General features: G+C 43.7%; 1 protein-coding gene across 1 annotated transcript; it reads left to right on the top strand.

Annotated features, from left to right (window-relative positions):
- Positions 1 to 4,390: 4,390 nt before the first annotated feature.
- ANTXRL (ANTXR like) lies at positions 4,391 to 54,135 on the top strand (the record flags this gene model as incomplete). The annotated part of the gene is made up of 18 exons (XM_084290488.1): positions 4,391 to 4,586; positions 16,307 to 16,378; positions 16,530 to 16,601; positions 17,736 to 17,817; positions 17,921 to 17,954; positions 19,940 to 20,019; positions 20,126 to 20,194; positions 20,396 to 20,476; positions 20,578 to 20,638; positions 25,091 to 25,189; positions 26,479 to 26,548; positions 27,994 to 28,072; positions 32,342 to 32,437; positions 33,606 to 33,644; positions 36,230 to 36,328; positions 37,695 to 37,862; positions 38,969 to 39,049; positions 53,905 to 54,135. The coding sequence occupies exons 1-18, from the start codon at positions 4,426 to 4,428 to the stop codon at positions 54,133 to 54,135; spliced, it is 1,674 nt and encodes a 557-aa protein (XP_084146614.1). The 5' UTR covers positions 4,391 to 4,425.
- Positions 54,136 to 60,948: the final 6,813 nt, after the last annotated feature.

Here is a 60,948-nt window from a genome sequence, read left to right as displayed (position 1 = left end):
ACTGATTCACTGAATTATGGACATAGAAAAAAAAAAACTACACATATAACATGCTAGGATTTAGGCAATTAATTCTGCCAAATCTTCCGTATAATATATAATTTCTTACAAATAATTTATTGTTTTTTTTGTTTTGTTTTGTTTTGTTTTTTTTCTTATCTGGTTATCTTACATTTAAGTAATAGAAGCTAAAGTAATATTTTGACTTTACATCAATATTTCTATGGCTATAGAGCTTTTTTTATCCTATAAGATGGTATTTCCGTAGAGTTCTATATGGCAGCTCTATTTTGCTTCAAAATACTGGAGGATGCTTAAATACCGAATAAATGTGCTCTCTCAAAAAAACTACTTGTGATTTCATCTACTTTTACACATTTTAAAAAATACTAAATGTAATACCTCTGTCTTCCTATTGCCTAAATAAATCCCTCTCTCTGTAGTACCAATTGTATTTAACAAATGGTAGCAAGAGCTGTCGAGCACTAAATTCGGCATTTTCAAAAGCCACGAACAAAGAATAGCTCCTGAACAATCCTTTTTAAATTCACGAATTCAATGCATGTGTGCGACCACTTTTCATTTAAGAGCAACTCTACTGAAAATGCAGAGTTGCATAAAAATTATGTCCTCCATCAAGTTTTCATTGACATTTCCTACGACTAGTTCCTGTCTGATCACAGAATGAAGGCATGAAGAGGCTTCACACACTGGTACCGGACTTCAATCCTACAGAAACCTTTTCATGGCAGGATTTGCAAACGTAAAGCCCAATATGACATTTCCAGGTGACAACAGCAGTTCCTAACTTACTGACCCACTCAGAAATTTCTGCAGAGGAGCGCAGATCTTGCTATACCCAATACAAATTCAGAATAACGATGCGAGGTATTGCAAAGAAACTTCACCAATTTCTCCAAAGAGTCCAGACCCCGAACACCGATCTGCCGCGATGGGAGCCGGGCGAACGAGGGGAGCAGCAAAAAGGGCAAGGGATGCTCGAGGGGATGCTCGCCGGGAGGAACTCCTGGGGATATCTGAGGGGCTGCAGCACGGCGGCTCCATCACCCTCGGTCCCATCTCCCCATCCCCATCCCCCCTGGCCCCATCTCCCCATCTCCATCACCCACAGCCCCATCGCCCCCAGCCCCATCGCCCCTGGCCCACACAGTGGATCTCTCCGGGCTCCCCCCCCACGCCCTCTCTGCTCCCCGGGGAATCCCTCTGGGGGTCTCGGACCCCCGGGGCCACCCTCCCCGCCCCGTCCCCGCACTCCACCGCCCTTACCCGCTGCGGGAGGGCTCTGCCCGGCCGGGAGGGACGGCTCGGAGCCCCCCGCTCCGCCGGGCGCTGCCCTCGCTCTGCCGGCGGCAGCGCGGCCGGCCCCGATCCGCCCCCCCTGCGCCCCCCGCACGGCGGCTTCCTCCTCCTCCTCCTCCCCCTCCGCCGCTCCCCGCCCAGGATAACGCCCACCGCGGCGCCCCGACTCCCCCTTAATTCCCCTCGCCCCCCAAAAGCCTCCTCCAGGGATCCCCGACTGCCCCCGAGGGGCGCGGAGTCCCCCCGAGGCAGAGGCGGTCCCGGGAGCGGCCGCGAAGTGCAGCGGCGGGGGGGGGGGGGAGCTCGGGAGGTGGAGGGGATTCCCCTTGTAGCTGTACTTTAAAAAGAGGAGTTTCTTTTAAAGTTGGGGGGGGGGGGGGATGGAAAAATCTTCCAAAGCCTTCCTCGGCGGCGCCTGACACCACTTTTGGTTTATTATTGTGGTGTTCGGGGAGCTGCAGGTATGGGTGAGGATGGCTAGAAATGGAAATCCCTGCTTCATAGAAAGCACTCGCAGGAAACAAAATTAGGAATTTCTTTGAGGTATGAAACGATTTATGGCACAGCTGGTATGTAAAATATAACCATCAAACGTCTTGTCATAATCAAATATTTCCTAAATCCGGACTAAGCAACATCGGTTTTGAAAGATGTCGTTCCCTATAAATGCCTTTAACGCCTGGCAGAAGATTCTTATGAGCATGTTGACAAAGGGAATAGCCCGGGTTATTTGATTAGTGTCCATGCAATCTGAATATTGGCTTGTATCGGAAAAAGAAACGTCAAGCCTTTAATGCTTTTGAAAGGGCGGGTTTTCGCTACAATTAGGGAGTAATCTCACACCGATAACGGGGCGAGGCACCTCCGGGCTCGGTACGCGCTATAACGGGGCCGGGGCCGGGGCCGCGCATCCCCCGGGGCCGAGCACGGGCAGCGCCGAGCCCCCCACCGGGACCTGGGTGCTGCCGGCCCCATCGCCCCCCCGGGCCGGGCCAGGAAGGCATCTCGGCACACCGGGACGGGCAATCCCCACTGCGCTTCGTGCCGCAAGCGATCACGTTTGCGCGGCTTTTGCGCAAATAGCTACAGAAGGAGTGAGAACGGGGTGAGCAGACGTGGCGAGACTCTCTCCCGTTCCGTACCCGGTGCCTGTCCAGCCGAATTCGTCCCGGGCCGTCCCCAGTCCGCCCCGGTGAGGACGCCAGGCTGGGAAGCCCGGCGGTGGCTCTGGGGACGGCCGCAAGCCACCCGCTGCGCCCGCGTTTGCGGGACGGCCGGGGACGGCCGGGGGCTCCCAGCATCAGTCGCGATAATCACTGGGCAGTGCCAATCGCGACCTGCCCGGGACACGGCGCCGGGACAAGGGGCTGGGGCTGCGGAGCGGCTGCGGGAAGGCGCAGGCTGCCGACGCTAGTGGGCACCGTCGGGGCGGAGCGGGAGGACGGGGGATTCCTGCTGCCCAGCAGCCGCTTGCTCATTTTTTGTGAATGTCACCAGGGAGGATGTGGGTTTCTTGGATTTCTCCATGATCTAAGTAATCGCTGGGTCCGAGCTGGCCGGCGCACAAAAAAACTTTTCAAGTGGTTAACTCGAGCGATGCGCTCGTCTTCGAACCGCGCAGGGATTTAACCGGGAGAGTGGAAAACCCGGGGGCTGCTACGGGGCAGGGGCTCGGGGCGGCGGGGGCGAGCCGCGTCCACGCGTGTCCGTGTCGTGCGTGGAGGAAAGGGACCGATGGGTGCATGGGGACACGGCCCGGGACAGAGCCCCTTGGGGCTGCAGGGAGCACCCCGTGGCCCTTGCAGCCGTGCTGTGCCTCGCCGGGGGCCGTGCGCCCCCTCGGCGCAGGCTTTGTCGCCGGGAGGAGGTGTCACTTTCTGCTCGTGGCTCCCGAAAAGCGGCCGGAGCCCCCCCCCCCCCCCCCCCCCCCCCCATGACCGCTCGGCTCCCCAGGAGAAGCGGCCCCCAGCGAAGCGATGGGTGTTTGGGGGGCGGCGTGCCAGCACCCCACGGGGGATGCGAATCGCCTCGCCCTTGAATCTTGCTCGAAAGCCTCCCCCCAAGAAAGAGGGAAACGTCTAGTCCCAAGCCCGTCATGCAAAGTGACTCCGCTCGCATCCCTCCCCGTGGCTCTTTTCATTAATTAGGAGCTGCAGCGGCTGTGGGGGAGGGAGAAGCGGCTGGCAGCCAGCAGTTATGCAAAATTTGGAGGCAGCATCCAGATGAGCTGGGGCAGCTCTTCGGGGCAGCGCTTTGTGCCCTGCGGATGGCAGGCGGGTGGGATTCTGCTGCCCCCATCAAAAGATTTTCGTTTCAGCGTTATTCATTGCCTGCTGGACGCAGCGGGAGCAAACTCAGTTTTCTACCACAGCAACGAAGCAATTTGCCGTGACATAAGACAGGCGTGAAAACGCCGTCCTTTCGCCCCTCCCCAGGCAAGAAACTTTGCAATTACCCTCGTCCCCTGCAACCCAATTTCGCACATGTGCCCGCACCACGTACTCCCCCCCCTCGCCCCTGCTTTCTCCCAGGTTTTTGCAATGATGCCCTAGAGCGACCTGGTTCCCCTCTCCCCACTACCCCTCTCCTCCCGGAGCAGCCCGGGAAGGGATGGGACGGGACGGGAGGCTCTCCTCTCCCTTCCCCCGGTCTCCCCACTCGCAGCAGTCGTTCCCCGCTCGGCATCCCGGAACAGGAAAGTCCCGCTTCAGCTTTCCCCCATAAGATCCTGTCTCCCCCCGCCGCTCCCCTCCCTCTGCCCCTTCCTGCCGCCGGCCCTCGCGTAGGGAGCCGCTCCGCGCCCTGCGGGACCGGGGCTGAGCCGCTGGGGGCAGGCGCTGGGGCATGGGGACAGGGCTCTGGGGACCCTCCGGCCGGGCTCAGCCCCCAGCCCTGAGCCAGCCCTGAGCCAGCGGGCAGGGCTGTCCGGAGCCCGCGGGGCTGAGCTGAGATCCTGAAGTCAGTGGTGGTGAGGTTGTTTTTTGTGGTTTTTCTTTTTTTCTTTTTTTCTTTTTTTTTTCTCCTCCCTTAGCGCTTCCGATCATACTGTAAGGTCGGCAGCCAGAGGGAGACTGGGGGAGGAAGAAGACTTAAGGAAGGGAAAAGATGGCGAGTTGCAGGAGCGGCGTGGAGAAAGCGGCGTTTTTGTGCTGCTTCTTGCTGGCGAGCGGGAGCCTAACCTCCTGCGCCCGGCCCGAGGAGGAGGAAGAGCACGAAGAGCAGCGCTCCTGTCACGGTGCCTTTGATCTCTACTTCATTCTGGACAAGTAAGTGACAGCCACGTTTAAAAACCTTTATTCACCCCTCACTGCCTCCTTGCATCAGCAGGGACGTTGCTTTCCCCTCTCCTCCGGTTTCTTCAGGTGCCTTCCCCACATCTCCCCTGGTGCTGAGCACGATGCGTGGGGCAGGGGGCTCAGTTTTGCTCCCCCAAACTTGTGCGGTTCTCAAGGGCAGCATTTATGGGAGCCCTGTGCTTTATCACAGGGCTAGTCACACATGCGAACCCAGGAGATCAGATCACCATCAGGTTGCACGGTGTGTGAGCTGTGGGTGTTGGGTTCGAGGGGACAGTGGTCAGTGCCCCCGGTACTTCTGGAGTCCGGTGCCAGGGCTTTGGCAAAGTGCTGAAATGCTGCCTGTGCCAGAGCGGTCTGTGCAGAGCTACCTAAAGTTAAGATTCAAGTGCTTGTATGTAACAGTTGCCTTTTTCACATGCTTGTGGTATAGTTTTATAAAATTTGTTTCTGAGGAGCTTCTTTAGAATTGCCTAAACCTATGTCTGAGTTACATCTATTGAAATATGTTGACAAACACTTTTCTTTAATATCACGCTATTCTAATTTAGATATGGCCTGAGGGTTTGGTTAAGCTCACATTTGTAGACACGTTACAGCAAGTACCAGTGAAGTCAGTGGTAAATTAGCACACCCACAGGTGGTTCTCAGAAGGCCCACATTTGTTTTTCTTGGTGCACTGCTTTGGCTTGACAACCAAGGGTTACACTCCAGGAGTAAATTGTTGGTCTTCTGCATACAGTGAGTGTGATGGTCATCTTACCCAGTACATCCTGGGTTATGTGACAGGATGTGACATGGTACTATGAAAAACGAAGCCTTTTCTCTGTGATCCTTGCACGTAAGCCAGGTACTAAGTCTGCATTGTGCTGTTTCCCGGCTGGGAGAACAGTTCAGTCCATCAGGCCTTCTGCACAGCCTGCATCAGGCAAAAAGCTGCCACTGCTCAGGAGCCAGCAAGTCCCTATGTTCCAGAAGAAGACAAAAGCATCATTAGTAAAGATTCTGCTTTTAGAGCAAAATGGTCTGAAGACTACCATAGACATTCTGCTTTTCTAAAAGATGTGCTAACACATTGTCTGGGGGTTTTGTTGATTTTTTTTTTTTTTTTATTACACTGAACTTGCTCCTGAAGGCCCCTTCCTGTCTGGAAGGAGCTCCGTGAGGGGCTAGCGTTAGCGCTCAAATTTGCACTCGTCACAGTTTCAAGGCACACCTGGTACTGTTATGTCCACTTCCTCTACTGAGATCCCAGTAACAGTAAATGTTGGTGATTGCAATATGGGTTCTCTGTGTAGCATGGTATGTCTTCTTCCAAGTGATTTCCTTGTCTACAATACCATTGTGCACCCCTAGCAATCAGCACACAGCATTCCTGTGCTACTTCTCTTCTGTAAATCAGAAAGCGCTTTCCTGGAGTGGTTGCTGTTCTCAGTCACATTGTATTTGAGGAGATCAAGGCAGAGAACAAAGTGACTTGCTCAGAGTTAGGTATGTCAAGCAATAGAATGCTGGTTGTGCAATTAAGATCCCCTTTAGTGTTGTGGACACAAAATAATGTTTTCTTTTAGTAGGCTATGGGTCTTGCTTCTTGGCCCAGGGCTGTTTCCTCTGTGCATTGCTCCACGTCAGACCAGACCTATCATGGTTGGTATAAAAGTCATGCATTTAGGTTTCAGTGGGAAAATTCTCTTTGTGTTCAGTTGTAAACTGCGTCCTCATAACCTTCAAGAGGCTGAAAGAGGGTATCTTGGATAAAAAGCTACATTAGAAGCTATTTGAGCCTGGGTAGATTTAGAATCCATTTCCACTCCTACAGGCCAGTGGCAGAGCTGCTTCTGGCCTTGATGAGGCTGCATTACAATCCACATGGGTAATATTAGAGTGGCAGATCTCAGGAGACATAGGTCCCATGCTGCTTCCCTGCTGTAACACAATGTGTATGGTACTCAGAGAGAGCGTACGTGCTGGCTGCTGGTGTTTAGTCACAGATATATCCAGTGACATCTGGCACGACATGAACACTTGTTGAGGCAGCAGGTGGATAGACTCTGGATCTTGGGACAATTCTTTAGAAAGGAGCTAGAGATTAGTGCTGAGAAGGGTCAGGGTATTCCTGGTAGGGAGAAGGCAGGAAGCCAGTTATAAGCAGCTGGTCAAATCTGGAGGTGCGGTGGATGTGTTTTACAGCTGGATCCATGCTCATGCATATCTAGGAAGTATCCTGGCTCTAATTTCTAATGGGAGAATCCGAAGAGGAAAAACACTGGTATACTGGTAGGTATCCCCACATCTCCAGGGCCCTTTGCTGGTGCCTTGCCATTATGGAGCTAGATGCATTCAGTCTTAATTAGATGTGTAACAATGGGATTGAAGCATTGACTCTGTGAAAACCCTGGGTTTTAATCCTGTGATCCTGTAGCACACTCTTTAGCTGAATGACATACCCTGTCTGTGAAGTCAGCCTGGGTGAAGCAAAATCACTTTAAATCTGCTTTACTTCCCTGTAGAAAGATGTAATCTCTCATCTGTAGGAAGCAAACTGGAAGAAGACAGCAAACCATTCTCCTTATGCATGTAGGCACTGTGTGTTACTGCAATGACTTTATTGGGTCATGACTTTCTTTTCGTTCTGCCAGGCGAAGTCTGTGGGGAATCTAATCCTGCAGGCAAGAACCATCAGAGGGAAAAGATCATCTGCTTGTGAAGTTATCGGTATAATGTATGTGGTGCCAATTAGAAAGAGAAACTCACTGAATTCTTACAGCTTTTCTTTTCCTGAAGTTGACTGTAGCCCTTTATGTTAACTTTATGGGATAGGCAAGATCGGAGCAGCGGAACTAAGCCTTGGATGTCCAAGAAACTGGCATAGTGAAAGGGAAAAGCAGCATGTGTGGAAGGGAGACCTGCTACTGTACTCCTTAGGGTTGTCTGACCATGTCAGAGCCCCAGTAGGTCTGTCTTGTCTCTGGGAATACTTAAATAAGCAAATCTCTTGAAGCTACAAGAACTGGACACTTGCTTGCTACAGAAGTGGCTGCCTAGAGTCTGCAAACTTGTGCTGTCTGTATGTCATACTCCAAGTTATGCAAGCTTGAGCTTATTTGTATGTGTATTGGAAGGCTTCAAAGTATTATACTGAAGCAGCAGAGATTTTTCTGTTTGTAGCCAAGTGGAGTCCTGTGCATGAGGTAAAGCAATATACCATGCTGTTGGTATACTCATTTCTCCTGTGGCATATGGTGAGATCGTGATAGAAGAAGGTGATAACAAAGACCTCATGTTCATCTTTAAACAACCATAGCTACTAAGTTAAAACAGGTAAATGGGTAGCTGAGCACTCTTCACTTGCTTTGGTTGTCGAAGTGCTTGAAGGACTTCTTTCAGACCCATCCCGAACTGCTGAGGACATGTCCTCTTAGGGCTTTAGCTGCTTGACTATTCTGGTCTTGTATTGACATCCTTGTGCTTGAGTATGTAAACACTTCCCCTTCATCCCTGCCTTGCTGTTAACATCCAGCTGTTGTTTGTAATCATATTGCAACGCACTTGCACAGCAAAAAGGATGACTGACCTCTAGTGTTTTCTAATTATAACCATGCCTGGTGGCATCATAATGATTAGTGCAACAAATATAAGTCCTGATTTTAAAAGGGTTTCCAACTCTGCCATAAATATTTGCTCTTGGCAATTCTTAATATGACAGATCTGAGCTTCTGTATTTACCAAATACAAAGAAAGATCTTTGGTTATTTTTTGACTGTAGGACAGGATGGAAAATTGGGGGGGGGGAGGGGGAAGCAAGGGAGAATGTGAGATTCTAAAAAGTATTTTTTTTCCTGCTGGGATGTTTGCTAAAATTGTTTGGATTTTGAGGTAAAATGAGCTGTGCTTCCTTGAGAAAATGTTTCATTTTTCCACAGCGCAGACCATGGATGTGCAGATGTCTGAAGGCCCTGGCTGACTTTCTTTTAGAGCAGCAATTGTTTTTTTGGGGGCTGGACCAACTACCCTTTCTCATCTTCCCCCTGAACTTGTGGATAGTCCCTCTTCACAGTATTCCTGTCTCTTGGGCCCCCAACAGTCTTGCTTTTCACATCAGTTCTGCTTCTCCTGTGCTTATAGCAGCAACTTTGCTAAAGACATCAGCACAATGTAGCTGGTTGAGCCTTCTCCCTGGTAATCCGTTTTGCAGATGCCTTCCTTTACCCTTGATAAGCCACTCTCCAGAGGTCAGCACCACTGGGTAGGGAACTGGTGCAGGAGAGCACAATCTCTGCTGATTAGATGGGAAATTAACTTCCCTGTCTCCTCTTTTTTTTTTTTTTTTTCCCCTTGGTTGTTCCCCCCCAGACACTTCACCTTGAAAAAAACAGTTGTTTTGTGGGAATTGTTGGGTGGGAAATGAGTTGATACTTCCTCAAATTTTAGGCGAGCCAGAAGGCCATCAGAACAAAAGGCATTTCAGTAGCTGCTATTCTGGACCATGTTTTTAATCACTTTAAGGCAAGTATAGTGCATTGATGATCTCCAGATTATTCCCCACCCCATATGTCTTATTTAAAGCAAACAAAGAAGAGTCCAGTAAACACGTTTTACTCCTATCCTCCCAAGAATGCACGATTTCCTTGCCAATTTTTTGAATGAATTTAGCACTCATGAAAATCATGAATTACAAGCACTGGTGAGAGCAAGTAGTTTTGGCTTTAGACTCTCACTGGAACCCTCTGCCTTTCTCCCTGCATTCACGTGGTCCCAGTCCCCCAGTGTTGGGGCAGAGCTGGCCCAGGGAGTTCCTGCAGCTCCTTTCTGCAGCATCTTGGACTGATGCAGTTCTGTGCATGGGTGCTACGCAGGGCATGAGGAGTGGAGCTAACAATGTTGTGGTCGGAAATTGGAGTGCTGGCAGAGATAGGTACCTGAACATGTGTTCTGTCACCTCACCCCATTGCTTTTGAAAAATCTCGTATTTCACTTCTAACTTCAAACACTGCTGAACTCCATTTTGGTGAGCAAGGATATCTGCCTGTTGCAGCCAGAGTTAAGTTCACTGTAAGATTTGGGACCTGATGCAGGTAATAAACTGCATATCAAGATTGAGAGGACTCAATGTCAGAGTAGAAGTATCAGTTTTGTTCCTTAGACTTCATTGACTGCCATATATATTTAAAAATAGTTTTCTAGTGTCTGTATCTTTTCCTTTTCTGTCTGACTTCTTTTCCCCTTTATAATGTAAACTCATCATCTACATGACACCTCTCATAGTCTCCAACTGCCTGTAAGCAATATTCTTTATTGTTTTCAAAACATAGCCTGTTGGTATTTTGCCTTTGTATCTTCCTTTGTTGTGGTTATGTTGCAGCCAGTGTTGGGATTTCCTTACAACCAGGTATAATTTTATGGAATGTTCCAAAGGAAATTTTTATTCAGCTTCAGACATACCTATGTTATTGGAACCAGGCTTTATTTGTTTGCATTTTGTCTGATATTATTCTGCCAGATTTGCCTTTTGGAAGGGAAGAATTCCCTTCCCCCTGCACCAAGAAAAATTTCTTTGTTAAACCCAAGACAACGCTAATGGGTAGCAGTTATTTGACATAAAATGTGTACAGTTAACGGGGGAAAAAAAGCCATGGCAGCTTGTCATTTGCAGTCTATTTAGGCATGTAACTACATCTGATTTATTTGGGGCTTGAGCCAAGGAAGTAAACTGTAAGATTCCCCCTGACTTAGGGTTTCAGTTTGCTTGAGCTCAGTGATTGAGAATTTCATTACTTTTGTAATGAAGCTCGCAGGCCAAATGCTGACATGCAATGCAGTCTGAGTTGTTACAAGGTGTGGTAACACGAAATCTTTTCATCTCAAACAGGGAGACAATGAAGTGACTCCTGTGAGTTCTTGATGATGCCAGAGCCTTGCTTTCCTGCTCACAGTTACTGCTTGCACCTTGTTACAAGTGCTGCAGCCTGACTGGGACTGAGGGCTCTGCTTTGCTCCCTGTGTTTTGTTCAACAGGACTGGCATGCTAAGACCAGGTCCTCCAGGTTTGGTGCTGCTCAGAGCAGCGCTGGAGCTTTCCTGGGAAGTCTGAAGTAGTTGGATGCAGTCCGAGAGGACCTTCAAATTCTACCTTGCCATGTACTTCTCAGGTGGCTGGGTGTGTCACAAGAGCTGTAATGCTGGAGGACAGGATTTGTGAATTAGACAGCCAGAGCAATGGGTGGTGTTTTGAGGGATGATATATGTAAGTCAGTGATGTTGCTGCAGATCTTGTCAGTAGTTTTATAAGACAAAGCCATCTGTAAATTAACGGTTTTGTTCATAAAAAAACCTTTTGGATTCAAGTACTTTTGAGTCCTGTGTTTGGTGCACTGGCCTAGGACTAAGAAAAATCTGCTTCCTAGCCGCTTTTCCATATCTTTCTCCTCTCCGCTCCAGTCCCTGTCTTGTCCATTAATATTGTAAGTACTTTGCAGTGAGGACTGCTTTGGAGTGGCCACTTCTGCCAGTGTTTCTAATTGCGTTTGGAGCAGATAATATAAACTAGTTCTTCCTAGCCTGGATGAATCACCCGCTGAAGGTCCCTTCCATGCTTGCAAGAAGCATTGTTTGAGAGAGGAGGGCCCTTGTCACTTTGAATGCTCTGCTGGCTCACAAGAAGGGAGACGAGGGATGGATGAACATGCGCGTGCATGTCTGAAGCCACAACAAACTAGATGCCCCAGGGTTTGCTTTTATTGCAGAGCCATTATTAGCCATGTGCAAGAATTCTCCTGCTGTCTGCAATGTGGTTGTGGCCACAAAGAGCTCTCTCCAAATAACAACAAACTGCCTTATTTCTGAGCAAAGGGCTGTATTGAAGGCCACCATTAGCTCAAGGGGATACTTATAGGGACCAGCAAACTTGATAGCTGTTTTATTCCCCTGACACCACACTCAAACTGAACCCAGAATCAGTAATAACAGGTTTGTGGTTTGTGTTTTTTTTTTCTTTTTTCTTTTTTTTTTTTCCCTCTGGGATCTCTGAAATAGCTGCCATCAGATAATTAGTAAGAGACAGGCAAATGTTGGGTGTGTGTGAAATGTAGGACAAGGGGCAGCTCCTTATTTTCAAGGGGTTTCCCTCTCCTGCTTGAGGCTCTGAGTCCTGCTGCCTGCTCTGTGAGTGTGGTAGTATAAACGCGGGCTGTTTGGACAATGCCTGGGTATTAACTCTCACTATAGAACTGCAGGTCTGAGGTGTATTGCAGCACTGTGGGCTCCTGGCAGTGAGTTTAGCTGTAACTGTGGATCACGTATGTCCTGGGACAGGCACCTCAGACATGACCCCAAAGTAGTAGAGTGGAGTGTGATGGCCTGGGTGCCAAGTCGTCCTGCTTGGCTTCTCTGCCTCCAGTTTCCACTGCCTCTGGGGGCTGCTAGGACAGGAAGGGCTGACTCCAGCCCAGGTTGTGCTGTGCTATCAGCAAGGGTCAGGCATGACTCTGACACCACTCACTGTGTTTTTTACACTGATGCAGAGCTCCGCTAAGTTGCACGGAGTCACTCCAAAGTAAGCAGGAGCAGAATCGAGGCCTGCGATCACATCACTTCCTTCCGCCCCCAGAAATACTTACCGGCCTCCTCTTTTTTTCCCCTCCCATCCAGCAGTAGCAATGTGAAATTCAGGAAAACGGCAGCAGGAGCAGCAGCTGCTCCTCAGCGCGGGCCATGAGGCAGGGAGTGCATTCTTTCCTATGTTGTGGTTTGCTGACTCCTCTCTTTGTCTCGTGTGTAATGGGAACTAAGTTTGGGCACTGGGGAGCAAGCTCCCAGCAACTCCTGTGGGTTTTGTGCTCTGGTTGGGCCCAATTCTGATGCCAGTTCCTTAGGTATGGACCAGGGGGAATTCTGCTGGATTTGCTCCAGTCTCAGCCTAGCGAGCCAGCAGCAGAAGCAGCCCCTGATATGTTTGTTCTCTGCAGCATTCTGGCTCTCTGCAGGAGCTGTCTGTTGCTCTGTGTTTGCCTTCACCACGAGAATCGTGTAACTTCTGAGGACTGAGGCCTTGTCTTCCTGCCTGGCTCTGGAGGGTGCATGAGCCACCAGTAAGCGGTGGGTCATTACCCACAGGGGTCTCTGACTGAATGCTCTGCAGGGCGTGTAGGGTTACCTGGCTGCATTGCTGCCACATGGCTTCCCCAACCTGCTGGTGAGGGTGGCCAAGCATGGGTCTTCTACCCGGTGTGCTTTCTACACTGTGCTGATCTATGTTTGGCTGATGCTTTCCTTATTATTCAGAAGTCTTCACTGCTCCCCTGAAATCTTATGGGAGTGGCCAAACAGGCCAGGCAATGAATCTGTTTGGGGTTGGTTACTGATGATGGCAGTTTGGGACAACATGCCAGCTTTGTCTGAGGCTCCTATTAGCACCAGTAGGCTGGTTAACAGGAATTACTTTTTTTTTTTTTTTTCTTTCTCTCAGTTATCATAGGACTAAAATGGTAAAGGCACCAAAACTGCTGTAAAAGTCAGGCTGTGAAGATGTCCAGGAATAATCTGTGGTGCAGAGAGTATGAAAAACCTCATACTTAATCTAGGATCAGGAACGGTGGAGTTGAAAATGGGTGCCTTTCAAGCATTGACCTTTGTCAGAAATGAGCTAAGAGTATGCTTGGAGGGGTTTAAGTCACAGCCTCCCACTTGCCGTGGAGAAGCAAGGCAGAAACTTCCTAGTTCCATCCAGCCACGCAGCACAGCATGTTAGTTTGTGCTGCCAGCAAAAAGGTTTTTGTGGTATTAAAGCTAAGATGCAGAAAGCAGTGAAATGTCTCGGTATTTTCCCTAATGCTGGGATACTTCTGTTTCTGTCAGTGTTGGGAGTACTATTTGACAGTAGCGGGCAGCTTAGTATATAGCTTAGCAAAGCTATATACAGTAAAATTGCATTTTGTTGTTGGAAATTTTCATTATTCTATCACTAAAGTGGCCAATTTAGAGAGGAATAGGAGGGGCAGGGAGGGGAAATCATGTCCTTTTGTAAGCCAGGCCACCTCTGGTTCTTGAGGGCTTTGACATTACCAGCATTGGTTGTGTTTGAGCATCGGTGTCAACAGGACAACACCTGAGCTTGAAGGAGTGTGATGGAGGAAGTAGTTAAGTGCTGACCACTTCCCTGTCCCTCTTCATATAAGATTTGGAAACAGTAAAACTTTTCTTGCTAGAGCTTCTGTCTGGCTTTGACATTTCCCAGCTGACAGTCAAGAAATAAGCCATGTGTGGGTGCAGAATTCCTCCCAGTGGAGGAGGAAACCCCCTGCTGCCCTGAAGTGCCTCTGCTCAGCAGGGTTGTAGCTCTGTGACAGTATGCTTCCTGCGAGGACTAGTGCATGACAGAGGCATCCTTAGCTTTTCAGGGGTAGGTACCTATAGATTTATTACAGCCACTTCTTTTTACTCTTAACACCACTCGTGCTTTCAAAGATGGGATGTTTTGTTATATTTAAGGTTATCTGAGTGCATAGGAAGTGCATAGTATTAAGGCTATCTGTGCATTTGTACCGTGTTTGTGTTTTTCCACTATTAATGATATACAACTTTCTTAAATTTTCAGTGTCTGTTGTTTTTTTATCAAGCTGTTCTTCGCCTAAAAATTAGGTATGTAAGAGGAGAAAGAAAGAAAAAAAGAAAAAGCAATTCAGAGTTCTAAGAAGGTACTGGAAATGATGATGATTTGTTGCCATTATGAAGAGAATTAGTTGCTACTTTCTTTTTTGGATTGCATCATTACCTCTGCAGCTGGCAGTAGAAATTTGATACCTCATTCAAAATAGATCCGTGTTTTCTGAGTAGGAAGCCAGTAGTCTGTATAAAGAAGTAACCCTGTTGGAAACTGCAAGAATGGAACTGAAATGGGATAGCAAGCTCAGAGAGAAAATGAAGTGTCATCTCTGGGTGGGGTAGGAGGGTAACTTAAAAATAAAAGTTGGGAGCTCTAAATTCATAGATCTTGATATCCTGAACCTTGCTTAGGTTCAAGGTAAATCTGAGTTCAGCTAACTTAGAGGCTTAGTCTGGGACTTCCAGAAGAATTCTAGAGAATTATACATGTAGGTGTTGGACTGCTTCAGATCCCTTTTGAAAAAGCACTCCTTAATCCATGACTATGTGAAGTATGTACTTTTTTTTATGATAAGAAAATGGCTTGTTTGCTAGTAATGCCATCACCTTTTCTTGGCACTGTTCACAAATATGTGAATTTGGCTCATCCATTGACTGACACACAAATTGGAGACTGAGTAGTCCTTGGTTTGATCAGTTTCTGGTGCTTTGTTGCCCTCCCTTGCTGTCTGGCAATTTAATTTCTTCATTCTTTGATACCCAGTTTATTCTGTGAATGAGTCACCAGTTCTCCAGAAAAGTAGCATCAAAGCACACAGGCAGGCTCATTCAAGTTTAAATACTTCAGTGGTCCCTTGATGGTTTTTGTCCCTTTCTTTGCTCTCCTTCATCCCGCTAGCACTGCTGCAAGGCACGCAGTGCCATATTGCACTACATGCATGGACTTCTCTTTGCTGGTGTACCTGGTGTATAGGGGTGGATATAGGATTGCTTTGAAAACCCATAGCAGAACTGCAATTTTATTTCCCTTTTCTAACACACTAACTGTCATTAGACATTTGCTGTGTAAAAGGAAACCTAAGGCAAAAATTTGTTTCTTACTTCAGTAGTTATGTTTCATAAGTATTTTAGTTCTTGCATCTAAACCTCTGTGATCCTTCAGGACATGCTGCTGCACTTTTCATCTCTCTACTTGTGCCCAAGACACTTGATGCAGGCGTTCACCTTGCAAGCCAAGTGAATGAGCCATTCATTCATAAACACCACAGTCCTAGGGAGGCCTTTTCACACCATTGACTTCTCATGTTTTGTAGCCTTTCAAGTGGCTTGGAAGTGTATGCCGTAGATCCATACAGTGCAAATCAACTGCACTGTAGATATGCTGCACGCAGGGCTCTGAGGTCTGAGTCCCACAAGACTGCTAGGGTTGCTGAGAATGTAAGACCAAACTGAGAAAAGCCATGGAGTGTGAGTAATGCAGTTTATGGATCAGGAATGGGAGCAAAAACCCCTAAGTTTGTGCATATAACTTATTGCCCAAGTTTTCACAGGAAGTCTGTAGCAGGCAGGGATCGACTCTGCAGAACGCTAGTGCTGTGTGTTAGCTATTAGTACTGCCTTTCCCCCTCTGAATTACTTCAAAAGCTTTTTCTTTTGAAACAAACAGTAATTCATGGAAACATTCTCCCACGCGTTCTGGGAGGGTCAAAGACCAGTCCGGACTTTCTGTGTGGCTGCAAGAGCAGAGCTGTGCTCTAGGAAAGTAAATAGTCTGTTAGCAGATAATTTAGCAATGTCAAATATTTTCTTCTAGTTCAATTCATTTTATAAATATTTTATGTAACAAATATTTAAAAAAAAATATTTCTACTTGTGTTTAGGTCAGTGGGTTTTGTAATAATTGTTCTGTTACCACTTCCAGCACAACTGCTGTAGAAGCCTCACCAGAGCTAGCTGCCCCATCTCTGTGGACCTCTGTCCAGGTTGTGTCTCTAGCCACCTCCAGACTATTACAATCTTAAAATTCAGAGTGCTACAAGGAATTTCACTGTGAAATACGATGAAGGTAATCCATTATGTTTTGTATACAGATCTGGAAGTGTCAGAAATCATTGGACAGAGATTTACTCTTTTGTGGAAAGCCTGGCTGAGAAGTTCATAAGGTAAAGCTTTCTTAGATGGTATTTTAAAATTGATTATGTATATGTACACATACACATGTTCATGCATTATCTCTCATTCACTCCTTATGAAATGAAAATCTGCTGAAGTAATGTGTATGAGACGTGGATCTGGCTTGTTCTTCTGTTTCAGTCCAATGCTGCGCATGTCTTTCATCGTTTTTTCTTCACGAGGCACTACAATCATGAAATTAACAGAAAACAGGCAAGTACTTCCCAGCTTTCATCCCTCCACCCCTCCTCTCAAGTCACTCTCAATGAGTGGCCCCAAAACTAGGACGCAGAGCTCTGTGTCAGTCTTCAGTGTGGCATCAGCTCAGGTACCTGCTTGATGCCAGCAGTGATTGTACCAATGGTGCTGGAGTGTTATCTGCCAGGCTGTTGCATCCCTGCCTTTGGACAACACCTGTGCAAGAGGTGCTTTGCCACTGTGCAGCCAGGCCACAGCCTTTTTAGGAGAGTCTTAGGCCAGAGCAAAATTCTTGTTGCCACCTTCACAATCAAGCCCTCAGGCCTCTGTTGTCTAGACAGAGGTCAAACTTCTTTACTTTTCCCAGGGGGAATTTTCTATTTTCAAATAGGAAAATAGTGTTGAATGTGGTATGAAGGACATCCCTAATCCCAGCCCCTGATTTTTACCTTAATCCCACATACTCCTGTTTCCCCTGTATTTGTGGCTGTGAATCTTTAAGTAATCAGGAAAACTAGTTTTAATTTCCCTGAGTGATCCTCTTAGTTTCCAGGTGTTTGTTTGCGGAGTAGGAAGCTATGCAACAGGAGTGATGGTGTCCAAGTCACTCTTGTACCAGGAAACTGTATGAAGAAGTTTGAGCCTCTCGTCTGGGACAGGAAATTCTCATTCCCATCCTATTTTCATGTTTTCTGGCCTCTGTCTTTATAATGGAAAAGTCTTAATCCCAACTGTCCTGATGATTGATTGAATAATGAGCTTTTAGTCATCCCATTTTCATGACAGGGCCATAAGCTTTTAAATTCTCATTCCATCTGCAGTTTGTCAGTGTTCAATATCTGGCATTTGCTCTAATTCAGTCTTTTCCTGGCTGACAATATAGCAGAATGAGGGAGCAGTGTCAGCATTTCACCCTTAAAAATGTATTAACCCCAGTATTGTATCATATGCCTGGTTTTGTGCTTCTCTGGGTGCTCAGCTCATGTCACAACTGTTTTTTAATCTTAGTTTTACAAGTGTTTTAGCTGGTGTGTATGTGCTTTGTGCCATGTATTGACAGGATGTGTGATCTAGCTGGGTTACAGGAATATCTCACGGGGGGAGGGGAAAACCACCTCTTAATAAAATTCTTTTTTTTTTAATCCAAAGGGAAGCCATAAGACGAGGTCTTGAAATTCTTCAGTATGAAGTGCCTGGAGGAGACACGTTCATGCATGAAGGATTTAAAAGGGTACACACCACTACACCTCCTTTCTTTGATTTATATATGCAAACTTTGATCTCCTTTCTTCTTCTGCACTCAAGAGCTAATAATGTTCTAAAATTTGTTGCAGGCAAATGAGCAGATTTACCATGAAACCTATGGAGGTAGGCATTGCTTATCAATTGTTACATATCTGCATGGAAAAGACAGGGGTGATGGTATTCTTTATGTGACCTGCAGTAAACCCGCTGAAAGAAGTGTTGGAGAAGGGACTGGTGTTACACAATCATTGCATTCCATTTTGACTACAGCCCTACTTTCAGATGCATGATTCATGGTTTATTAAGACCAGAGGAGACCATTATAATCCCAGATCTGACCCAGTGCAGAATACAGACCAGAACACTGCAGCCGGAGCTGCCCGTACTGCATCTAGGGGACAGGAACACCTTCACCCTGCCCTGCCCTGCTCTGTCCTGATGAATCTCCCTGCCCTGATGAATTCAGCCCTGTCTGCTTCATGCCCCCAGGTTCTCCTTCTTGTTAGCATAGGTACGAGTGTGATCAGCTGGAGATTTTTTCCATCAGTGTGAAAAAGTTAGGATTAGAATCTGAGTTTGTTATGCAATTTTTTGTTAAATTTGGAGAGGGAAATGTATTTGTTTTTTTTTTGTTTTGTTTTTTTTTTTTTTTCTGTGGGAGAGGGGAGAAAAAAGAAAAAAACAGGCCTAAGAAGTTGAACTGAGCACTTTCTGCCTAGTTTGCACCCTGAAATTAGTTTTTTTCCAGTTGTAGATAGATGGCCTTTTTGTAAGATTCTTAAGTGTCAATGCCTTATAATAAAATAGGGTGTGCATGTGGAGACTTGAGCAGCAACTCTTTTGTATGGCTTCTCACTTGCTTCTACCAGGCAAATCAAGAGTTTTGATGAGCTAAAGAGAACTGTTTTACCTCTTCCTAACAGACAGAGAGTAGTTGCTTAGTTCCTAGCTAAGTTGATTAGGAAGGAAAAAGGAGTAGATGACATCTGGATTTATAAAATAAAGTATTGGGAAAGAAACAAAAATTCAGAAGAAAACAAAGTTTAGATTCTTTATGGCCTCTTTCAAGCATCCTCAGCCAAAAAAATGACGAATATGGGAATCCAAGCTTTTTTTCCCCTCCAAAGTTGCAGGTCATTTTTAAGGTTTTATGTCTGTGTTGACATGACATGGGAAGGACTGCATGGCATAAGAAACCTGTCAAAGCTAATCAGTCTTTAGTTTCAGACAGTATCAGGAAAGACACTTGAAACTGTACCAGATTATTCTGATAAAATAATAAATACTTCCCTGAAAGTAATGTGTGCACACATTAGTGAGAATTATTGAAGCAGAATGGTGTGTTGAACTATAGTTTGCATATTATTTGGGATTAAATTTTTAATATCTTGCATTTTTCCAGGTCATATTGTATTCTGTACCACGTTACATACATAGCTATCCAAAGTCTGTGCATTCTTTTCATATAAGAATAGTTGGGACATGAAATGGCTTAGCACAAGACATGTATTTTCTCCAGTGGATCTGGTCTTGCAATTTTTTTTGCTCTCAGAATTCCTATGAACTTCACCAACACTCTTCCTTGCATGAGAAGTATAGGACTGACCCTCCTATGGCAGCACCTTTTCATGCTGTGTTCAGTGGGGTTGCTGCTTTAAAACCCGATGGAGGGAAAGGTAGGGTGGTAGGAAAGCTCCTCTTGCAGAGGTCTCATATCAGCAGTCTCTGGACAATGCTCATGTAGAGAAGTATTTTCCATTTTGCCATTTCCCCACATGAAGGGTCTAGATATAGCCTTAGCCAGATATTGTGTTTTACACAGGACAAAGTTTGTGCATGGACTTTGCCAGAGCATTACTCCCCCTTAAGTGCTGCTTGTGTGTGATGAAGGTGCATGGGTTCCTGCTTGTTGCATGTTGCCATGCATCTGAACTTCAGCTGGGGTAGATCAGTGCATCTCCAATCAAGTCCATACAGATCAGGCTGAGAGTCTGGCCTTGTGGTTTTGTATTTTTGTCAGCAACGAGACATGCGTCACTTCTCTTACTTTCATTGTTCAATCTTGTGTCATCTGTATGTGCTCTAACTGTTCACTGTTGTCCATGTAGGAGTTCGGACTGCTAGTGTGATTATTGCTCTGACGGATGGAGAGTTGCAAGATGTTCAGTTTTATTATGCAGAACAAGAAGTAAGTCACCTTCATGTTTACCTAAACTAGCTCATGTGTAGGCATTTACTGTTTTGGCTCTACTGATTACATGGCTTTGCACTTACTGTCTCTTTTTCTCATGTAGGCCAACAGAGCCAGAAGCTTTGGAGCTATTGTTTATTGTGTTGGAGTGAAAGACTTCAATGAAACTCAGGTAATCTTGCTTGCTTGCTTCTTGTTTTGTTTTTGTTACACTAGTGCAGAAATAACAGCATCAGTTGAAGGCATTTATTTAATTACTTGAGGCATAAATCATTTCGTGTCAGTATGATGTCTTTTAGCAAGTATGAAGGAGCCCAGTTCTATTCACTGTGATTTTATTTTCCTCATGATTTATGATTGTCTTTCTTTGCAGCTGTCAACAATTGCTGACAGCATCGATCATGTTTTTCCAGTTACGGGAGGCTTTTATGCCCTTAGAGGAACCATTGATTCAGTAAGTTGGCTATTCTGAAACCTAAAAAAAGGTACTCGTTCCTGTGTTAATAAAGCATAGATAAAAAGATCACCAAAAATGCATTTATCTAAATCTTACAGATTCTCAAGAAATCTTGCATTGAGATCCTAGCAGCTGAGCCATCCAGTGTTTGTGCAGGAGGTAAGCATCCACAAGAATGATGTGGTAAGGCAAACCAATGACACTGATGGAATATCAGTAACTACCTGATATAGTAGATCTCTGATATATTCAGAGATGAAGCCTGTGGATGTGTTAGAAAGATCCCTTGGGGCTGCAGCTGAAGCCTTGTGCATCCCTTCTGAGTGTGAGAAATTGCTGTTGTCAATACGCAGGTAGCCTCTGAATGCTGGCTTGAAGAACTCTCTGAGAGAGTACTGGGAAATTTGGAGATACTGCTCTTTAAAACATCCAACAGAAGGAGGAGACAAAAGTGATATAAAGCCAGACTGCCAGAGGCTATCTTAATGCCTAACACAACATCTCACAAATTTCTGGAAAGATTGCGTTCCGCAGAGCTGCTAGGGCTTGTCAGCAGTTAGAACAAGATTTTGCAGAACAGTCACAGAAACTTCAGGGTTACTGAACCAGATGTAATTAGCTAACTGCATAGGCCGAGATACCTGACATTCTCTAAAGCATTAGTGTTTTACTTACTTGCAGTGAAAGAACTATTAGGGTACAGGCAAATGTGAAGAATCCCAAGAGGAGCTGCTGATAATTTCGTGCCTTTTCTGTCTGGTATATTTAACTTGTATTTGTTCTGTTTACATTAGCAGCTTGCTCTTTTTTTTGCCTACTTAAGAAACTATTGCAGCAGAGAAAGAGTGACATCTTAAGTTTGCTGGACAGTATAGTTTATGGCATGGTTGTTTAGATCTGATGTTCATGTCTTGTGTTCACTTCCTCATCCACTGAAAAAAAGAGTGCATACAAATGCAGGATATAAAATAAGAGGTTCAGGATAAATCTATTAAATAGCACAAAAGAGAAATTGTTCACTCACTTCCACATGTCAATCGCAGTATGATCTTGCCCGTAGTATTTAAATTTAGAACAAATATCCTTGTATCTTTTGCACTATTTTTAAACATGTAAGTGTGGAACAGACGTTTGTCGTAAAAATCTGTGGAAAATTTCAAAAAGGAATAATTTTGCTTTTAAAAATATTCTTTGCAGACTCTGTAGAACTAATCAAAACAACTTAAAAGCTTTTTTATTTCATAGCAAAACATTTTTTTTCTTGCTGTACAACGGGCATATTTTTGCATAACAACTTATTGCAAGTTTTCTTGCTTATCAAAAATTGCTTTTAGCCAGATGAAAGTGTGACAGCTCCAGTAGTGATTTGGCATAATGTTAAGCATATCAAAACATAGAATTTGAAAACAATTTTTTCAAATTTTCAATTTGAAAATATTTTGCAAAAGTTCTTAAGTGCTTGCCTTTTCAGGAAAAGTTTACCTTTGGTGTCCCTGCCCATGGCAGGGGTTTGGAATTAGATGATCTTTAAGGTCTTATTCAACCCAAACTGTTCTCTGATTACATGATTTTTGGAAACGACATCTTCCAGCAAAAAGAGCGAAACTGTTTTGAAAAACGTATCAGCTCAATTCTTGACTGAACTCAAACAAATTTTTTTGTATTCTGTTAACTCAGCAGGATGCTTAAAATCTGGGTTTTGTTGTGTCCCCGCTGATGAAGTCATTCAGCAAAGGTGGGCTCAGGGCAAAGCATGTTACTGAATCACCAGGGCATGAAGATGTGGATCTCAGGTGCCTGAAGGTTTGCTTATAGCAGCAGAGAGCTCGAAAATAGGAGGAAGCAGCAAGGGCAGCTCTAAGTGGTGCAAGCTGTCAACACGTGGGTTAAATGGTCTTTAACCCCAAGAATTGGGATTGTAATAGTTTTTACTATGGGCTTAGTCCTGCAAGCCATACCTGGAATCAACAGCAAGAGTTCTACAGCACGTGGCTGCAAATACTTGTGCTTGGCTTTATTGTTTTGAGTAATCCCATTTCCTTCAGCAGAGCCAGAGGTTCGTCTTTATAGCTGTGAGCACCATTGTCTCCTGGAAGGGGTCCCCTTAGATTGAACAACTTTTTTCATGGTAATGTGAATCCAGATCCTGAGTTCAGTTCACTGGAGAGTCAGATAATAATTATTTTCTATATGTAATGTGACTTTTTAATGTTCATTATTCAAACTTCAACACAGACAAGTCCTGAGGCATCTGAAGTAATCTAAAAATTTGAAAACACATTAAATTTAGGTAATCACTAATACAGTTTATTGGTAATATATTATAGGTAAGAAATAAGGTCACATGGTCATTAAATCCTATAGGAAAATATGTAGACTGTGCATTTAGAGCTGGCTGAAAATTGGAACACAACATTTTGTAGAAATATAAGGTTTGTCCCCGTTCTTTTAGTCAGGAATTTTATTTAAAAAAAAATATGTATAACTAAAATCTGCATTTCAAAATTTTGATCAAAAAATACTTAATTTTTTGGAAGTGACATATATTATGACATTCTCCAGCAAAACAACTTGCTTGTTTTTAGCCTTGAAATGTGGATCTATCCGTGCATTTCTTGTGTGCATGTTATCTGAGTAAGGAGGGGAGAATCAGTCTCGATTTTATTCAATATTATTACTTATTTCTAGAATCTGGTATGGAAGCAGACAGGCTTTGTGTTGCTCAGTGGAAGCCAGTCTGTACTGGGGATTAGAGCAGACTGACCTACTCCTCACAATTATTCTTGCAGCTCACAATGATTCTTGCAGCTCATAATTACTACAGTGCTGATTACTGGTGTTCTCAGCTTCATTTTTGATTTGCCAGAGGTTTAGTAAATTGCTGATGAAACGATTTCCATGTGGTTGAAGCTGAATTATGACAATTCCTATTGGGGCTCTGGCTCTCTGTGACAAAGCTATCCAGTGAGTCCGTTTACAAATTGATCTAGTTGCATTATGACAGCTATCTGATGCTTAATGCTTTTTGACCCTGCAAATTTGTCATCCCCGCTGTGGAGAAACGGAGTTGGGTCCTTTTTCTTCCCTCTGATTTAAAGTGACCAAGACGTGCAGCCTGTAAACAGGCTATCAGTGCCGCAGCGGAGGTGCCTCATATCCTGTTTGACAGCATCGTTGCTTTGATTATGCTTACGGTACGTGGAAGTGATTGAAAGGTTTTGTTGGATGTGGCATCCTACTGGCCACATCAACTCCCAGGTGTGGATGCAAGCCGTCAGCTTCTCATCAGAGTCACAGAAGCGAAGCCGACAGCGCAGCCAGCACACACCAGCTCCAACCTACCATCTCGCTGCCAGCGCTGCCCGGTTATTTCAGTGCTGACCTTTTTCCCTTCGCTGTCTTGTCAAAAGCTGCAATCTACGAGCTGACAGTAACTAAGGAAGAAAAGGACGCAGCCAGAGCCAGGGCGCAAAATTAAATGGAATTAGCCATTTCAACAGACCATCACCCAGAACATGTTAATGCTCAGGAGCGTTTGAAGGGGCAGACTTCTCAACAGCAATAACCAAATCCTGTACCAGCTGTCTGCGTTTCCCTGCAAGTCTGGGATTGAAACTCAATTGTCAGCTTGTGTTGATGGGCAGGTTATTCCAAAGTCAGTTCTCACAAGTGACTGTGCAGAACGGCAGTGATGGGGAAAAGAAGGGCAGGAGGGGTAACCTGTCCTGACAAGACTAGACCTCTAGATGTAGGGGTTTTTTTACCTTTGTGTTTTTAAAGTCTTTTTTTTTTTTTTTTATCTTTTTAAAACCACTGAAATACTTCTCAGTGAAATCTTTGTGGTTGCTGCCTTTTAAGATTTAGTATGGGGGGAGGATCTAACTGCAATTATATTTCATCAAGCTGCTTTTCTATAAAATCAAGAGACAAAAATAATTTTTAGATGGGTGTTCAGGTATTGTCAGAGCTCTGGGAAGAAGTGTTACCCATGGAGGTTGTTACTAATATTTAGTAATAAATACAAATAATAGAACTAATAATAGTTCTAAAACCTTGCTATGGAGAAGTAAAACATGCAGCAGATGCTAGTGGGGCTATACACAGGTTCAGTTCTTGTACAGACTGAAAGACTTTCACCAGGGCTTGTGCCAGATACAAAGCCTTTCCCCCTGTTTCATGGCGGGGTGAGGAGGGCAGTCCTGTTTGTCCATGTCTTACTGAACAGAGCAGCTGTTGTTGCTTGAGACCAGAGCGTGATCTGCTGGGAAGAAAAGAGGAAAGCCTGGTGCTTGTGATTACAGAAGGTATCTGCCCCCAAAGCTGTGGAGGAACCATGAGATACCATCAGCCAAGTCAGGCTTGCAGTGTTTTTGAGGCACTGGAGGTCTGTGGGATGCTTGTGGGAGCACCTTCGAGGTGAATGCTGCTCTGCAAAGCACCAATGTCACTATAATACTCTTGGCTATTGCTGCCAAGTACTGATTGTCAATGTGAATGCTTGGATTCAGACACAGGGCGGAGAACAGCTGTTGTCACGTACTTCAGACCACTCTGGAAGGGAATGCTGTATTTGGGCTATTTCTCATAATTCTTTTGTACTTTTACTTACAGAATCCTTTCAAGTTGTGGTAAGAGGCAATGGCTTTTATCATGCAAGAAATATCGACCAGGTACTCTGCAGCTTCAAGCTCAACGACAGCCTTACTATCAGTAAGTCTTCAGGCTGCGGGGTTCCAGTTCCCCACTGGCTGTCATCCCATGGGATGCAGCCTGTCTCCCATCTATATTAGGGGAGCCCTTGCAGTGGTTGTCAGGGAGATGGGTGGGGATATGCATCTAGCAGCTTGAAATTCATCCTTTTTCAGTCTTACAACCTGTGGGCATTGTGTTGTGAGGGCTTATACAGAAGATACTGCTGCACAGTGAATTCCAGGCTCGCTGTAACGATTCACGTGGGTAATACATACAGCCAGCAAGGGCTGGCTATTGGGCTTTAACAGGAAGGAAATAAAATTGCTCCCTATTCCATGGATCATCTCCAGAAAAAATAAATAATGCTATCTTGATACCCTGGTGGCGTGTTCAAGCTATTTGTTCACTGACTCAGAAGATGCTTACCATAAAGCAGGGCCCTTCAGCCCTGCTCCTTTCCTCTTTGACACAAGTTACCGGTCTTATCACAGAGAATATGTAACGTGGAAACTCCCTGTAATTGCTGTGCTCAACGGGGTCTTTTGTTTGGTTTCTCAGCAGCCAGGAAAAGGACTGAATGGCCAAAAAAGATCGAGTGTCCATTTTCTCAGCAGTCCTCTCTTCTTCGTGAGAAGCAGTGTGTGTCTGGCAGGGTGAAGCATGGCATGGGGAGGGGAGCTTGGCTCCTTCTCTCTATATGCTGCCCTTGTTGGCTGAGCACAGTAGGGGCTTTCATACTCTACTGCGGCCAGACTGGTGCCTTCCCTAGCAGTGAATTCGCTTAGAGAGAGTATACATGAATCGCTCCTTCATTTCCCATCCTTGCTGCCTACATAGAGGCTGTGTTAAATAAACTCTGGTGGTCTCACTCCCATCACATTTACAGATGCCCTTTGCTGGGGATTTGCTTCTTGTGGCTTACCAGGTAGCCAGACTCCTGGCTGTCTTCCTTATCCCTAACCCACTGGTACCTTGACTGGATTTCACACTGCAAGTGCTAGGGCTGACCTAGAAGTACAAAGGAGAAAAACTGCCCTAATTCCATATGGCCTCTATGCTTTTCCTTGGGTTAGGTCTGCAGCAGCTGATGTGATAAGACACTGATCTATGTTGACTGTGCTGTTTTCCGCCATCAGGCTGGCCCTAAAACACATCACTAATTTACCTGCTTTGGCAGGATAAGGCCATGAAAATGAGCTGTGTCTTCAGGTGTGCTTGGGATGGGAGAAACAGGAAAGAACAGCTCTAATAGCTGTTGTTGCTTGAGGTTTTTCTCATTTCTGACAGTTGTATTAATTCCTTTTCAGATGAAAAGCCAACCCTTGTTCATGATACTTATCTGCTTTGCCCTGCTCCAGTAATAGAAGATGCTGGACAGTAAGTATTGCTTTCCAGTAGGTGTCAGGAGAGAGGGGACTTTGGATGGGGATGTCATTACGGAGTCAAGGGCTCATAATTTTACCCAAAGTGCCAAGCTAAGAAGATTAATTTTTGTAATGGGATTAGGGCAATCTTGTGCATACCAAATACCCTCCTAGCATGAGCCAGCGCAGTTCTATTCAATGAAGAATAGGGCTGGTGATAAAAACTCCCACAACAGCTGTGCCACAAACCTTTTGACATCATTGGACCCGTGTCATACACAGTCTCTGGAGATACAGCTGCACTAAGTCACCATAATCATTGGTGTCAGTCCTTACTCTGTTTCTGTGGATGCTGGTGGGTGTTAGGATTGACCTTCCCACCGCAGCCTGCCCAAGAAGCTGCAGTCCAGCTAGCTGCAGCTGTTCTGTACTGCATCTCCAGAACTTGAGGGCTCTGCCTGGAAGGGACGGTCTAATAAGACATCTTGGAAGTCTCCCCCCATGAACCCAGTGCAGCTGGGAGACCATTGGCCATGAGATGACTTGGAGAAAGCTAGAGTTAATAAGAAGAGTGGGGAGGGAGGGTTTCAGATGCTGGTGGGGGAGGATTTTTGAGGATGCCTGTGTAATTTCTCCTCAGTTCCTGTTCCATTTTTTTCCAGGCCAAAAGTTAACTGAGTTCCAAGCAAACTTTTCATTTTGATTGAAAAGAGATACTTGACCTGAATTCTTTTGCTGATGTTTACGTTGCTTTCCATGTTTTGCCCCTGTTCTGCTTTGGTTAGTGTTGGTACTGTTCAGCCATTGTGATCTTGCAGACTTCAGGGAGACATGGCACAAGGCTGTAGCTTTTTCCTTGGTGATCTTCTGGATCCTTAAATACTGTACTGGGGTCTCCCTCCCCTTCCCTATTTTTGGGTAGTGGGGGAAACATTTTTTTTTCTCCTCAGACCCTTTCTCTGATATTGGAGAATGTCTAGGGCCAGATTCTGTTTCAATTTCACTGTTGTTTCAGTAATTTTTCCCCTTACCTTGTGCAGGTACTCTGACTTGACTTAGACAAGCTTTTAAAAAGAAAAAAAATACTGTCTCTTTAAGCTCCAGAAAGATTTAAAATAAAAGCAAAGTCTGGAGGTTTCCTGTGCTATCTAGGGTAGTATTGCAAATGTCTGAGACTGCTACAATTCACTGTCCTAGTGCCCTTTGCCCCAGGTGGGATGGAGACTTTTAAATAAAGAGCACATGTCCCAACTCAATTAAACCAACATAAAAAGGATGGCTCCTGGGCAAGCAGAGAGACAGAGGTAGGTGAGCACCTGAAGCCACAATAATGCCTTGACTCAGCAGGGCATGTTATCCATGCATGTTCATCAGCCAATGGCTAAAACACAGCCGGAATAAAGGGAACAATGAGTATAAAGATGACACTAAAAATAAGTGTATCTGTTTGTGCTTTAGGGTGGTTTTCCTGCAAGTCAGCATGAACAACGGGCTAACGTTCATCTCCAGCTCTGTCAGCATCACCAGCACACAGTGTGTAAGTAATTGCAATGGGGCTTGACAGAGAAACCATGAGACCTAGGAAAGAGGCAGTGGCTCTTCAGGCAAAGCCTCCTTGCAGGGAGCTCATGCTCAGTCAGCTTCAGCATCACAGTTGTTGAGTGAATCCCAGCAGTTCCTTGAAAAATAACCAGGCTAGTTAAGGCTTAATCATAATTGCTGATGGCTAGATTGTGGTATACTTGTGGAGTAAACAATTACAACAAAAGTCTCCGGGCCTCTTCCTATCCCAGGAGAGAAATGTCCTTATAGATAGGATCTGGCTAGAAGGGAATCCATGAAAATGGAAGAAAGAGCATCAAGAAGCAATATGCTATTGAGCATTGGGATCACCTGTGGGGTCTGAGGTAAAATGTACAGCATTTGGAACTTTGATGGAGAAGGGCCACAGCATGGAAGATCCTCTAAACTTTCATGTTTTATTTTGTGGTTGGAGTTCACTGCATTTGTTATTAGACCTCCATAATTTACCTCTAGTTCAGGACTTGCCAAGGCTTTTTGTTTGTTTGTTTGTTTGTTTGTTTGCACTTTTAACAACAGGAGGTAGCTGCTTTTCTCTTGATATCATGGGGGATGAGCAGAAAGATACCAGCCTCACATCCTGTGCTGAGCTTCCTGATACAAGGCTGCTGCCCAGCTAAAGGAGCATGTCCTGCTGTGGGACAGCAATGGCTTTGCTACACATATCCTGGCTGATGTCAGGAAGACCATTTTTCCCTGGGGGAGGGTAAGGGACCAGCAGCTAGAAGTGATCATTCAGCAAAATCTGATTTTAGAATTTTAAAAAAAGCTGACTACAAGTAGATAAATGGTTTTCTTCCTTGCTATGGAGTAGAAATAAACAACAACAATAGCTAGTGCAAGCTAACAACAGTTTACTCTAGAGATTGGGCCTTGTGCTTGCAGACTAAAAGTTTGCCAAAGTACCTGGTATTAAGCACTTGGTATCGAAGCTGGGCTTTATTATTATTGTTAGTGTCAAAAGGACTTTTATAGCCTACACCAAATGCTGTCATATTGGTTTGTAATCATTGTTGGCCTTTCTGACAGCTGCAGAGTAGAAAGACAGGAATGGGAACAGCGACTTGATTTTCTGATGTTTTCAGCAATGCAGCTGGGAAATTTTACAGCATATTGCTGGAACAGCCCAGGGTGTCAGGATGCAGAGTCTAGCAGAGAGAGATGATTTTGCAGTTTTGCCGTATATATATAATTATATTTTTTTACAAACTTTCCTCCAAGTTTTCTACATTAAGGGTTTATATTTCCATAATTTACTCCCTTCTACCCCAGATACCGTGAAGCCTTTTGAGTCCGCAGTGAAACACAAGTGTTAACTGGTGCATTTAGTTACCCACATGTAATTTTTCTGATGGAGGCTGAAGTCTTAGTCCTAGCTGGGGTCCCTTCGGGCCAGAATGTGGTCAGAAGAAGCTTTCCTCTCAATAGCCATAGGATAAAGAGAGAACTCCAATCTCCAGTCCTGTCAATCTCACGTTTTTTGCCCAGCTCCTGCAGATTGAATGTGAAGGAGGCAAGGGGCCTGATTCTCATCTGGTGCAGGAAAGATATCCCAGTTGCATTCCATAAGCAGGGAGGCTGGTAGTTCACTTTCCAACTTTGTCCTAATCTCATGCCTTTCGCTCTTATTGTTTTAGAGACTCCCTCCATTTCCTTTCTTCTCCTGCTCCCTTTTCTGTGAGCGGCAGTCAGCTGGCCTGCTCAGCTCTCCTCCCCAGCTGGTGCTTCTGTCCTTTCTGTACAGTAAGTATCTTCTCCTGACTTTACTCCTAAAGCCTCTGTGCAATCCCTGTGCTCGTTTCTGTTCAGCTGCATTAAGTCTGCTATTTCCTTTTTTGAAGTCCAGCTTCATTACAATGCTTTGTATATTTGATCACTGAAAGAGGACTCTCTAGCTTCTTGCTGCCAGCAGCTCCCGAGCTGCTGCTGGCAAACGTCTTGGTGATTTATATGAGTACTTAGCATGGGAAAAGCAATGCCTGGGAACGGGACAAGGAGGCAATGTGTGTTTGGAGTAACAGTTAGCAGTGGTATGTACGTGCCTGTGGCTCATGTGCTGCACTGGTGCTGTGCTTGGATTTGTTGTAAGGAGTACAGAAACACCTCTTAAAAGTTATACTTGATTTTAATCACTCTTTTCTCAGCAAACTGGCTTCACTGGGAGTTAATATCTCCCAAGTGTCAGTTTCCCAAACGTTTTAGTGCTGTTTGGGGCCAGGGGTGTGCCAGAGGGGGATGCAGCTGAGCTGCAGCTGGGTAGTGTCTTCCAACAGAACCACTTTGGGCAGGACACCTGGCATTCCACCCTGGCTTTCTCCTGTTCCCTGACCTAACGAACGATGTGAGCTATGTAGTGTATCCCAGAACAGGTTGGTTTGTTGCATCTGAGACAAGAAGTTGCAGAGCAGTGGAGGGTTGGTTATGCAGTGCTAGAATTGTGGGATACTGGGGCCCATGCCTAAGCATGGTGTAGGAGCTGTAGATAGGTTAGTCGTGTCTTCACATGCCAGTCCTGACAGATCTAAGATTTGGCCTGAGGAAGAGCAGGTATCACCCTAGTCAGCCACTCAGGATCTCATCTAGACTTTGCAAAACTCTAATCAGCCCATACGTTCTTTTCTACCCTCAGCCTTTTTGCTGTCTGGGGGATAAACAAATCAACTAGGAACAATGAAGGGAAGCCCTGTTGAAAGAAGGGGCTATGAGTTTGAGTTGTCCTGTCATGAGAATTCAGCAAGTAGTTTTCAGATTTAAGAAGGTAAATCTCATGGACCTTAACCTCCATGCATCTTCACTGGAACTTGCTTTCTTTCCATTAAACGTCCAACCTATCCTTGTTTCAAAGCATCTTATAGCTTTCTCTCTAGCCATCTCACATTCCCTCATCCTGATTGACAGATCTTTCTTCAAGCTTTTTTCAATTCCCAGTCCCAGGCTGTCCTCCAGTTTGCTACTGTTTTTTTTTGTTTGTTTGTTTGTTTTTGTTTTGTTTTTCTTGTTCTCTGGTATCCCAGTTGCTGGTGAAAATAAACCTCTTAAGCTCAATTTACCATTAAAGAGGTTTATTTTCACAGGTCTGGATCACCAGAGCTAATATTAACCTCATCCCAGAGCCCATTGCAGTCCAAGGAAACTGCATGTCTCACCATGCCACTGTTCATCTGCATCAAATGTTTAATTTCCAAAAAGCCATGTGGTTTATATGTTCTGCAGGGGCCAAGCAGCACATCGAAGACCTGCTTTCCTATAGTCATCAGAGCAATACTCAGTCAGCACATCTTGTCATGTTTGCACTCAGAGCAAGATTTCCACAGGAAAAGCTAGTTTCAAGTGTTAATGTTTTGTTTTGTTTGTTTTTTTGTTTGTTTGTTTGTTTGTTTGTTTTTTAATTCTGGAAATTAATTTTCCAGAATTTTAATTAAATAATTTTAATTAATGGAAAGAATTTAATTCTTTAGAGAAAACTTGACATCTGTTTTGAATGTAGTTCCTTAACTATTTGGCCCCAGACTCCCACCTGCAGAGTGGTAGATAGAATATAAGAAAGAGGAATGGTTAAGCTCACAGCATGTTATTAAAAAGTCAAACCAGTCCCAAGAAGCATACCAAGAACCAGCAGCATTAATGACTAGTTTGTCTAAGTCCTCAGGCTGGGGTTGTGTGCTGTTTGAGTCAAGAGGCAACAGAGGCTGGTGTGGGAGCTGTTGAAGCCGAGATAATAATAAGTTTTGCTCTGTTGTGTGATGTTGACATGTTACGTTACCTGTAAGCTCCTAGCCTCAATATTCCTGTTCTTTGCATATCAACATTGGTATATTCTGCATCTCTAGTGATGGAAGATTGCTTGAGTCTGGCCATGTAGTTTGAAATGTCCTTCTGACAGTATTAAGGGACCTGTCAGCATAGATCTGGGAATGGTTTGTGTACAATTTTAGTTCCTTTGAGTTTAGTGATCTATAGGCATACTGTAAATTTATATATAAACTGCAGATATACATACCACAAACAGGAGGTGCCTTCCTGGAGCATGACTTCAAATACACATTTGTCACACTAAATCCTGATGAGACCCTAATGATAACAATGATGTACTGCACTGCCTAAGTGAGCCCTTGTAGTAAGGGAAACCTGGCTCATTTTGCCCAATCTAATTGCATAAATTCTGGGCTCCAGTCTCATTTTTGGCTTACAGAGATAACTCAAAAGCAATCATCTTTTTTTGCAGCTGACTGGAACCATCCTTTTCATTGCTCTGCTGATTCTCTTTCTGCTGCTGGCTCTGGCTCTTCTTTGGTGGTTCTGGCCCCTTTGCTGCACAGTGGTAAGTACAGATTTATTTATTTTTACTTGATTTCCATTTTCTTGGCTTAATGCTAAAACGATCACAATGGTTTGGACTTCTAGTTTCTTCATGTAGTAGTGGGCCAAGTAGCTTGACTCTGCAGTGTTATGGATTCTGTAATGCATTCCATTGTGCATCACAGACAAGATCTACCCTTACCTACAGTCAGAGTAATGTAGGGTGCAAATGCCCACACTGCTATTCCAAAAATAGATCAGCTGACTAGATCGCATGCATTTGGGTGAAGCGATGCCTAGATACCCTGAAAGTTACATGATGCAAGTTCTCTGCACAATTTTTGAAGTGCCTGTAAATCAGAAATGCTTTTGCATTATTTGTTAAACATGCAAGTCAGAGTTTAATGTGTGTAGAGCTGAAAGTTGTGGACATTTCACAGAGGCCAGTAAGCACCAGGCAGGGCTGGAAGCCTGGTCTCTTTACGACATGTGGTGGTCCTGGTGCTGCAGCACAAATGTTGCTATCCATGCGAGTAACTATAGTCTGCTGTTTGTGGTGCTGTGTGCAGTGAGTGATCAGTCATTCCCTTGAGGTTTTTCACAGGAGGAACACTTGCAGGGTCAAGTGCAGTGTTTGCAGAAGAGGATACCAAATGAAATATATAGAAGTAGCCAAATAAACAGCACGTGAGAGCTTCAAGAGGCTTCAGTTCCTTTTCCTGCTGTTGCCTGAGCTTGGCCCAAGTTTCTACAGGGGTCGATGGTTCTGTAAAACAAGCTTTGACACCTGCTGCAGAAGAGTATAATGAAACTGATCTACTAATATGTACATAAGCTCTGCTATTAAACACTAGAGCTAGGCTTTTTTTTTATGCATAGGAACTGCAGATTCTGAATGAGTATTTTGCACTAGCTTGGTAATCACACGGCATTTTAAGGCAGAACTACCAGGATGTGGAGCTGTATTATGAGTTACTTACGAAGGCACTTCACTTACTGGATAGTTCAATCTGATGGGTTTAGCTTCTCATCTGCTGAAAAAGCAGAAAGGCTAATAAGAGAATTGAATGTGGGGGAACAGAGCAGGGCAACCCATGTATGACACAAGCATGAAAGCAGAGAGGGCGTAGCACTGGGATGGATGAGCCCTACTATTAACTCGGATTTCTCCTGTTGTTTATATATTCCAGGTGATCAAGGAGCCACCTCCACCACCACCTCCGGAGCCTGTAAGTGTGCTATTTCTGAGCTGTCACACTGTCTGCAGCCACTGTAGTGCATCGTACTGCCCAGGAGCATCAGCCCTGGAGGTGTCTTAATGACACCCTGAAGCTGAGAGAGGAAGTCTCTTGGGTCAGGGCAGTTATTTCTGCCTTCTGGCCTCTTTATATAACTACAGCAAGATTATTTTCATTCTCAGAGAAAATAGTTGCATAATTCAGAAGTCCGCAGACCCACAGGTTGTATGGTATTTTGTTCCTTTTGCTGTGCATCACACAGGTGTGTGGAGGAAAATCTTTGCTTCTTAAGCATCAAAAACATCCCTCCTCCAGTAGAGCTGCTGTTCTCAGCAGCAGTTTAGCCCCCTTGGAAGTAAAAAGCAAAGTCTGTCAGCTGAAAGAAACGACAGTGAAGACTGCATTCTTGTGGCTTTACAGGGGAGTGAGCAGGAGCCGGCCTCTGGCTGTGGTTCTGCTGCAGCCTGACCCTTGGCAGGACACTTGGCCCTTCTCTATTTATGTTGTGAGTTGTTGGAGGCTGGGCTGAACTGAGCTCTTTTTGGTATGGTAACACACAGAGGCCCTGACCTCAGCTTAGGTTTCACTCTACTGTTTTGATGGAAGTAATAGCAAGAAATAAAAGCATTTCCAGAGGAAGCTCATGCCAGCCTTTGTTCTTTTCCTAGGCACAGGCAGTTAAAGGGTGGAATATACTTGCCTAACCCACAAGAGAAGCCTACAGTTTGCTGCTAATTTGCTCTAACTTGGCATGAATATCAGGAGACAACCGCAGCTGCTGTTTTGAGGTTGCAAAAGGCCACCATTGCTGTGTCTGTGATCCTGTTGCTTGTCCTGGGCAGCAGCACCATGACAATTTAACTTAAGAATATGCACCAAAAATCATGCTTGGTATAGGAGATATTTAGTATAAATTCTTTATCAACAATAATAGCATAAGCCATAATTAATTGTCCTGTAACTGTCAGGCTTTCCAGTAATAAGGGTTGTTAGACATACAGAATTTAAATCTGTTAGATCCCATGGAAGAGACGGGGTTTCTTATGTGGTGCTCAAGTTCCCAATGAAGTGAAACAAATTAAAACTGCTGATATAGTTCACTGGTTGTTGTCTTTAATGTGACACAAAATGGGTTTGTGTGTTATACCCTTCCAAAACAACATCAAAACATGCACGAAATGACTTCCTTGTGTATTTCTGTGACTTGAGGGGGACACCCCCAAATTCCTTACCAGTAATGGAAATGTCTTGCCTGGCTATACTGAAGAATTTGTTGGAAGAACTGACACACGAGGTATAGCTAAGAGTTCAGATGTCACTGAATGGAAATAGCTTTCTCCAAGGCATAACCTAAGAGTTAAGTATAAATAAGCAAAAATAAAGACATGCTTTTAAAAAGACATTATTGGCTTTTGGAGCCTCAATTCCTTTCACACTGAAATAGAAACATGTAGGGCCACTTCAAGAAAATGTCACCTAATAACCTAGCAACAAATTGTCTTTCTCTAGTATTTGGATTTCACTTGATTTATTTTATTTTTTAAATTGTTATTTGAATAAAAATTCCACAGTGTTTCTAGAATCATACTTGTACTGATGAAAATTGAGTGCTATTGTATTGATGAAAATTGAGGCCAGTCCAACAGCAGCATTCACATCTATATATCAACATTAGGTGTGTTTTTTATTTTTATTTTTTGAGGAACAAAAATAGTGTTGTAAGAGGCTTGCTGGGCCCCTCCCTCAATCATTTGTATTCTTGGGACTGCCAGGGAAAGTGTTATGGTGTGACTTTCAGCCACCTTGATTCTGGTGTAATGACAGGGAGACTGAGAAATCCCAGTAACTTCTACAGCTCAAGATGATAGAGCTGGGGGTGCGTTCCCAGGGTTGTTGAATGAGAAATATTTGCCAGCTTTCAGTTAAGCAAGAACAGAACAGTGAACCTGAAGTAAAACCCTGATTCAGAATCTCCCACGTTCCAGAAGAAGAAAATTTGCAGTCTTTAGAAATGCAGGTCAAAAACTCTGGATCTGAGCTTCCTAAAAACTTGGAGGTGCTCCAGTCTCAGTCCCAGCTCCAAACTGTACAGCTTGAGCCAGACTCTGCAAAGAATCGAGTAGCGTAGAACAACTGGTTACAGCTGCCATGAGAAAAGGGCCTGATGCACATGTTAGAAATCTCACAGTGGTAGCTTTTTCCCTGTTAGGTGACATTAAGTTCTAAAAGCACAATTAATAAATGATTTCTTTGGGTTAGCTGATTGTGGCATTTTCTGCACAGCGTAGTGGCAAGCCAGTATAATGTACAATTCATCCGCACTTTGCCATCCCTTAAAAGTCAGTTGTGATTTTGAAGCTCAATGCATATTTGACTAAATAAAAGCTGCATGAAGAGGCAAGGGGAATAGGCAGTTCTCAGTTAAATTTGCAGCTGCAGAGACAAGACACTTTTGTTTTTTGTCAGCAAGTAAGTGTAACACACAAAGCCAGATATCGAAGGATTGGACCATAGGATGTTCAGTTGTTTCCCATTTATGTGAGAACAACAGTAACATCTCCCCGTCTTTCCCACAGGAATCAGATGATGAAGATGGATTGCCAAAGAAAAAGTGGCCGACTGTGGATGCATCTTATTACGGAGGCCGAGGTGTTGGTGGAATTAAGAGGATGGAGGTATTTGGGTTTTACTTTGCTGTTATAAAAATCAACGCAAATGTGCTTAACTTTAATAATGTGTTTGTGTTTAAAAACAAAACCCACACACCTACTTCATTGGAGTAGAGGCTGAGATTTAATTAAGGCTTGTCCACCTGATTGCACCTGACATCCAAGTATCAGACATCAATCTGGCACATTTGCATGAGTAATTAATTGAATCTAGCATTATGAGCAGGAGAAAATTTGCAGGTTAAGAAATGGGACAAACACCAAAAGAAGTTCTGAGTTACTGAATCTAACTCTTCAGTCAATGCAGTTGGCTCCAGTTCTCTTGTCTGCTGCAGAGTTATGCTGGTTTGGAATCACAGAATTGCTAAGTTTGGAAGGGACCTCTAGAGATCATCTAGTCTAAACCCCAGCTCAAGCAGGGTCACATAGAGCACGTTGCACAGGATTGCCTCCAGGCATTTTTTGAATAGCTCCAGAGAAGGAGACTCCACAATCCCTGATCCAGTGCTCTGTTACCCTAACAGTAAACAAGCTCGTCTTTTTTATATATAAGGGAAAAAAAAAAAAGTAGTATTTTAGGATGTTGTCTACACAGTTCCTGGCTAGAAGCAGTTGGTTTTGAGAATTATAAACGGTGACTTTTTTTTCAGTTGAGCATTAACAAAATGAACATGCACAAATTTTTATCCTTCTGGTTGAGTAGTCCCATGGTTCCCGTGTTGCCCTTCAGAGTGGGATAACATTTCTATTTGAGCCAGACTACAAAAGCAGAATTTCAGGTTGAGATAAGTAGTGTACGGTACGTGAGGATAAAGTTACTGTCCCCTTCTGTGGCTGTGCATTTGGAAGAGATGTTTTTAGTAGTGAGCTACCCATGAGTCTGAGGGCTGCTGCTTTTAAGAAGACAGTCCAGTCCTTCTCCCTGACCCTTTTTTAGTTTTTGAACTAATCAGAATAAGGCTGTTTATAAATGACTGCCTTTCTGCAGCTAGTGCTGCTGCCTGCTTTTAGGGTGAGTCAATGGGAAGCAAATTACACCTGTGTTCTAGCAGAGCAGGGCTTTGTATTTCACTTGAAAATAAGTTAATCTGCCCTAGATGTTGCAACTTCCCACAACACCTTTAGTTGCCAGAAGGTGCAATGCTGGTAGTTCAGACTGCTTTCACGAGAAAATATTTGACTCTTAAATGCGTATCTGATTACAGTGACAATTGGGTACCTACATAAATCTGGCTTTTTGCTGGATCTATTTGGACTACCTGATTTGGATTTGGATTACCTGATGGAACTAGATTAATATCTGCAAAAAGCACCTGCTTAGGGGAGGGACCACAGAAATGTCTGTACTTACAATGTGCTCTCCTGGCTTTAGGTGCGGTGGGGAGACAAAGGATCAACAGAGGAAGGAGCAAAACTGGAAAAACCCAAAAATGCTATTATTAAGCTGCCAGAGCAGGAGTATGAGCCATGGGAACCCAAGCCCAAAAAGCCCCACGTGAGAAAACCGCCTTCTCAGCGGAAGTGGTACAGTCCAATCAAGGTAATGAGTCTGCTCCTTGGTTTGACAAAATCTTACGTCCTACATGCTACTACATCCTGCCTCCATAGTGCAGCCCTTCTTATGGTGGATCTGGTAGAGCTTGTATATAGAAAAGTGGCCTCAACTTTGCCCACTTGTTGGAACGTGTTGCACCAGGCCCTGTGTTGCCACAGTTTTTGGGGGTAGAGGGGTGTGTTGGAGGGCAGGAGCAGAAATCTTCCTGCTCTTAGCTCACCCCTTTTTGGAAATTCTGTGCTGACTGGGTCGCAACAGCAGATATCTCAGCTCTTCTGGGAAAGGTCCCAGCTGTATGCTCTTTCACGGCAGCATACAAGGAGGATCAGATGGAGTCCTTGCTTCAGCTGCAATGTGGCTAAGGCCTGGGGTTGGGATTCAGCTCTCTTCTCTTCTAGTTCAGCCACAAGATGTAGTGTTTGATTTTGGGTACGTCACTCAGTCTCTCCGTGCTTTTTCATCCTCATTTCTCCTGTGTCATTATAGTATCTGATGTCTCCCCATCCCTAATGTATGTATCCTCACACAACCCCAGAGCTGTTATCTCAGCTTACAGCTAAGGAAGCTGGAGGGCTCGTGCCGATGGAGGCAGGAACATACCACACTCATCCCAGAAACCTGTGGCCAAGTCCCAAACCAGTGCTTTGTGGGTGCAGGAATGAAGTTCCACCTTCCCCATCCTGCTGTGGCTGGTTCACAGATGGGTTTAACAGTGCTTGAATTTATTGGCTGGAAAGTACCTGTGAATTTTGATGCCTGCCTAAGTCTAGTGGCTGTTTATCTAATACAGAACACTTTCATTGTTCTGCCTGTTGCTAATATAACTCCATAAAGAGGTACAGTTAGGTGCTGTTCACATTAAACTTGTCATCTTCAGTGAATTTTGAGCAGGGTGAGTGTGGCCCACTGTGTATAAGGTATGTGTTACCACATTGAGGTCTCTATTCTGGCTCTCTGGCATGCACGGGGCAAAGGCCAAGGACCAATTTTCATACAGTTTGATACAGAAAGGCTGCATCAGCTCAGCTGTAGTTTAATTTCATGATGTTATCCCAAGCTTTCTTGGTCATCTCATGTGATTTTTATTTCAGGGCAAACTTGATGCACTATGGGCTTTGGTTCGACGCGGCTATGATCAAGTCTCTCTTATGAGACCACAGCCAGGGGATAAGGTAAGGTGTCACAAACAAATTGTCATTCCATTTCCCTGTTAGGAGTATCAGTGTGCTATCCTTCTCCCTGCTTTTTTTTTTTTGTGTGTGTGAAAACTTGTCTTTTTATGTTACCCCAAGGCTAAAAATTTGTCATGAGAACCAGAGATTTCAAAATGAGCTAAAATGTTTGCAGTGGCATCTGTTTAAAAGTATTGCCCCAAAAGGTCAACAGCGATATCTCCGCTGTTATGATTTGAGCAGACTGAGGTGGAAGCTGACCAGCTTTGGTAGCATCTTTCTCTCTTTCATTAATGTAAATTCTTAGCCTCGCTTTCCTGCACACATCTGTTGGAATCAAGGGAAAGGTTCTCTGGTGGACTGCTAGTTTTGTAAAACTACTACTGCATATTAAATTCAACATCATATTTCTGAAGTTTGGTAGGAAGGATAATGGCTTTTCAGATTTGATAATAAAATTGATTCCTAACGAGAAACTATGAACAGTACAGATCATGAAGAAATAACCTCTAGCAAAGTTAATGGAGAAAAAAATTTCCTTGGAACTCTGAGCAGAGATGCATCTCTTCTCCATATCTTGTATGGAGGCATAGGATATCTCCTGTCTTGATAAAGTCAAATGCAGATCAGGAATAGATTCTTCCTGGGACAAAGCAGGGAGTTTGTGCCTCTGAGCCACACAGCTGTCTGCCTGCTGCTCCAGGGTCACTTGTGATACCAGGAGCTCTCTGCTTCCCCATGAGAGCCTGGCAAGTTACAGTTGTCTATTGTGCTGTCCTGGAGGAAAAACGCCATAATAGTTGAGTGCTGCTGCTTTTTTTCTTTTTGCCTTCAGATTTGTCCTTCCACAGTGGAGCTTTTAAACACAAGGATCAAGCAGAGATGATAGTATCTTTCTTCTCTGCCCCATGGCCATTCTGTACCCAGAATATGTATATTTCATCACCTTTGCTTTCGGTTGAAAGGGTTATAGAGCTACAGCAGTGGGGGCCATCAGGTGGTCTCCTGGGGTGGTTGTGGTGCAGGGGGCCTTGTGCTGGGCTTGTCTGCCTGGTTGATTTTAATCTCTGAAAACAGGCTTAAAATTAGCCCTACTTTCCATCATCTTGGGCAAAGAAGTTGCAACCCTCTGGCTTTTGGCAAAATCTCATTAGGGCTTTTTTCTAGTTATTAACCAAATGTTCAGATTTGCTGTTTAAACTGCACTGTCTTCAATTTTTCGTTGGGTGTGTGAGGGCACTAAGAGAACAAACTCAGTATCCCATGCTACTTTGTAAGATGTCCTTTTAACTTGTTTCACCAAGCTGCATTTTCATGGCAGCTGTGCTCGAGACACCTTATTTACTTTTTAAGCACGATCTAGAGCTTCTGAATAGGCTCTTTAGGCCCAGCTGTATTTTGATAGCGCTAACATTGTATACTACGAATCTATCCTCTGCCTTTTACTCGCTTGGCTGTTATGTTTCTATGGGTGCAGAGCACAACAGAGCCTCTGTTAGCCTGCGTGGCTGAGAAACATGCAGGGGCTGGCTCAGAACAGGGATGCTCAGTTACTTGCTTTCCAGCTCTGCTGCAGGGAGGACGGGTGACTCAAAAGAGGCTATGTAAAGCAGAGCAAGCTGAAGGATTATTGTATCAGGGCAAACATTAGAAAATCAAACGTACATCTGGGAAATAGGGTGGAAAGAATCCTATTGAGCCAGATTTGGTGGAAGAATAGAATAATCTCTGTTCCCTGGTCTGTGAAATTAACTAAAGCTGAAGAAAATTGAATGGGAAACAAGAAAATAACTGGACATCATTCTGCTGTATAAATAAAGAGCATCACAGGCCTGTGTTTCATGGAGAAATCTAGCACAGAAGAGCAAGGCTATGGATTGTTCAGTGGACTTTTCCAATTCTTTTTGACTTTAGATTTTGGTGAGGAGGGATTGCATGAGTATATTTGAGTATATTGCATGAGTATATATGAGTATATTGCATAAGTATGCATACTCATACATACTTACCTGTATACACACGTGCGCATCCATACATCCTGGCTAAAGGATAGGTGGAGGGCTGTAGGGAGCTGGAGGAGCCGGGCTGCCCCAAGAGCCCATGCAAGGATGTGGTCACTCCCGCCCAGATGTGCAGGAGTGAGGTGGTCATCAGGCTTTTGGTTTACTGCTGGTACTTACGGAGGCATGCATTTTCAGTGCGATGTTGTTCCTTGGTCGTCCCAAGGCTGCTACCCCTCTCTTCTACCAGTGATTTGGGGCTCAGAGCACCAGTGGTCACTGCTTTGCTCAACTCTTGTGGCTCAACAGAGGGGTTGACAGCTCTGAGGTGGTCTGGTGAGCTACCTGTGGCTTGGGATACTTGCTCGGGTTGCCCTTGCTACCTTGAGGGCTTCTCCCATCACTCTGTAGTGATGTCCTTCTGTATCAAGGCATATGTTTGCCATACCCACTGGTGGGGCCCTCTAACTGAAAAGTGCAGCATCAGGTCTGAGTCGTACAGTGTGGGCAGATATAAAAGCTCTTCAGTCTTCTAGGAATACATTTAGGAATCTCCTGCTACTGAATGAGGGTTCCTTTATACATGTTCTTCAAAGCAGTGCTAGCTTGGGATGCCCCCAGGCAATGGCATGTGGTGATGGTTTCTTATTTGATTTTTTTATTCTTTTTTCCACATATAATATTTGTTTTCCTTGACAAAAGGAGACTCTGGTTGCCAATGAGGAATTTACTGACGGAGCTGGAACATGGCCCTGCAGTAGCCTTGGTGCCAACACCACTGGTGGGACCAGCAGGACCAGCTGTGTTGACTGCTTCTCCTCTGCTTCCCCTGTGAAATTCAGGAGTTTGTGATCTTGCCAGCGGGCTGCTATAAAGATTAGGGTTTGGGAAATAGGCATACATGAATATCTCAAAGTATTTAATAGAAGCCCCAGCAGCTGGAGGGGCAGGGGCAGGGTTATTCAGGCAGGTTCTCAGTACTCTGTGCAAAAGGGAGCTTTCGAGCTGCTCTTCTTCAGCCTACTGGATCGAAAGTGGGTGTGTTAACAATGCCATCAAATATACATTAAGAGTTCCGATATGTACAGAGAGGAAGGTGAAATGCTTCTTTCAAATGGTCTGCTTAGCTGCTGCTTTCAGCAAATCCATTCCATTTTGCATTTCAGCACATACTGTCACAGGAAATTCTCAGCAGTTTGGTTTACCAAAAACCTCAGCTAAAAAAAGATACTGTCCCCCCTCCCCTCCCGCAAAATAGCTCTTGTTTACTTAAAGCTTTAGAAAGTGATCCACTTTTGTCACTGAAAATTACCTGCAGCAGTGAGAGAGAGTGTAGACTGGATTTTGCTGTCACTGTTACCCTTGTATACCCATGGGACGGTACTCAGAAAAAAAGTAATGCTTTACCAGTCTAACCTTTGGTTAGCATTTGCAAAATCTATTTTTGGGGAAAGGAACTAGAAGCAGACTGTGGTACAAAAATTGGATTTTTTTTTTCCTATTTATTCCCCCCAAACTGAACATAAAAAGGCTGTGCTTCATTCAAAAATTTAACAAACTATGAGTGGCTGCTCACGCTGGAAGCCAGGACTTGTGTCCTTTCAAGTTCTACATACAGATCCACTGCATGACTTGGAGTAAGTCGTGGCAACTGGGATTTTAAACACAAGGCTTTGAAATGAGGAGATGGGTTCCTTATTCTGTGCATCCCTTTCAAAGCAATTACTCTTAAGCTGGTGTGTTTGTTAATGTTCAGAACATCTGAATATTGTCAAATTTGGAGTGATTCTTAGTAAAGCTGACAATGGATTATAAGTGCCTTAGTTTTCCCAACTGCAAAATAATCTTGAGAACACAATGTTTGCCTTCCTTACAGCTGTGAGGTTTAATTAAGTCCTGACAGGCACTTGGGACTCCTCAGACGAAAGGTGGGACACCAAGCCTATCGGTTATTAATGACTTGTCATTATTTTCTGGCTACTACCCACAGGTGGTCAGTGGTTTGAAAGTAGCCCATGGGAATGGCAGCACCCGCCTGTCACTCTACACTAGCTGCTCACTTACCAGTGCTAGTTGGAGCTCAGACTAATTACTGCTTTTCAAGCCTGGGTAATGGCCTTTAATAGGTTTCTCTGCAGATCAGAGCTGTATTGTAATTGCCCAAGTAGCAATTGGCAGATCTATGGGGGTGCTGGAAAAGCAGCACTGTTCTCCTTCAGACTGTATGCTGTAGGAGATGTATGCTGTTTGAGGGTTTTTCTCCATATCTTTAACCTTCCTGGAGCCAATTATCTTCATAGATAGAAAGAGAATTCTATCTGAAGAATTCAAGAGACTGGGACATTGCCACAGTAGGGTGATCTTTGTCACCTTTGATGAAAATAACACATGTAGCCCCTACCTGACTTATTTTTCTTTTGGCAAAGGAGACCAGTATTTGTAAAGTTAATTCCTGCTATAAGAGACATGGTATGGGGGGGAAGCTCCCTGGTGCAGGGCCTGTGTCCTAATGCATGGTTCCCAGGATACGCTGAGCACTGCAGCTGGAAACATAATCAGTGACTAATGAGTTTCCTGTCCTGTAAGAAGCCCACATACTGGCACTACCTCTCACTTGTGCCAAGTTCATGTTATTTCTGTCGCAGAAGAAGGGCTTACAAATGGGCTTTTTGGTAGATGCTGCCTGTCTGCCCCCATGCAGATCAGTGGTGTGTCCAGGGCTTTGGGAGCCACAGGCACATTCTGCAGCAACCACTGAAAGAGGCTCTTCTGAAGGTTGGTGCAGATCCCAGGGCTGGTGCTACTCAGCATGGGCTGCACAGCAGAATGAAGAAGGATTGGCATTGTGATTAAGACACTGAGCTGTGTCTTCAGATACTCTGGCTTTACCTGATGTAAGTTGCTTTATGTCTGTTGTACTGTAATTCCCCACCAATAAATGAGATTAAGTTCTAGGTCAGTGAGACTGCGCCTGTCAGCATTTTGAGCGTTTCAGAGATTGGCTCTGTTAGGTAAATAGGGTGGTGATATTCTATTACTCTTAAAGCATATGTAAGTTTGATACTTTGCTTTTTTTATTATTTTTTTTAAGGCAAAGGAACAGGTTCATTAGATCTGATTCTCAGTGCTTATAGGGAACATGACCCTGGATTAAGAACCAGTGGTTTATTTCCTTGCTAACTGTGACCTTGATGTGTCTGTCTTTGGTGGATGTCATCAAGATTTTCTAGGCAGGACTGCGTTGCTGCTCTAGTAATACTTGGAATAGAACGTGTGAGCTGTACAGGCCTGGCTTGAATTCAGTTGAGTATTCTTGGGTTTAGGAGGAGTGCCCTTTGATCAACGCTGAACCCTATGTTGCCTTCTTTCACACTGCTGGGAAATGCATCCCTCATTGTCTTCTGAGTTGGGTAATAGTCCAGAACTTAACCTAACCAGCCTTTCTTAGCTCTCTGCTTACTTCTGCGTACTTCTGTTAGCTGTGAAGGAATCTGATTCCCCATGTGGAGAATGAGTAATGCCATGACTTTAAAGATGCCTTAAAGATGTTTGAGTTCTAGAAATAAAATTGCTGTGATATATTAATACTGTTATTCATTCTAAGTTTATTATACAGAATGTTAACTAAAGATGAAAAGGTATTGCATCATTGCTGTCTACAGAGGAGCTGTAATTCTGGATGCCTCTGTTCTTGTATAATCTATTGTGGTTCATGTTGTGGTACCAGAGGACTACCCAAAATCACTGTCTGCTATTGTATGTGGGTAGCACAAAGATACTATGCGACCTGAGAGCTTATAAGCTATATTTGTTAAGTTACTTAATCTTACTTTGAACATAAACATCAGGTAAGTATCAAAATCCTCCAGACTTCTATGGCAGTTTTAGTCTCAGATAGGAAGCCAAGTTCTGTGCATTTGCAGCAAAAACTTTGGTATTTTCTACAACATTTTAAGGTCTTTCTGCTTTTTTTTTCACATTAAATATTTTTTTCTTCTCTGCTTTTTGGGTTATTTCTAGGGAATATAACTACATAAGTACAAACCTCAGTCTTCACTGGCTGATAACTTTCAGGAGTGGGGTTCATAGAAATTTTGAAGTGAAGCTCACAAAGTAGTGTCCCTTCTTGCAATGATAAAGACTGGGCACTCTGAGTGTTGAGTTTCCTTAGGGGTCTGAGGAAAAATGAAAGTGTACCTATGTTTTATGTTTTTCTTGTTGTTGTTTTGTGCTTCTGAGGGGATAAGTCATTACCTCTGGTAAACTGGGACTAGGGTGTATAGCAAGAATTTGTGTGAGCGATGGCAATCAGTTACTTGTGGAAGAGCTTTGTCTGCTTCAAAGTGCAGAACTGGTACTTGATAGACTGATCATGCTGCATAGGGGAAGCGTGGCAGGGACAGTTTTTCATAGGGTGTTAGGTCTCTATAGTGCACTACAAATAGGAAGGAAAGTTCCATGTTGGGACTTCAGAACCTGAACTGCTTCACTGGTGTGTTCATTCCTAGAAATAAGATGTCTTTGTCCCAAGGAGCTCTTCCATCCAGCTTAACATAGGAGCTTTGAGGCAAGTAGAGGTTTTCTGTGCTTTCAAATTATGCTAATACTGATAATGAATTGTAGTAGTCATCCTAGGAGGGGAAAGTCCTTGTGAGATGAGCACAGAGGTAATGTGAAAATTGCAATTTTACCATCTACTTGTCCTAGACAGCAGCAGAGCCTCCTAAGGGCCAGTTACTCAGAGAGGGCTTGGGCATGCTAGTATTTGTTTCCAAATTTTAAACAAAGAGGCAATTTATCTTCACAGTGGGCCCAAGTTTTATGTTTTTGTCTAAGTCAAGGAAAATTAATAGCCATTTTCTCTAGAAAGCTCTCAGTCTCCAACGTTATCCTATATGCTGGGTGCAGAAAGAGCCTAGTGCTCTTCCTCTCTGTATATCACAACCTAAATCTGGCTCCTGCAGAGACAATGAAACAATTCACCCTGGAAAGCACAGTGACAATTACAGTTGGAGCAAGACCACTTGTGGTCCTTCGTGGCCTCCTTTGCTCCTCCCAGCAACCCGCTGACACCTCAAGGTTAGGCGTGTCATGCCCAGCAAGTATTTGTTGCTATTGTTGCTATGCTCCAAAGCCCTCTGCGTTCTAGGTGATGTGCACATGCAACCTCCTTTTCCCTGAAAATGCTAAGGAAATGAGAAAAAATCTTTTGCAAACTAACCACTGTTTTTTCCCTTGAACCACATTCTAGTCTGGTCAGCATTCAAGTGTGGAAATGTGTGGTGCTGTGGTTGAAACAAGGGATGTGAGTCACGAGTCCTGAACTTGTATGTACCAGGTTTTTTCTTAAGTTTCTGCCTGACCTTGGGTAGACGATACAACCTAGCAGTGTCTCTTCTCACTTCCTCTACTTTAGGAGCTTCATCCATAAAAGTTGGCAGCCAAGAGGAAGGCAGTAAATTGTGCATCATGAGTGCAGGTTTAGGTTTGACTTAAGTTAGATATTTCTGTCAGGTTTGGATGGGGTTTGGTTTAGCATGACTATACTTGGAAATTGGTAGCGAACATAAAGGATGACTGATGGACCGTTACTTTGTTTATGCTTATTGTCATCCATTTCTATCCCTTTCACCATTTCAGCTTTTTAGGGCTCAGAATTGACAGACCTTGTTATGCTTTGCACTGAGAGCTACTTCAGCCACAACCTCAGCAAGGTCCAAGACATGTGATGTTTTGTACATTCCTGCAAGATATCTTGTGACTCTGGCCCTTCTTTCAGGAGGTGTCTGTAGTCCATTGCTGCATTTTCTTGCTAAGGCAAGGCTGGAAAAAACATGCAGCTTCCTGCTGAATGGAGCATGATGCAAATTATTTAATAGTCCTGACTTCTTTACTGGGATAGGTTCTCCATGTCCAACACCTGCTGTGTTGTTCTTTCCTTCTGTTCTTAAGCTGGAAAAGTGGTAGCAGGCATGTGAGAGACGGGTTGTATGGATATGCTCATCATGAAGTTTATTTTGCTGAAGGTCCCTGATCCTAGCTTAAAAGAGCCAATTTCTCCATCTGATTCCTGTCTGATTTCTCCTGGTGTAGGTTGGAAGTAGCCCACTTCTCTTCCATGTGCTCTTGCACTGACTTTGAACTTGAGTAGATTTCTCCTAGAGGACCCCTTCCTGATTTTAAGCAATGCCCTGCACAGATTGAGCTGTGAGGTGGGAGCAGTGTCTGCAGGTGTGCATGTCATGTTGGCCTGTAAGCAGTTTTCTGCTGCTTCTTGGATCATTCTTGTGCCTTTGAATTCATCTTGTTGTAATTTTCAATTTATTAGATGTACCTACAGCTATTGTAAGGCACTCGCTGTTACCATATGAGTGATTTATAGCCCACAATATAGTGATTTTCTTCCCCTCAGATAGCTCCATCATAAAAGGAGGGACCAAAAGTGATATCATTTTGCAGGTAAAGATGCCCTATAATACAGTGGATAAAGAAAGGGATGGACTAGATTCTTATTTTTTTTTTAAAGCAGTGGTGAAGAATAAGTATATTGTCATTGTTGGACTCCACTTCTTTAAAATCTTTTAAAATCCTTTTCCATTCAGTCAACCCCACTTTCTCTTACCTGTAAATAGTTTTGGATTGACACCACTTTAGGTAACAATTCTGAGCTGCCAAATATATCACCATAAAAGTCACTGACAGGAGAGGACCTGTCAAACTAGAGGATGTCTACAGAGCCAAACTCTCATACAAACAGATATTTTATGGTAATTATATTGTTTTGATTTGAGATCTAATAACCAAAAATGGCTACATACAAAAAATAATTACATGTTAGTTATTGGTGTTTAATCTGTTAACAACAACGTCATTTAAGAATTAAAATTTAATCACCATTAATTATAACTAGAAATTAAATATAAATTACATATTTATTCAACTGAAAGCATGACCAACCACCAAACTGCTGATACAGGAATCCCTGACAATTCTGATACTTTATTTTTCAACTCAAAAGCAGTATCTCAGTCCCAAATATAAGACGGGTAGTTAGTAAAAGTTATTGGACTGTGTCTGAAAACAGGGCAGGGTTGAGTTTTATGTGACAAACTGTTTCAGTGGCTCACTAATTTCTAGCCTGTGTGCTGCAGGGTAATCAGTGCAATTCCCAGGAAATCCGTGAAGGTTTTAATGAGCCGTGACATGTTCAGCACGCAGTCAGCATGAAGCAGTGCAGTGCAAAGAAGCTTTTGGCAAAGGCTGCTTCACGTAGATCCTGGCTGCTGAGGAGCCAGCTGCTAATCCTGATACTTGCCCAGCGGACTTGAGTAGTGGGAGCTCTGTACCTCCTTGGTTAGGCTCTTTGTATTAAAATAAATAAATAAATAAATTACTATCTATAATCTGCCTCATTCACAAATAGATCTAGTAGAACAGCTTTCAGTACTGTTGCTGGTTAGGATATTCAGTGTAGGTATTTCTACTAAAAAGTCTTTATTCTTTTAATCACTGCCCTCTAATGTCTCCAAAATTAAACTTTCTTTTGCAGAAGTCATTGATCTTAAAAGTGTATACCCCATCAGTTTCTGGGTGATTGGGTCAAAACCTTTACTTAGCTAAAGTGATTGTGACTCTTTGTAGATGCTAGCACTTCAACGTATTCCTTTGCCTTATGGTTTGAAGTTTTAGCATTCCTTTTACTTTTACTGTGCTTTCCTCTCCTGAGTTTTTAGCTCACATAGAAACTTGGATCTGTTCTGTTGAGTTTTAGAACTCCACTTTTGCAATGAACTATTGATATTTAGGAAGTAAAGCTAAATGCTAATGAAATAAACACTAATGAAAAAGTCATTATATATATATATATTAATTTTCATGGTCCCATATTTTGGACCACTTTGTGAGGATCTCTAAACTTGCATTTTAGAGCAATTAAGCTTTGCAGGCATGTTCTATTTAATTCATTCTAAACCATAAAGGCAAGTATCATATTAATCCAAAATAAAGACTAAGAAGTTTCAGTAAATATTTAATTGAAGCCAATTCTTCCGCAGTCATATACCCCCTCAGCTAGTCAAAAATGTGGCACTGAGACTCCATAAGCAAAAATGAGGGTGAATGGAAACCCAAGTTAAGTTTATAATGGGAAGGATATCTTTTATTAGGTCAACTAATACAGCTAGAAAGAGGAAACAGGCTGACCTTAGTGTGTACAAACATTCCATCATGCACAGATAAAAGTGGATTTGATTTTTTTGCTAAATATCAATGTGTTTATTGTAATAGACGGAGAAAAGTGACAGTTGCTGGCAGATGGGGTGGATTTTTGAAACACTTTTTTCTGAAATGCTCTTATTATCATGGGTGAAGAGACTTGCCTATGACACTGAATTGCCTGGGTCCTTTTAACAGAATTGTTCCTTTCTATCAGAACCTTGCTGAGTAGTAGCTAAAAATTTTGAGGGGAACAAGCACTGAGGAGTGATATACTGAGCACTATGATGAAATTAGTCCAGAAACAAGATGCAGTGGCTTTCAAGAGGTTCCTCCCTTCCTCCCCCCAAACCACACACAAAAACACATCCTAGGTGGTCGAGGAGGCATTGCCTAGAAGTACAAAGTGCCTGAATTGCACATGTGATTGTTACACTGGGATAAAAGCTGGAGCTGGGACAAGGGCAGATCCCGCTGCTTCAGTATTTGTACTTTTTGAAAAGCCAATTTGGCAAGCAGCGTAACAAGAGCCTAACAAGTGGATGGACATATGGGGAGGCAAAATAATTGTGCATTAGGAAGACTGTGCAGATGTGAGCTGAAGCAAGGGCGTAACTCCATATGGCGCATTGTTGACCTTCGGTTGGTGCCTGAATGACAGTAACGCCGTGCGGGTCGCAGCATCTGAGGGTTGCTGTCCTGGGAGTGGGGCTGAAACCAGACAGAACTGGATTTACGCAGATCATCTGCTTCGTAGACAACAAAGCAGCTACTCACAGCTGTTGTGCCTGCGATCACCATCATATTACTGCACCTTGCAACTCAGAACCCCTTCCCTAAAGTACTTGGTGTATACAATGCTCCTAGAAAAAAGATGCTTCTCCTTCCTTCTGTGCAAGGAGAGCAGAGGTACAGGATACTTTTGGATTAAAGTCTTAGTATTTCTGTGGTTTAAGAGACTTCAAATGCATTTGAAGAGGAAATTACTTAATCCTTTCAGACACAGTGTTAAAAATCTTGTGGTTACTTTAAGAAAGAGCTTATTTGAGAAACAGTCACAATTTTTTTGAAGCTAATCCCAGAGGGGTGTGCCTGCTAGGCAGAATTGCTGTGGCATTTTGTTTTTAGGATAGTATGATGAGTGCAGGGCTTAATTCTTCAATGCTGAAATCCTTTGAAATATACCAGAGAAGTTCAAACTGGCTTACGATTTATTGTCACTTGTTCTTCCCTTTCCCTTTTGGCTGTTAATCCTAACCCTAGCTAAAAGTTTGGCCTCAATTTATCAATGGCTGCTTGAAGTACTCAGGAGGATTTGCTCCAGTGTTCACCAGAAGTCTTTGATGTATGAGATTGTAGGGTAACACTGGTAATCTTTTGTGAGGAAGTGTCACAATACATACATCGATCATCCGAGCCTCTGTCTGTCAGACTCTCCCAACCCAACCGTATTTTTCATGACACAATGCGGCGCATGGCCTTTAAATTACCCATCTGTCTGACAAATCAGTGAGTGTGGCAGAAACTGGCAGCAGTTTGACGTCGCCTATCACTTTAACTGAAGTGAAAGTAATGCAAACAGATTTATGGGATCCCCTTTGATTATAGACTATGAATATATTTGGAATTGATGTCTGGGGGAAAGACAACAGAGAGGCTGGAAAGGCTTGTAGGCAAAAGCACTAGTGCTGGGTTTGCAGCTTTGCATTTTTTTCTGGGAGATTGTTCTATTTTTTCTTGTATTTTTTTCTCCTCCCTCTATGTTGCATCTCATCTGAATACCTTTTTTTTTTTTTTTTTTTTTTTTTTTCTCCTGAATTGATTATTTGGCTGTTTTAAATTCATAAAGTTACAAATATCAAGACTGAATTTCCTTAAATGTTTTTGCAGTAGAGCTATTGAGTTTATCTGTAGTATTCATTGCCTAGCAGTAAATAGTACTGAATTCCAAAGTATGCTTTGGGTACAGCAGAGCACAGCAGAAGACAAATGACAGTTGGAGGCTGACAAGGATGGTCACTCACGGCAGTGCTGGGAAGGACTTGAGTTCTGTGACAGTGGAGCAAAGCACTGACTTGTGGTGTCTTTTGATCCAATGGTTTATCTCTGCAGAAGTCACTAAGACCTGGGCTTTTGCCCACTGAGGTCTCCTTGCATCTGGCCCCAGTACAGCGTTGCCTTGAGCCAGGTTCATACGCGAAGTCTGCTGTAACAAGCCTCCTTTTTCAGAAAGAGGATTTTATCCTATTTATTGAGGCTGTTGCTTAAGTGTAGTGGTGAATTTGTGATGGTGAAAACTGGGGCTGAGAGCTACTGAGTACATCTCATGTACAGGCAACAACATGTCCATTCAAATAACTCTTGGCTGCAGCTGAGCTCTTGAAGCCCTGAGCCATCCAATCCAACTAAGTGGTAGGGTGGTACCATTTGGGTGTTATTACATTTGTTGAATCATTTTCTAGGCTCTCTGGAGCTTGCACAAGGTTCTCTTGATGCATAGCAGAAACATGTCTGTTTGCCGTTCTTCAGAAAGTCATAAAATAAAGTGATTCCCTTCTTATTAAAGGAATAGTTTCATGAACCAAAATACAGGCATTGCAAGTCACTTAACAGATGGTTGTGGTTAAGCTGTGATGGCTTCTGCCTGAATTCTGGTGGAAGCTGTGATTCAGAAACTCAGGCAGTTCCCTAAACACCTTCAGTGTTTGTTTGTGCAAAGCAGCACTGTACCAGCAGCGATCTGTCCCTGGTATGGGATCTTATATCCCCATTGTCACAGCCATGTAGCTACAGGGATCACAGTCTACAGCTGTATAGCCCTGAAGGAAGCTTTTATGAATCTGGAATCCTTCTCCTGATTTTTGCTTGAGAGGTGTTGGTATAACCTAGAGCTGAATTTGGTTTGTTGATTCCAGCATGCAACCTAAACCTCTCACCAGTGTTATGGCTTCGCAGGCCTTTCGAAACAATGGAGGGAAAGGTGCCTTCAGCAACATGCTTTCTAAACACACCAAACAGCTGTTTTACTTTTCCCCACCCAGTGTTTGTGCTGGAAAGAGAAAAACAGGTAACATTCCTGTCTATGCTAAACTGCAGAGGGCATCTGCATTAGGATGATTACTGTAAGAAACAAAACAGGCCTGCTGCACAAAGGAAAAAGTGCTGGCAAATGGAGTTCATCACCAGTGAGGTGGGTATTTTCCTGCCTATGGTTACTTGTATGGAAACCAAGTCCCAGTTGCAATAAGGAAAATAAGTCTGTGTGCACTTTTTGATAAGTGCATAGGAGCTGTGAATGACCCTGTTCTCTATCTGAAGTGTTTATGAAGTGCTGCTGTGTTAAAATTCAGGGGCTGAGACTGGTGGGATTAGTTCACCAGGCATTTGAAGGCTCCTGTAAATGGGCAGTTGGCAGTGCCACTCGTGCATTTTCAGTCTTTACCTCCAGCCTTTGCATGTGATGATGAAAGGCCCTTCTGGCTTCCAGGTGCAGGCTGCTGCTGAGGTTGCAGCAGAGAGGTTGTTACCAAAGCGTCTCCTCCCACCTCTCCAGGTGAGGAGATGGGTACGGAGATGCCAAGAATTGTAACTCTGCACCCAAGTTTGTGTCTGCATGATTTCATGAGGCTTTCACAGCAATAGTGGACTCCTTTGTAACAAAACATGGTGGTCAATGGGAGAAGCAAGTAAAGCAGACGGCAGAGGTCCTGGTTCCTGAATGAGATTGTCCTGTAGATTTTGAAATGCCTCTGGCTGCTCCTCACAGGAAAGGCTTGGTGGTCTTTGGGGTCTGTCTGTATCTCTTCCTGTCTGGAACTTGGTTAGTGGGAACCTGTATAGAGCTTTGTTTTGGTTTAAGGAAATCCAGGTGTAGCTGTGTGTAGCCCATAGTTGTGAGTAAGATATCCTCAGCATTTGCTATTTTATTTTTATTTTTTCCCCAAACTTCATCTACTCCTGCTCCAAGATCCACAATTCTCCACCTGGTCTTGCCTGCCTGTATCCCACATCCATGCTGAAAATACACCCACTGGAGCTCCCTCTGCATAAATCCCACACCTCATAGGTTTTTATGAGGATGACAGAGAAGCCCCAGCTACATTTGGAGCAGAGAAGACAGACGTACTATCCCAGCAGTGTTGGAAACATGGACACCAGCTAGGCTAGCATCACTGTGAAAAGGAAAGCTACAGATAGTGCCTTTGCTAATGTTGTTTGGTATAATCCTGTTTTTCCCAATGAGTTTGTTTTTTTTTCCAGCACAGCTGTGTCAGGAATGGATCTCACCAAGGCAGGCAGGACTTCGTGGTGGATCTGTGGCTTGAGCCAGGTTCTGCATGGCTCTCATAGCAAAGAAGAGGGTGCATGTGAGCAAAGTCACACTGGGCTTCCTTTTGAGTTAAACCAGTCCTAGGCTGTTCTCCATAGGCAGGAGCTCTGAAACCCAAGGAAAAACATTGGACTCTAGTACTGACCTTTAGTGCAGTCTTGTCTCAATGTCATGTCTAGGATCCAGTGAATGACATTGGATGAAGACCTCTAATTGCAGCCTGGCCCCTCTGCTTACAACACTCTTGGCTAGTTGCTGATGAGTCAAAACATGCGCTTGTTATGAATAATGAATTTTTCTTTTACCTCCAGGGAAGATGCATGAACTTCACTCGGGTGAAGTCAGATGGGACCTCTGCCCCTTACAGCCCACCGCCAAAGCTGCCACGACGTGACGATGTTCCTCTCAACTATGCTCCAAGGAGCCCTTCTCCTCCCGTGTCTCTGCAGCCCCCTTCCAGGCAGCCGCCTCCTGGACCACCCCCGTCTCGAGCCCCTCCTGGACCTCCTCCTTCACGGCCACCTCCGCAGCCCATGGCTTAGTACAGCAAAATCCTGATCGACAAAATATGTCTCTTTGCTGAATGCGGCATATTTATTGAGTATTGGTTTACAGTTAAAGATATCAGATTTTGTTGCTGGTCAGCAAAAAAAAAAAAAAAAAGAAAAAAATAGAAAAAAATTGCCAAGTGTCAATTTTAGTGTATGAATATATTTATACCACACGTGCTGAGTAAACATTCAGTGGATAGATTCAGAGCTATGGGGTACAGAAACAAATCAAAATGATCATCTAGATACAGTAGCAGCTTTTATATGTATACGTTTGAAGATCTATTTACACATGACATTTGTCTGACTTGGTATGTTAGATCATACATTAATAACTTTAGCTGGATACACGTGCATCTGTTTTGATAGCTGCCACCTGCAAGTTGGTTAAACATAGTTCTCTGAAGAATTTGCTTTTTGTTTCCCAAACAGTACTGCATCCAGATGTTAAAATGGAACAATAATTGCAAAGATAATTTCTGCCTTTAGTTCTGCAGGTGGAATTTCCATTAAATTTTTATAAGGAGGTTATAACAATAATAAGGTAAGATAAGACTATGTGCCAGTAATCTCACATATAAGAGGGGTGTCTTTCTCTGGAAAAATCAGTTTTGAGCCTGCCATTTCTAGGTATGTTTAGATTTGGTTGCATGGGGTAGTCACTGAAGGCCAGATTTTGATTCCAGAAGTCCGAACCTAGGTTCAGCTTCATCCAAGTTCAGAAGAATTTTGAAACGTGTTTTGGATAGGTGTTTTGTTTTCATTTACAGAAAACACACTCCAAAATGGAACAAAAACGTGAAATTTGAGCATGAATGCTACCATATGCAAACAGAATGTCATATAAATCAGGAGGGACTGATTCCATTGCTGGTTAATCACTAAAAATTTTCCTCTCGGGCTTAGTGCCAGGCAGGACTGGATCCTCTTGTGATTCAGGCGTAAATAAATCCCCCTATAAGTAGCTTTCTTTAGATGGCCCAGATCCCAATAACATGTAGCCTTGCAGGCTACCTGTGGTTGCAATAGGCACAGTGTGGTTTGTTGGTGCTAGCTTTTTTCCCCTCTCTTCTATAAAGTTTGACTGGAGGATTTCCCAGGTCTTGACTGCTTGCCCTCAATTCTATGTGTCATCAGAAAAGTGATGGGGCACCTACACAGAGGTGGGAGTTTGACGCGGGACTGTGGGACAGCCCATGCCTAGTTTGTGTTGTGGCATCTGTGTGGGTTGTGCCCAGATCATTCCCTAGTAATCAAAGTAACACCTGAGCTTGCTTTTCTCCACCAGTACCTATCATATGGTATTGGAGAGGGTGTCTGCAAATCCCTGTGCTGGTTAGCTTAGTCATTAGCTGTGTAGTTAGGATGTTTGTAGAAATAATGTGTATGTTGCACTATGGCTCAGCATATACCTATCTCTCCATCTGTGTGTAGGTGTGGGTGTGTAGCACATCATATGAGTTATTGGCATATAGATCCAAGATAAAACATTAACTGTATCATGTAACTATTCCATATGTAAGGGCCTCTTCATGCAGTTTTTACAGGCATATAACATTGCACTGGTGTGCATAGGAACCAGGCTTACTATTTCCAGTGGAAGTCCCACTTGCAGAACACCATACCAAGCTCTCATCAGTCTGTGCTGATCACTGTGACATGCTGTGTGTATGCAGCTGAGGCTGTCAAAGTTAAACTCAGAAGAACCACAGAGCCTCTTTTCTCCTCTTGCACTGCTCTGCTCTCTTGAGTTACGCTCTTACCTCATGTATATTGGTGCAGGTAATGGAATCACACTCATGGGTGCCAGCTGGCCTTGGAACTGCTCCTAATTTAGGCCTGAGCCAGCAAAGCACTTCTGCATGCATTAATATGTCCTGCAGGTCAAGAGGAACATCCTTATGCACAAGTATTTTGCTGACCTGTGACTTCATAATCAGAAAGGAGAACTGGGATGTACTCTGCTCTCCTCATGTTTTTAGCCACTTGAAGAGGGTCTGCATAATTTGATCTCTAAGAATGGGTTTCTGTTTGGAGGAGAACTGTGTGTATGTATGTATGTGTCTGTGTGTGTGGGAAGTGTGTAGGTTTTTAATGTTTGGTTTCTCTTCCTTTACAAAAAGTTGCTCAGAGAGCAGCACTCCTATGAATGGAAAGGCGTTCTGTAGCCAGTGCAACACAGTCATCGCTTACTTATCTCCATTTCTTTCAGCTGAAAGGTGAATCTAAATGCGTCCAATTTTCTACTGCAGTTCTGGTGAAGCTCCACTTTTGACACCAGTGGAAGCAACTGGATGACTCCAGTGAGAGGGTGGGAACCTGGATATGGGGGAAGGTGCTTTTACAAGCAGAGATCACTGGTTAATGTTATTTTTGTCCTACGGAAGCCTATGTGAAGTAAACTTGCTGGATCTAAGATGTGTTGTAATGTGTACATACAGTTGAACCTGGTAGTGCCTCACATCAGCCACAAATATGGTTTAGATGGACAATGGACAATAAGCCACAAATGCTATTCAAGAATTGAAATGGCAGAGGGTAATTAAATATAATAAAAAAATCCCCCTGCTCAGGCAAAACAGCCTGTGAGGGTTATCTGCTTGTGGGATTGGAGCAGGCCTCTGCTCTGTAGATGCTAAGTCTCTTACCAACAAGTGGTGATGGGATTGTAATAATGGTGGATCTCACAAATTATGTGATACTAAAAGGGAAAATTTGCTTACTGATTTAGTATCTGCTAATCAAGTTGAACTAATGTGTCAGGAGTAAAGTTCAGCTAATGAAAAAGCCTGTGAGACAGATTCTTTGTTCTCTTGCTCCTGTATAGATCTTGAAGGGGGATCAGAGTTGTTGCAGACTTTCATCGATGTTAAAGTAGAATTTAACTCGCTTTCAGTGAAAATGCAGGTGTTGGCTTAGGGAGGACTCTCTGCAATCAAACTTCCAACACACCTGTCACTTGTAGTTCTGGAAAATATTCTCCTTTGCTACAAATAGGAAGCCTTGCAGATATAAATTACTTATAATTTCTGCATAATGTACAAGTGAAGCAAGAATAGGAGTGATCTGGTGATTCCAGGTGATCAGATCTATGTATGATAAAGCAGAAAGCACCAAGAAATTGAAAATTAGGTTTAGCATAAATGGAGTTCCCAGCATCTTCACTATATTAAAATTTAAGCGTGTGGTGGATAACTCAAAGTTTTTGGTGCCCCCCACCAGCTTCTATGATGGCAGCACTGCAGGTTTAGGTGATAGTTTGCTGGTAACGTGGGAAGAAAAGAAAGTGAATCTGGCTGAATTACCTTTGAAATGTAAATACCGCACTGGCTACATTAAGGCCTTTTGGTTTTGTAGAAATGTGCCTGGTTACAATGATCTCAGGCACTATAACAATGCAGTAAGAGAAAACAGTTGCTATTTCAGATTCTCGAGCTTGATCCTTACCTGGTGTATGGTGTCCTTACCTATGTAAATTAACATAGGCCAACTGAAGTCAAGGCAGTAATATTGGTGTGTATCAGCTGAGAGCTGGCTCAAAATAAGAGAAAGAAAAAAAATCCTTCTAACTGGCTTAAGATTTAACTATGTTTGTTTTGATATGCATGTATATCATTTTTGATTACAGTACTTACACTGCTAAGAAATGTTCTCATGTGGGATGATTCCCCTGTGTTTTCCAGCTCATAGCATCATTTGAAACTTAACAAAAAGTGAGCATCTAATGCTTCCTCTCATCCAAGAGAAAAATGTGGATTTGAGGGACCTTTGGCTCACACTTAGCACAGATGTGAAATGACACAAGGTGCAAAGCAGTGGGGAGGGTAACCCCAAGTGTTTAAAGCTGATACAGAACCACATTGATCAAAGCATATTTGTGGCCATCTTTTAACCTCAGTGCATGCATTGCCATCTGTGGGAGTAGCCTGCAGAGCAGACAGTCCTAAATGTAAAAAGAAAAAAGAAAGGAAAATAATCTGCTCCTCATCTGAATGAGTGAGCATAACAATGAATGATATTTCATGAACTGTAGCAGTTCAAATGCATGTGCACCTGGTGCTCCTAATGCTTTTTACTCCTGTTGGTCTTTAGACAACGTGATCAATAATATGCTTTCTCTTTAATCGTTTGCTAGTTTTTATTGTTGTTATTTTGTTTTGTTTTGTTTTTTTTAAAAAAAAAACATTTCACTGAAAAAAACAGCCCTACTTCTGTAAATATAGTTTAATTTGGAAGAGACAGCACACTTCTGGATGTTACTGCTGGACAGTTATTTATTAAAAGGGGCTTAAGGTGAATAAATACAGGTGGCTCAGGATACATGCATGCAAGTGTGATAATGCAGTATAGCATTTTCAGTTCTCGGTAGTTTCGGGAAAGGGGAATTTTAGGGTCATCCTAGTATGTTTAGAAGTTTGTTACTGATCTGATACTTTTGATACTGCAATAGATTCCTAACATTTAACACTGCTTGAAGAGATGTGTAGGTTATGATAGATTTTTCATTTTGGGGGGAGGGAATAGTGAAGGAGAAAGGTTTTTGTTTTTAAGGGAAAAACTAAACTCTGCTAAGAGTTTACTGTACTAAACTCTGGAAAAAAAAAAAAAAAAAAAAAAAAGAAAAAAAGAGTGTGTTTTCAGAAACAGTGGGGATGGGGGCTGACAGACAGCCAGGGAACAGAGATGAGGGACAGAGAAACCAGTTTGATTTTTGATGGACAAAGAAGTTATAAATGGGGGTGTGTGGGGGGGGTGGTATTGATACATGTGGTACCAATTTCTGTAACTGACATGCAGCTTCCATGTTATAATCATATAACCTTTATGCATTTTATGCGCCTGCTCCATTTTTCTGAGAAAACCTTGCAAATGTAATGCCTGCATGCAGATGTGGGAGATGTAGCCAACGTCTTGTAATCCAACATAATGTAGTCTTAATGGATTCAGAATCAACAATAAAAGTGCTTACTGGTTAAACACTACAGTGAATTTCATTGTAAGGGTCATCTTAAGAAGGGATAAGCTTGTCTGTACTTGGGTTTCTAATCAGCTCAACCCTCTAACAGTCAGGAGGAGTATGTGGGGTTGGGCTGCCAGAATTCCCATCCCAAGTTGCTGTTTAGTCATTATATGACTAGAGACGAGGGTACATTCAGTGCTTCAGTTTCCTGAGAATTGAAATCCTTGTCTCATTCACTTGTTTTACGCCTTTTTTTCTCAGGTAGGGTAGAAATGATGAGTAACTTCCACTGAAGTTGGTACTTGAACATTGATTGACACAGGGAGTAGGATGTGAGCTTATTGCTGCTATCTAACGAGAAGTCTAGTGCATAGAAACAGGAACATAAAGCCAAGCAAAATAAGATGCTAGAGCTCAAGTCTTTGGCAAACAGCAAATTCTATAGCAAATCCTACACCTGTGAAAACACTGGAGACACCAGCATCTGGCCATGGTTGGTTTTTATCTGTACTTGAGCACAACTACTGATTTCTAGAAGCCTTGCCTGAAGAATGCAGGACTTGATCCTAAACTCCCTTCTCCTTCACTGTCTCTGAAGCTAATTTTTTCTTCTCTCGCTGCTGCTAAGGCTTCCTCTATATCTCTCCAAGCCTCATTGAGGATTTAGAGGTTGGGGGGCTGGGGGAAACATGAGCCAGGCAAGGAGGTCAGCAGGGGTTATCCACAAAAATCTCTAACCTAAGTAGGCTACAATTATGGGAAACCAAGGATGCTGCAAAGCTGCTGAGCTGTGCTATGTGCATAGTTTGCACAGTATGGCAGACACAGTCTTGTGTGCAATGGGAAATGAAGTTGATCCTTGCACACACGCAGCCCCCTGAGCCCTTGCCATCGCTACCTGGGTTACACAACATGACAGGGTGATGCCAAGGACATCTGTGACTTATCTGTGACTTCCTTCTCAGCTGGAGTTGGGCAAAGGCTTCTCTAGGTTCATTGTTAGCAGAGATTGTGTGTGTGGGGGGTAATTGTGCTCTGTCTATGCCATCCGCCTGTGAAAGCAGTGTGTGTCTGGCAGCCAGCTGAGTACAAGATGCTCACTGGGCCAATCTGGGCTCTTATCCCCATCCTTACCAAGGAGCTATAATGGGAGGGGACAGTTAAGCCCAGCTTCATAGCACAGTAAAGCCTCATCTGGAAAAACTCTGGGCACTGCTTTCTGGGGGCCTGATTGCTGTGTGAACTCTGACAAAGCTGGGGGGAGCTGCATGGTGACTGAGCCAGGTGCCCCCATCCCTGTGGGAACTGAAATCCTTTGCCTAGAGCTGTGCGCCTCCTCATGGCATCGGGGTGTCTGACAAAGCCCAGCTTGCCCTCGCTCTGCTCCCCAGGCTGACAGAATGGTTTTGTGGCCTTCACTCTTTTTTGTTCCTCCATCTGGTTCTTACGGGAAAGGGAGGCTAGGGCTCTCAAAAGAGATCACACAAATAAAAGCTGGAGACGAGGCTCTGGGCATTTTTAATCTGCGTTAACAAAAACCCAACACTGGCTGCAGCTGTGGTTGGTTAGGTTTCTGCATGTCTGAGACAACAGAATTCAGATTTGACCTGAACTTCCCCACAGTGTGGGCTAAGTCTAAGGCTTTGGTTACAGGCTTGTCTATAAATAGTCTCTAATGCTGATTTAGCACCTTTCACCAAACATACTTCACAGTCTCAGGAGTGGCATTTACATGTGAACATACACCAACATGTGGCTGTGTGGAAGTCAGCAGCAAGAATTTTACTGGCTTCAGCATTTGAGCCAGTAACTGAAAAATACCCATTCTCCCCATGCTCCCATTC

The sequence above is a fragment of the Netta rufina genome (genome assembly GCF_964035555.1).
Source record: "Netta rufina genome assembly, chromosome: 7".
Lineage (NCBI taxonomy): Eukaryota > Metazoa > Chordata > Aves > Anseriformes > Anatidae > Netta > Netta rufina.
Note: the sequence above shows the minus strand (reverse complement) of the source record. Positions and strands in the feature narration are given on the sequence as shown.